The sequence below is a fragment of the Medicago truncatula genome, chromosome 4 (assembly GCF_003473485.1).
Source record: "Medicago truncatula cultivar Jemalong A17 chromosome 4, MtrunA17r5.0-ANR, whole genome shotgun sequence".
NCBI classification, from domain to species: Eukaryota; Viridiplantae; Streptophyta; class Magnoliopsida; order Fabales; family Fabaceae; genus Medicago; species Medicago truncatula.
The window spans coordinates 63,361,214-63,422,161 of NC_053045.1; the positions used below are offsets into that span (position 1 = coordinate 63,361,214).

At 33.3% G+C, this 60,948-nt stretch overlaps 4 protein-coding genes, 1 long non-coding RNA gene and 1 pseudogene across 6 annotated transcripts; 3 read left to right on the forward strand and 3 right to left on the reverse strand.

Annotated features, from left to right (window-relative positions):
- Positions 1 to 9: 9 nt before the first annotated feature.
- LOC11435789 (peroxidase 42) lies at positions 10 to 2,488 on the reverse strand. Of its 2 annotated transcripts, XR_005645731.1 has the most exons (5): positions 2,016 to 2,488; positions 1,722 to 1,910; positions 1,196 to 1,361; positions 270 to 762; positions 28 to 221 (listed from the first exon to the last, which is right to left on the reverse strand). XR_005645731.1 is itself a non-coding variant. In XM_003610383.3 (4 exons), the coding sequence occupies exons 1-4, from the start codon at positions 2,244 to 2,246 to the stop codon at positions 341 to 343; spliced, it is 1,008 nt and encodes a 335-aa protein (XP_003610431.1). In that variant the 5' UTR covers positions 2,247 to 2,488; the 3' UTR covers positions 10 to 340. The 2 variants fall into 2 exon arrangements, 1 of the variants encoding a protein (XP_003610431.1); XM_003610383.3 differs by having other exon boundaries at positions 10 to 762.
- A 6,977-nt stretch (positions 2,489 to 9,465) lies between these two features.
- On the reverse strand, positions 9,466 to 16,571 carry LOC11443137 (tRNA wybutosine-synthesizing protein 2/3/4). The gene is made up of 9 exons (XM_003610386.4): positions 15,699 to 16,571; positions 14,306 to 14,711; positions 12,816 to 14,003; positions 12,564 to 12,693; positions 11,808 to 12,043; positions 11,289 to 11,424; positions 10,561 to 10,637; positions 10,177 to 10,283; positions 9,466 to 10,049 (listed from the first exon to the last, which is right to left on the reverse strand). The coding sequence occupies exons 1-9, from the start codon at positions 16,450 to 16,452 to the stop codon at positions 9,943 to 9,945; spliced, it is 3,141 nt and encodes a 1,046-aa protein (XP_003610434.1). The 5' UTR covers positions 16,453 to 16,571; the 3' UTR covers positions 9,466 to 9,942.
- Positions 16,572 to 25,980: 9,409 nt separating this feature from the next.
- LOC11444182 (uncharacterized) lies at positions 25,981 to 29,509 on the forward strand. The gene is made up of 3 exons (XM_003610390.4): positions 25,981 to 26,387; positions 26,504 to 28,824; positions 28,924 to 29,509. Exons 1-3 carry the CDS (start codon positions 26,201 to 26,203, stop codon positions 28,999 to 29,001), a joined length of 2,586 nt encoding a protein of 861 aa, XP_003610438.1. The 5' UTR covers positions 25,981 to 26,200; the 3' UTR covers positions 29,002 to 29,509.
- Positions 29,510 to 36,781: 7,272 nt separating this feature from the next.
- On the forward strand, positions 36,782 to 38,469 carry LOC25494296 (galactinol synthase 2-like; annotated as a pseudogene).
- A 10,212-nt stretch (positions 38,470 to 48,681) lies between these two features.
- Positions 48,682 to 50,761, forward strand: LOC11437578 (proton pump-interactor 1). The gene has a single exon (XM_003610392.4). The coding sequence runs from the start codon at positions 48,877 to 48,879 to the stop codon at positions 50,695 to 50,697; it is 1,821 nt and encodes a 606-aa protein (XP_003610440.1). The 5' UTR covers positions 48,682 to 48,876; the 3' UTR covers positions 50,698 to 50,761.
- Positions 50,762 to 54,847: 4,086 nt separating this feature from the next.
- LOC112421381 (uncharacterized) lies at positions 54,848 to 55,760 on the reverse strand. Its single transcript, XR_003011672.2, has 2 exons — positions 55,224 to 55,760; positions 54,848 to 55,131 (listed from the first exon to the last, which is right to left on the reverse strand). It is a non-coding gene; the product is annotated as an uncharacterized lncRNA (long non-coding RNA).
- Between the last annotated feature and the right edge of the window lie 5,188 nt (positions 55,761 to 60,948).

The following is a 60,948-nucleotide window of genomic DNA, read 5'->3' on the forward strand; positions in this document are numbered from 1 at the left end:
CTATTAGTGTATATAAAAGAACAAAGCTTTGATGAGCACGAATATCATAAACATTGTCATGGACCACACCACATCACATGAAATACCATATTACATAATCAACATGCCCAACACTGAGCTAGCATACTAAAATTAAATAAAGAAAAAAGACAAAGTTACATCTCAAAGAAGATTAAAAATTAAAAGCATCTAAGTTCTCCAATCCCCATGAGCACCACAACCTGCCAAGGCTCAACCCTAGCATTGTGTTCCAGTCTCCTTAAACCAACCAACACTTTTATTTCTGCATAATAATATCTTACACAACATTTAATTTCCTCCACCATGAAATGAAATTCATTCAAGGCTCTTCATGGTGCTGCTTGTTGGAAACACTGCATTGCTTTCTGATCTCACCCTTTGTGCCAGTAAGAGGATTGTTTTCAGAAAGCAATGTAATAGCTCTAGAAAACTCCTTGAAGAAATATTCTTGGCTCTTGGCCATTTTCTTCACATAAGGCTTAGTCCTCTTGTCATGTGCTAATTGATGATCCACAATCAAAAGACCCTTGTTGTCCAAGATATTTCTGTAGTAGTTGTTATCTAGAATCATCGGCGTGCCACGGTCGTTTCTCACGTACTGCACTGCCTTAGGGTCAGGGATTGAATCAGGGCACTTTTTAAGCATGTGTGGAATGTGTTCTGGGTTCAAAGCTGGATCAACTTCGGGGTACAAACGGTGCACCAACTTTGTACAATGGGTTCTACCAACACTGTGTGCTCCTGTTCAACAAAATAATTGAATGATACTCCATATATTACGATATGGATAGTCCATGCTCCACAAGTCAATTTTGTAAGAAATGAGTTAAGTTCAACGCAAATTCTAACAATAATAAAGTCCTTAAATTAAATGACCATTGGATCTGAATGCGTGGATTCAAATCCAAGGGTTATTCAGCATGTTGCAACGTGCAACGGATCTAAACTACAATTTGGCTTTATCTATTAAAATCTGATGAGTCATGAGGATTGAGGACCCCACAATTTGGCTTTATCTATCTGATGAGTCATACCCATGAGGATTGAGGACATTACATTATTTTTATTAGATATGATGTAAAAATGAAAGATTTCCATTTTAATAAAATGAGAACATAGCATAATGTTTATGAGTTAATTAATTATGGAGAAGATGTTTAGTATGGTATTATACCAAGCAAAGCAACAACTCCAGGAGTGTCAATTCCCATGGCACCAAATTTGTCAAGAACAGCAGAAATGGACTCATTGTGGTCAGGAAGGTATGCCTCCAACAGATCAACTCTACTCTTTCTACCATCCCTTCTTCCTGTTTTCAGAGGAATATATGGACCTCCTAGCTGCATCAATTTTAACTTCTCATTTGCTCAACAAATAATGGATAAATTAAACTATTACTAGAATTTATTTAAAAAATAAGTTCAGTCCTTAAACAAAAGTCAAAACAAATCTGGACTAGATCTAAGCCTCCAACTACTCTCTTCAATTTAATAATATGCAAAATTATATAACAGCTTTGTGTATTAGTTTTATGTACAAATACAATGTATAACCCAATTTGATATATGCACATAATTAGTAACTGCAAAACCTTGTCCTTAAAAAAACATGTTTTTACTTAAAAAAGTATGCACCAGAACCAGATGAAGATAAACAAAGTCAGAAACAAAAACAAAAAGAGAAAGGACAGGAAATTATACCGAAACAATGCCTTCTCTTGCAGAAAGAACAAGAATATCAGAACAGGAAACAACTCCAGGACACTCTCTTTCAACAGCTTCTTTGATGGTATCAATGTACCTAAAATTCCTCAAACCAAAGCTTCTGTCGTGTTCTTGCTCAGACAAGCTTCTTCTTGTGGATGTTAGCAACAAAGAAGCATCACAACTCTATAACACAACCAAGAGAGGAAACAAAACCATTAAAAAAAAAAAAAAAAAAAAAAAAAAAAACAGTGTACATAAATAGCATGACATAAAGAAAGTTATAGTTACCTGAACAGCACAGTCATGGAAAATGTTTCTGAGCCAAGAGAAAGCAGTGTTTTTGTGGCGTTTGTAGAGAAGTTTGACTTGTTCTTTGATGATTTCTTCAGCTTGAGGACATGCTTCTTTGTAGTAATTCATAACAAGGCCATTATCTTCTGCTGCAGAAGAAACAATGAAGAAGAGTTGTGGAGAAAAGGACAAAAGAGCTAAAAAGAGGAAAGCTTTGTTTGGAGACATTGCTTTCTCTATAGTGAAGTGGAGAGTGTGTGAAGTTCACTGAACTACTTGCTTCTGCTTAAATAACCAAATAGCTAAATAAATGTCCTAATAAAATATATTATGAACTAGACTAATACTATCAAATCAAATAATACGTTAAGTAAATTTTAATTATGTATGATTTGTATTTTCGAGGTTGACAAATTTGATGCTATTCACCCTCTCATTTTTAAGTGGTTTGTAAGACCTAATTCAACCAATATTGTTGATATTATTAGACTATAGATATATTTCAACCTCACTTTCGCATTTGTATGATCTCCTATTTATTTGTATATGTGAATTTTAAATAATGTTTGATGTTTCATCTACATATCCAAAACAATAATTTCGAGTCTTGTTAGCAAATTAAAAGTTACATTCATGTAGAAGTGGTTTTAACTATAAATATGTGTGAAAATCAATTCTATAATTAAAAGTTACAAATCCTAACTTCAAGTAGAATCAATTCTGAAGGTAGAATTAATTCTAGTTGACAGGAACAAAAAGCAATTCTACACTTTCATAATCAATTATGGTCACTTTAAAAGTGGAACCAAACATACGTTTTTAAGGAGAAGCTATGCCAAACACAATATCAATAAAGTACCTTCGAAAAATAGTACTTTTTTTAGAATGCATAAAATTGAATGGAATGAGCTTTAACTAAAAGTTGTTGAATGCTACTTCAAAAAACTATTTCTCCCCAATTTATTTCACAAGCACCTCTCTTCAACTCCCGCCGGCAACCTTTTGTTTTATTTTTTCTTCCATTTTATTTTATTTTATTTTTTTAACCAGTCCATTTAATTTCTTAATGAGGTTCCATTTAAGTTTATTATCTATTTTTTTAAGGAATTTTATTATCTTTTTATCACTTATATATTAATTTCAATATCTTTTGATCATCACAACCTCGCAAATATTTGTATTCACGCTGTCAATGAATGACACCGAATATATTTATTCTCTTTCTTCAACCACGGAAATACACACACGTTAGCGTTTAGAGTAATACGTTATGTTCCTCTTTCTGTTTTTTTTTGTTATGCTAATGCGTATAATTTTTGTTAGTGTTGTGTAATGCGTATAATTATTTTTATAAAATTTTGATTTTAATTAAAAGTACAAGTATAGTTGCCTAAAAAAATTATACTTATATATAATTTACACATTTGTATTGTAACAAACTATGCATATCTTTTTCTTATTAAAAAAACTAAACATATCTTTTTCAATGACACAACAATGTAACAAATATAATATTATATAATATAAATTCTTATCTTTTTGACCAACACTAAAAATATGGTATTCTTATAACAAAATTTGTTATAACAAAATTTGTTAGAGTATAATTGGAAAAGATATTGTACAAATTTGTATTCATGTTACACAAAATAAACGTCATTGAGTAAATATAGTATTGGTAAAAATATATCTTTTATTTTTTGAACATTTTTTCCCTTCAAAAAATATTTTAGATATTTTTTTATTTATTATGTTAATTCATAATGAATTCAAAGTTTTTTTTATTTATAGAAAATGCATAAATATATGCAAAGTCCCGGGTTCGAACCCCAGACACCACCAAAAAATAATAAATTCAAAGTTTTGTACAATATTTTGCCAAACAGCTTTTAACTCAAAAATAACTTTAGAACTAAAAAAAAATAAAGAAACCAAACAGTTTTAGCCTTTTTCTTAAAGAGCTTTATTTTAACTTTATTTTAAAATAATTTTTAGACCGAAAAAAAGTCTGGTCAAACAGGACAAGTAAGTAAGAGTATAAGTTGTGTTCAAGTTTTATAAATTTGACGTCCGAAATGTGAAGTACATAAGCTAACATGAAATAAGGATGAAAAGTCAAAACGGTTGCTTGTGACTGTGTTGTGTAAATTGATGGATGCATTAAATGGTTTGTAGCTGCGTGGCAAAAGCAGTGAACAACACGGCCGAAAGAGGCAGTCTGCTATTTCAACTGGCTTGGCATAGCAGCGTGGCTGGCTCTCCAACTGAAACTCATTTTTATTTCAGTGCCCTCATTAATTAGTCTTGAAGTGTTCAGGAAAAACAATTCTTTTTTCTCCTTTATATCTTTTTTATTTAAGATAAACTAGTCAATAAAAGTTTAACAATAGTAATTATAAATATATTTAATATAAATATTATTATTTTAATTTTCATTATTTTTTTAAAGGATTCTATTATTACGAATGGAGGTAGTATTTAGCTTACAAATTAGTTAAGTAAAACAAAAATAGAAAATTTTGTTTGAAAAAAGTATTATTTACAATTTTAAGAGTTGGGCATTCAAGTTTAAAAAAATTTATACTATTTTAGTCTTCTAATGTTCCATGAACACTAGATAACCTTTTTCTTAGTTTATATTATAAATTAGATCATAAACTTTTATCGACTCATTTATCTTTTAAAAAAATAATTAAATAAAAACTAAAAAATGATAATTAATGATCTTAATCAATAATGTGATAACTGGTACACAATACACACTTATCATATGATCTTGCATACAATTTAGATATTTTATGATATACTGTTGTGGACTCCCAACCAAAAATTTGTAAAACTGTTTTCTCAACTAATTTAATCTTGAAGAGCATAACTAAATAGTCTCTTGTTTTCTCATCACTTTGTTCCTTATCTCCGTTCTTCATGTTATATAATATCTTGTTCTTGATTATTTTCATAGCATAAATAATTTGTTTTCTCATCTTTTCACAATTTAAAAAAAAAAAAATTAACAATTAAAAGAGGCTTGCTTGAATCAGATTGAATTTGGTTGAACAATGTTAGAACAATGGTGCTCAACGGTTAGAAGATAATCCATGATACGTTATCAAAACAAAAATGTCCTTATAATTTTGTCAATCTGGACGTAAATTTTGGAGACATTGGCTTGGGAAGAAGTACATTCAATTTAATAATGGCTTAATTATATTTTTGATCCTCGTGTTTTGACCTATTCATAAAAATGGTTATGCCCTTTTAAAATAGAACAAAATTGTCTTTCAATTATCATTTTTGCTACATTTTTTGTTATGCCCTGTTTTATCCTCTAAAAAAGCACAGATGGCAAATGAAGGCCTATGTGGCGTTGCCAATCTGGAAAATATCATTTACATGTCATTAAAATAGGAATTTTTAATATTAAAACAAAACAAAAATTAAAAGAAAGAGGAAATATAATTTGGAATAAATCACATAAACCCTAATTCCCAAATTGGGTATCAATCCTTTATCCTCATCGTTTTCCTCATCCTTCATCCTCATCGTTTTCTCCTTCCTTGTTATCGTTACTTCTTGTCTTCATCGATTCCCTCATACTCATCTAACCCTCATCATTCAATGGCTGAGAAGCTTACTCTTGCTCACAAGAATCTTAGAGGTAACGTGATTTTAATGTCTGAACTCAAAAGTTTGAAGTTACTTGACCTTGGTGATTGATTCCTCCTGATTTTGGGAGTTTGTCTGAGCTTAAATTACTAGATTTGTCTTCTAATAAGTTTGAAGGTTCAATTCCATCACAGTTTGGTGGTCTCAGAAGCTTAAAATCATTAAACCTTCCAATAATTTGCTTGTTGGTGAGTTACCAATTGAATGAGGAACAAGGAGGTTTCAATTTTGATTTCGATTATGGGTTACAGATTCGTGTGAATGAGGAACAAGGAGATTTCGATTCCAATCTCCTCCATCTCTGTGTTTCAATTTAAGATTTGATTCTTGGTGTTTGATAAATTTTGGTGATGAGAAGATGATGATGATATTTGTTTTTTGTTTCTGAATTTTTTTTCTGGGTTGTTTGTGAGTGAGTGAAGAAGATGATGTTGAAAAAGCAAATGAATCTTAATGAAGAGAAAATGATGCAAATTAAAATCTAGAAAAAAAAATTCATGTGTTGCTGGGTTGATTTTATCAATTTGATAAATTCATTTGTTTTTGGCTTTAATATTATTTTTTATTTGATACTCCCTCCGTCCCTTAATAGATAACCTAGTTGACAATATACATTATTGACTTGACATACTTTGACCATACTTTTCTACTAATTCACAAAGATAAATAATACTCCCTCTGGTCCTATATATAAGAAACAATTTACTTTTTTGATTCAGTGGATAATTGATGTATTTGGTCTATTTCTAGGCTAGATACATCAATTATTGAATGAATATAAAAAATCAATTTTTTCTTATAAATAGGACCGGAGGTAGTATCATGTAAGATGTTGTTGGATTCGTCTTGATGAATATTTTTAAAATATTAAATTTTTATAATTTTTTTTAATAGATAATTGAAGATATCAAAGATAAAACATATGCATTGGTAAGTGTGTCAGAGTCAACTAGGTCATCTATTGAGGGACGGAGGAAGTATTTAGTTTTTATAATTTGATAAATTCTATTTTGTTTCCCCTTATATATTTTTAATTTTTAATTTGTTGTTATTTCTGAAGATGATAAAATGTTTTTCCATAATTATAAAATTAATTTGGTGATTTTATAAATGATATTATCCACATATGTATTGTCACATAGGTGTTTTATTGGCCACATCAGTTAAAATTCTGACACATCAGCATTTTTAGAGGATAAAATGATGGTTAGAACGAAAAGTGCAACAAAAATGATAGTAATTAAAAGACAATTTTATTCTATTTTAAAAGGCATGACCATTTTCATGAGTATGTCAAAACACGAAAACCAAAATTATAATTAACCTTCAATAACTGAGGTACCACATGCTCACTTCAATAATTGAGGTAGCTCATGAGTCATAACTGCTGAGTGCTCAGGAAGGAAAATGCAGAGTTTCAACTTCAACTGAACAAAAGAGGCATGTGCCCATTTTACTTTCCAATATTCTTAACTTAATATTCTAAAGTGTGTTGATTAATTTTATTCGATTGTCATTACCCGTGACATTAACTATTAATTAAGAGATTCTTCAATCTCCATCAATAAAATAATCTAATTAAGCGACTGGGTTAAGCAGTTAGTGGATAAAAAATCACAACTAAAGTTAACACCCAAAACTTGATTACAATCTTTCTAACATATAAAATGTCTAGTTGGTAAATAAAAAAACAAGTGAGAGAGAAAAATTTATCTTGTGTCCCATATATATTAATTTATAAACTGAATCATCCTTAAACAGCTGTGAAAACTTTATACGATAATATCGTAATCAACAAATAGGTGAAACATCGAGTTGGTTTAACATATAATCCCTCCGTTTCAAAATATATGTTCAATTTTTGCAATGTGCACTATTCATTTGACTTACTTTGACTATACTTTTTAATTAATGTGTAAATACAAATATTAGCATGCAAAATGTTGTTTGATTTGTCTCGACAAATATTTTTAAAATATTAAATTTTTATAATTTTTTACTTTAGATAATTAAATATATTAACGGTCAAAATTGTGGATTGGCATATGTGAAGTGATCGATTTGGACATATATTTTGAAACGGAGTGAGTATTATTTTTAAAAATTGTCATCAAATTAAATTTTCTATGCTCAATCAAATTGATTCTTTATGAATTGAAATGTTGTGCCGAGTAGAATTTAAAATAACATTTTTATTTGAAACTGTATTACGCACAATTTAACATGTCAGCTTATATAACTCATCCAATCCAATCACATTGATTTTATTTAATTTTAATTTTATTTATTTGTTTGGTACAATTTTTTGATATTTTTATGTGACAGTAAATAACAAAGTAATAAATAATTTATCCACCAAAAAAAAAGTAATAAATAAATTAAAAACAAAATCTCATTTCATATAAATCAAGTAGCTCCTACCAAAAATAATTCTGCTATTATTATCAGCGTTAGCTATTGCTCCCTCAAGTCCTTGAAAATAATTATAGTGGGTGAAGCGTAGCTTGGTGGCTTTGTCATCTAAGCCGTTGTGTTGTGACCACCGACAGGAGTATGAGTCATCACTCATAATCGCCATAAATGTCAAATCCACATATATTAATTATTATTATGTCATGTATTTTTATTTTGTATTTTGCTTACTTTTTATCTTTCATAATTTATACTACTCTAAATTCTAAAACTATATAAACATTAAATTTAAAAACATTGTATCTGACATAGTTTTTTTTTTGGAGAGAAATCTGACATAGAAGTTTTAATGATCAAGAATCATTTAACTATATTTATACAAGTTAGGGAATGATATTTGAAGAGCACTGTCTTTGGACATTAACATGAATTAAATTATACTAGGGAATGATATTTTTAAAAGTTATGTTTTTAGTTATACTGAAAAGTAACTATACTGGAAAAAAACCTACATATTCAGAAGACCGTTAATGCGTGATTAGTTGGATAAAATAAACCTTTTTACAGCCATCAAATAAAACAACCCAGAGGGCAGATGCAGAGATGCTAGTCGTTTTATTAGGATGATAAAATTTAGCTAAAAGGGGCCTAAGTCTAAGGTGAAAGATCAGTTTCGTACTTCAATTTTTTTTACCATTCAGATATAACAATTGCAAGCTTTCCAATTACGATTTTGCACCAAATGATGCCAATGGAAGGTTATTATTCATTCATAAAGAAGTAAAAGTAGTCAATCCACACAACTCAGTGGTTGCAGTGAAAGGGAATAAGCCAAAAACGACCTACAGATTCTTCGATAAGATGGAATTTATTCATAGGAAAAGTACAACACCGGAAAGGTTGAGCAAATAGAACAACCCAAAGTGGGAAATTTGTCAAATCAGCTACGTCTTAGGACAACAGCTTTCCAATTGTATTTCATAGACATTAATTGGATACTAACCATACCCACCGATTAATCAATCACTAGAGTCCATCTAATAATATAAGATTATTACTTTTTCCACCTATGAGTTTCTCGTGCGCTCTATTTAGATTTTAAAATATGAAATATTTTAACATCTTTTGAATTTTTTTTATGGGGTTTTTATGTTGTTCGGATTCTATAATCCTGATGGTCTTGGACAGACAGTCCTTAGGTCCCAAACCCAACTCCCCGTGGTGGTTTGCTGGAGCATCTTTTGACGGTTCTTCTGGTGTATATTGTACTCTATTTTTTGTCTTTTATATATATATATATATATATATATTGCCATTAAAAAATAAAAAAAAAGACATGTAAATTATGAGTTCAGGAAAACCCTTCATGGCATCAGGGAAAGTAGTATCAATTATGGGCTCACCAGTGGTAGTGGTATAAGTACCATCAAATGGGCTTCATTCACTGTATCCCAAACTACGACCTGAGAGCATCTTGACTAGTTCCATGTTGTAAAAGTTTCCGGTGTACAAGTTTTCCTTCCACAATTTTTGGATGAACAATATTATAAATTCCAAAACATAATGTAATATCATCCTGTGAAGTGAAACAACAATAACATATCAATGACAACCCATTAATATGCACCACTTAATGCAATATCATCCAGTTTGCGACCTCTCCCATCGGCGATATTTACCGGTCTGATCAAGGTTGAACAGTATTGTATGAACTTTGGACATGTAGACTCAGCATTTGAAAGGTTCAACAGTTAGAATCCTTGCATTGCATATATTAATATTCCTAGTGACGTTCACATTAATTGCATGCTGAAACCAATTCTTAACCTCAAATGCCAACCATTTATTATCTCTGGATCTGTTTGCATCTCACATCTGCAACAACGTGGCGAATGTGTGGAGCATACCATTTCACTCTTTCAACATGCTCTATAGTAACCTCCCAACAATATCCTGAAAGAATAACAGCGTGTGACTAATCAATGATTACTTTAGAAATTAGATCTTTGTTGTTGCAGTGAGACAGGGTCAAAGATGTGTAATTCACTAATTTTTAAAATTAGAGAAGAAAATATGATACCTTCAGATCTAGCAATTTCATATATTGACTTTGATACATGATCGGTCCACTGATACTCCTCTGAATCCTTTGCATTCCCATGAACATGTAATATTCCACCTTCTTTCCTGCAATATTGAGATTCCATGAATGAACGAGGCGAAATCTGAGCAAAATTCAGCTAGTACAAATAAACAAACAGAATTTTTTCCATTGTCCCATCTGGAACACATGCTTGGTATATCAAGCTACCACTAAGTGTGATGATAAATGATACCATCAAATCAACAAATATAATTTCATCAATTTATAGATTCTCATGATGGCTAAATGCTGACAACAAAGAAATACCAGTTAAATCTGTTGAGTTGTAACTTGTAAGGTATGTATCAGTATCTCAATTACCTTAAAGCCCTCACAGCGGTGACCCAGCTACATTCACTAGATGGAAGGAGACCAAGACAGACTCTATCAGCCACACCCTGAAAATGAAAATATCAACATACTCGGTGAAGTAATTTTCTACTGCATATATCAATGAGTGCTAATATTTGATAGGCCTATAGGTATCATATGTACGTATATAGTAAGCATGCAAAATGACTAGTGAAAAAGTAACCAACAAAGTAAAAAGTTCGCCAGTCAAACGTTTCTTTCCCTTTATTTATTTTTAACCAAAAACAAGGGGATAAACACAAGTACTTTTACTTAATCTTCTTTTTCTCCAAACAAGATAAATAATACACCCCTCTAATCAATTCCTTTGTACACTTTTATACCTCACTTTTCTTCCATTATTCATAAATTGGCCAGGTTAAATTTAAAACTGATGGGCTGTCTAAAGGAAACCAAGCTACCACTAAGTGTGATGATAAATGAATCTTTGCCTCCTCCAAGAAACAAGTGTGATAAGGCTTAATTATGACCTACAAGTATAACATGGTATTTAGATGGAAGTGAAACCGACTCTCAATTGGTGACTCAGCCATTTTCCTCCCATAATACTTCAAAATCAATAGCTGTGCCAGCTGATTAATTAAAGCAAATTTTTCCTTGCTAAGGACTGGATTTTTAAATTAACCACAAACGAAAGGAAGCAAACATACAAGTACAAATACAATGCATCAGTATACCTTAGGAGCTGTATTTCGATTATCTCCTTCAATCACGATACAACGCTCAGCAACAGAATTTGATTGTAGATTATGTCGGAGTGCTTCAATGGCATGGGGATTCCACTCACAGGCATATACAAGTTTTGCATGGGCCCTGCTTAAGATCATGCAGAAACAACATCAATAAATAGAGATTAATACCAATAACATTAAAAATAAAAATAAAAAAACCTCAAAAGCAAGAAAACCTGAAACAATTGATACTAGGAAAAAAAAATCAATTCTTAATCTCAGTTTTAATAATTTCAGGAGCAAGTCCCATTCTTGTCATCAAATGTTGATATTCAGATCAGAATGTATATTGAAAAAGTAAATAACCAGATAATATTGGCAAAAGTGTCCAAAGAAAATGAAACTAGATCTTTCCACACAGCACGCCATAATATTGTATCGGAAATACTTGAAATTTTAAAATAGTATAATACAAATGGAGATTAGGTATAATGCACCCCCTGCATGTTCGAACGGGCAAAATACCTGACAAGAAAAGGCAGCACAAAGTATCCGATGCCCGCAAACAGATCTACTATAACCTCATCTTTGCAATCCATCTGGGCCATCCGAAGCTTCTCAGAGAGATTACCCCACGAGAACATGCATTTTGTAGCATTAAAAGAATAGTGTATTCCATTTTCTCGATGGTTAACCCAACCATCATCTCCAACAAGAATCTCTAATGTACTATCTCTTGTACCAGTTGCAGCAACCGGGCCCTATAATAAACCAGCTACTTGTGTTATATATCAATGTATTCACTGCAAAGCTATTGCAGGCGTATTTAAAACAGCATTATGTTCAATAACCTAAAGCTCCATCCCAATAATAAAGCATTACAAGTAATTACAAAAAACAAAAACAAAAAATTCATTCCAAAGATCAACCACTGCACATCATTCGTAGTTTGCATGTTAAAAGAACAAAAAATTATTCTCTGGTAATTTTAGTCGTCATAGTTTGTCTAGACACTGATTACTCTTATGTTGGAAAAAATATTCTAAAACTAGATTCCATTCATAAGTGTTAATTTAACTATTTCATATATTTACCAAATGTCATCATTAGATATTCTCATATCTTTCATATTAATGCTATATGTGATACATCTTCAATAAAAAAAATTAAAAATAACATTTATGTATCGAGGGAAAAAAAGGGAGTTAGTATGATGAAACTATGGCAGGGAAAGCACAAAAGCAAATTTGTTTTATTATGCATATATGTATATATGATTACTTGGCGAGCAAGACGATGGGCCTTAAGTGATTTGGCAACAATTAGCCAGAGCTCTTCTGCAATAGAGTCCCACAAAGAATTCTTGAATGAAGTAGCTGGAAGTATGACAATATCACCAATCCGATCCCACCTGGAAAACACTAAAGATTACTACAAAACACACAACTCAAAGGATTTCATACAAGAATAAAAATCATAAATGAATGGAAAACAAGTACACACCATAGGAGCAATCGTAATAAAAAAAAATACCTTGTTGGCAATTCCTCTAGAAGCCCAGTCGGTAGGCCTTTTTCCTCAATCAAAGACGTTACTCCTTCACTCATTACTTTCAAAGGAGACATTGCAGCTTTTTTTGTTTCAACAACTTTATCTTCCAGCAGAACGGCACCATATTCATGGAGAAGAGTCAGGGCTTCAGAGCAGGATAACTTATTTAACAAGTATCCAGCTTGTGTAAGTGGTTTGGAAAGTGGGATTTTATTTTCCCGATCAATTGGATCTCCTGAATGTTGACTCCTTTCATGAAATACAGCAAAAAGCTCCTGATGGACAGGAAAACAGATATGTACTCCACCCTCTTCAGAATATACCTTCCTCCCTAAGTCTAACCATCCAAATTTCTTCAATATATCCTTACCCTGTTTTGCATATTTCTTCTCTAGTTGCAGAACACAGTGCAATGGAATTGTCTGACTTTGACCATTGATGTGAAGCACGTTCTCATTAAAATATAAACTTTCATTTTCAGATATATTTGGCGGATGTTCAAGTTGGGGTCCTTGAGAATTTTCAACCTTATTCCCTCCATTTTGGTCAATTATATGCTGTTTTTGATTTTTGACAGGCATAAAATCATCATGTGAATGCATTGAATGGAGCAAGCTTACTTTTGCTGGCTCACTGAATTTGGTTCCAAATGCATAGCATGATGCACCACCCCCAACTATAACAAGATCGTCACCAACAACATTGGCTGTACTACGCACAAATAAATCTTTTCCTACAGAATTAAGGGTAACATGTTTCCATATATGAAGCTTCAAATCAAGTAACGCCAACTCTTGACAATGCTGTGTTACTGGACAACCACCAAGAACTCCGAGATAATTCTTATAGACAAAAATTGAGTGGGAGAACCTGGGATGTGGATTCCTTCCAGCTGTTATTTCTTTCTTCCACTGACTCATCTGAACATCAAAGCTATACATATCCCCAAGTGCTTTCCCACCATCATATCCACCAAACATAAAAATCCGAGAATCAGATGCTACCATTGCATGAGAGTGACGTGCATATGGCCAGTCCCCAGAAACTGGAATTTCTTTCCAATGTAAATTAACTGTGTCAAGAATAAAAAAGGAGGAAAAGATAATATCATTATCAAGTCCTCCAAATACATAAATGTTTGAACCCATTACAGCTGCAGCATGCCGATGCCTGTACAACATAAAAATATTAAACTTAACTGTGAACATAAAATTGCCGAATCAAGCACAGAAAATAACATCACTGCACCTTATCACAAAGTTACAATATACAGTTCAATAAGTTGTATACACATGAATAAACATACTGTTAACCTAACTACTTGAATACGTAAAATGTCTAACAAATGTATACACACACACACAAAGTCGCAAATTATTAAACAACTTTTTTCCCCTACTGTATAATCACATGATAAATGGCTTTCATTTAACTGGTGCAAGCTATAACAAAAGAACATTGCAAAGTATTACCTGGGAGGAAAGACACTTCCACCACATTGCAGTAGCTTCCAACAATTCTTAGTTGTATCAAAGCTCCATACGTCATTCAGAATTTTATCAGGACCAGTTCGTCCTCCAATCACAAACATCAAATCTCCAACCAAGGAAGCTGTATGGCCCAACCGTGGAGATGGACAAGCACACCCAGAGGTGTCAATCGTTTCAAGATTGAAAGAATATGGATCAAGCAGCAATAAGTCATTTCTTCTAGCATGTCTCCCCAGCCCTCCAAAGCCACCGAAAACAATGACTTTCTTGTGGTCAGCATTATCCAAAGCACAAGCAGAGTGACCCCAGAGGAAAAGTTTTTCCACCGGTTCACCAACAACTTCAATATGGGCAATTGGCAGACTAAAACCAGGAGAACCCACAAACCCTGCCAACCATTCAAAGATTCAGACTTTTTGATTGATATTAAAAGGAAAGTTGTCCTGCAATCAGATGCATATGGATATATATCAGTACTGATTTTAATTTTATTGACTCAGGCATATTCATTCTAAAAGTGACACTGACATACATGGACAACTGACAGGACACATGCACGTTGACACTGAAGATGCAAAAAGAGCATAGCACATTGACACCGATACATATATATTTATTTATTATAATTAAGGAAAATATTAATATTAATTATAAAAGTTCTAAATTGAGAATCAAAATGTATATGTCCATCAAAATTGAGCAATTTGTTTCATTACAAAAATCATCTAAAATAAGATACGGTAGTCTTTCAGCCTCAATCATCCATCTTCTATCGAAAAGCTAAAAATATTGCAATCAAATTGATGTCTTTAACCTCCTCATTAACCATCATCTTTATTCTCCGTTGATGTTTCTGAGATGTGTCCAAGGAGTGTCTATGGCGCATCGAAGAAAAGAATAAAAAAATCCCACTATTTGTATTAGTTGTTGGACAAGTGTTGAATGAGTATCTTACACCATGTGTCGAACACGAGGACACGATTAATCCCCAGAGGTGTGTGTTTTTTATAGCTTGAGAGTGAGACTATACATTATTATCAGCCAATATCGTGTGCAACATAGTGATTTAATTTCACAGCCTAAACTAATGTAGCGCATATAAACAATTAAATGACGTTAATTTTCAAAGTGCGATCATCACAACATTAATCCACATGATTCAGTTCTTCAGTTAAACAACAGTACGTGTTCGAGGACTTCATGTTAAGTTCTCGTTTTGCCCCTCTTCTACCATTTTTTTAGTAATCAAATATTTTAAAAGATTGCTAAAAGTTTCAAAATCATTTTGTCTATTGTTTTATTGAATAGTTTATATAGTTCAAAATTAAATTAAATTATATTTTACAATTGAAAAATCTTGACCAAAGAAAAATACCTGATTCATTTTTGGGTGCATTCCCATTTGTTATCTGAGATTCATGATCAAATTGAAGATTATCACAAACAAGCTCTACACCAGTCCTCTGCGACAAACGGTTACTATTATCGTTAACCATTGATCCATTGTTCTGCAACAATCTAAGAAACCTATCAGTTCTATTCCAATTAGCTTCCATTTTTTCATTTGCAACTTGAACAAGGTACTTCACATACTCAGGGGTAACCATAATCTTCTGTGTATCACCCAACGGAACTTCCATGCGAATCGAACAACGAATCGCAATGATAACACGTTTGTTAGCATTTGTAATACCAGATTCTCTGAAACCAGAAGAAATCGCAAGTGCAACGAGTGATTGAGCTGAAGAAAGTTCTTTGCATTCAATCGCAATAATTAAAGGTTCAAATCTGAAAACGAGTTCGGAAATCGGTGATTGAGTTGAGTGAGTTGAATCGGAGGGAAATAGGAGGGAAATGATGGAGTCAGGATTTGCGGTGTGGTGAGAAACGAAGAGCCACGTACCACCTTTAGCTTTTTTCTTTGTTTGGGGAGATGGAATTGGAGAGAGGGGTTGAGAGAGGATGGAAATTCTACCGGAGCAGGAACTTGTGGTGAAGTAATTAGGGTTTTGGTTGAGAGTGTTGATGAGAGGGATTATTGGTGTGTCTAATGAACCTTTTGGTGATTTATCTGATTCTGTTGAGTTCAATGAAGCTAATGTTGCTGATTTTCTCTTTTCGAATTCCATTGCTAGAAAACCCTGCAAAAACCCTCTGAACTCAAGTGGAAAATAGTTGCAGAGAGAAAACAAGAGAAGAAGACGAGGGTTAGAGCTTTTGAATTATCGGACTCGGGTCATGGGTTGTTTTATGAGGTTTTCACTAAGCCGAACGCGTTACTGCTAGAAAATTGCTCTTTAGCACCTAATATTTGATCATACTTCATAGGCACCTTAAATTATGGAAAATGTCTTTAATGATAGTTAATTAAACTTTGCATGTGTAGTTAACTGAAAAGTGTAATGGCTTCTTGCATTCCATACGAATTTCAGATTATATAATCAGAAAAGCGTACAAACACGTTTAAAATATTGTCCAACACCTTTTAATTTTTCGAATTTCATACTCCGAAATAAGTGTGAGGATAGATAAAGAAACACTCTACTGCTAATGTGCAGATAGTGAGTTTTTTGGGATTCATTATCGGTTCTTATGAGATTCATCTCGCTGAGCTCATTGTTATTTTTTTGTGGTCTTTCTTTGGCAAAAGTACGAGGTTTCAAGAAGTGGTTTGTTGTACTAATTCATTACTATGTGAGAGTTAGATTAAGGAGCTAACTTCCAAGCTCCATAAACATGCTACTTTGATTAAAGATATTGAGGACATTCTTTCGTCGCATTGGATTGTTCGCATTTATCACACTCTTTAGGAAGGGAATTATTGTGCAGTCCTAACCGATTTGTGTACCTCCTCAAACTATGATTTCATGATCTATGATCATCTTCCTCTGAATGTTAAAGATCATCTTAACCGATTTGGGTACCTCCTCAAACTATGATTTCATGATCTATGATCATCCTCCTCCGAATGTTAAAGATCATCTTCATGTGATTCTACATGAACGTTCTTATCAGCTGATTGTTTACACTCTGTCACTTAATTAGATTCTTTTTATTGATGAACACTTTCTTAATCAAGTGATGTCACAAATAATGCCAATTGAAAACTAAAATATATCAACCCACTTTACAAAATCAAGTTCATTAATATTAAAAAGGATTGCCCCTGCTTCAAAAGTGAAATGGTCACATGCCTCTTTTGTCCGGTTTAAACTTTGTGCATTTCCTGAATACTCAGCATCTATGAACATATGGTACCACAATTATATAATATTTCTTCCATTACCATTACCTCCAAATTTACGTCCAGATAGCTCCAAGTTGGACACAATTATATGGACAATTTTGTTTTGATAACGTTTTATGGACCGTTTTTTAACCGTACAGAGCAACGTTGTTCTTAGAATCTCATTATTTTGTCTAAATTTTATTTTAATAAAGTGAGGGTCACTTGAGTTGAAAATAAAAAACGATGTTCACTATAGTGATATTATAGTTGTTAATTCAAGTTAGTTGTGTGACTAACTTTGTAACAAACTAGTGTGTATCCAATGCTTGTAAAATAACTTGCTGAACAAGAAAGCCTGGGATCAATCTATAAATGAAGAATCAGAATTATCTCCATCTAACTTTCACCAAGAATTTATTTAGCTTGATCCAATTGAGTGAGTGTAAGCTCAATACAATCTTCAATGCACTGTGTTCTAACAAGTAATAACTCCTTTCAAGAAAAAGAAAAAAAAAAAAAAAGAGTGATAGCTACTTAACTATTGTTCCTATAAAGCTCACCAAATTTCAAATATGCATGCAATAATGTTATTTAACTAGACAAAGTGCAATGATTTTGTTTGTGTGACAGAATGAATAGCCTCCACCAGCATCTTCCTATACTTCTTCTTCAGATGCTCCCCAGTCTTAGTTTTAACAACCTCCTTCTCAAGCATCACAACAACCTCATGAATATTCTCAGGAGTTACAAGTTCAAGAGCAACATCAATAATCTTCCTTCCAACAACATAGTTACGAGCCTTCGAAAACGCCCTAAGCACATCCATAACCATATCAACCATAATTTCCCTATTAAGCTCATTCAAACGATCAAGCACAATGAGTTTTTCACATTGTTATCACTCTTGGAAGAAAGTAATAACTGACAATAAGTAGTGGCAGTAACTTTAATTGCATTAGGTGTAGAACTAAACAACAGAAGTAGAATTTGCACTCAACAACGATATAATAATCTTCATATATTTCCACTTATTTTCACACTTCTCATTCCATTTATAAACTTTCTTAATCACTTCCAAAACAATCATTTGAAGTTGTTCATCTTCATCCCAAGCAATAATGTTATCTATATATTAGAAAAAAGATATTTGATAGCACGATCCTGAGCACAAGAAAACGGCATAAGAAAAGCAATACGCTTACATGAAGGATCTTGTTCAGCTTCGAGAAACTTCTCAACGATCTCAGGTGCGTTTATTAGTAACTGTTCTCCTTGAGGAAGCTTGTAAACAGACATAACTGCGAGAATTGCATTGCGACGAACGAAAGGGTGATGGTGTTCGAGGATCTTGTATTCATTGATGCGGCTAAGAAAACGGAGAGTTACACCGCGCATGAATTCGTTAGGGGATTGAATATTGCGACGGAGACCTTCACAGAATAGGATCATTTCAGGGAGAAGGCGACCGTGTGAATTCGTTTATTGAATGACATGTGGAAGAAAGGGATTCAATGGTTCAGATTAAAAATAAACAAAACATCAGCTTTTTTAATTAAAAAACAAAATAGAGGAGAAACACGCGCTTCCTCTTTCTCAAGCGTATCTCACTCATCGCCATGCCTCCTGCCGGCGCCGCCGCTATCGAGCAAACACAACATCTTCTCTCTTCCTCTCACCGCTCCCTCTTCTCTCTTCACCGCCGTCTCACTGCCGCTCTCACGTACCAAACCACCATTGTTTCTCTTCTCTTCCACACCAGACGATTCATTTACCCACTTTTACCCTTGCCAATTTCTAAATACTCATGACAACAACTACAAGACTGTAAAATATAATTATGTCTCTTATTCTGCCACTTTTACCCTTGTCAAGTCTCTTATTCCATGAATGTTGAAGGCATGAGATTTCACAGAGATAATTATGTCATATAGTTTTGATAATTCTGTTCAATATTGTTACATATGACTTGAAACTTCACAAAGATGATGGATTTCAACTTTTACACTTTATTCTTTTCCTAAACCTTGATAGATGAATGATAAACTTGACAAATTGTTCATTGTTTTGAAATGATCATGATAACTTGAAACAATTGAAATGATGATGATAAAATTCAACTCTTGATCATGATAAAATTCTAAGGACAAAATTGGCTATTCGTTCGAAGAATTTCAAATTTTAAAAGAATATATTTGGTTGATCTTGTTTATTTATTTTGATAATATTTATAAAAGTAAGTAATGTTAACCTATGAATGCTTTTCAAATTAATATTTGATAGGGAAACCAAATTGATCAGGGAAAGTAAATAAAATGAATGAAATTGTTACTTAACCAATTCCTTCGTTTCACTTCATTCCATTCCTCGCATAGTTTTCTTACCACAAATACAACCAGAACAACGCCCTCTGGAAAAACCAGCCGCACAAGGGGGCGCAAAACAGAACCAAAAGAGCTCCAAAACACAAAACAGAAGCTTAAAAAGAACTTCCTCCACCAGAACAAGGAGCAGCCGCTGTACAGCAATAATGACAGCACCAGAATCCACACAAGGATCCGCCAAAACAAAAACTTGTCACATGATTCTCGATAAAACATTACAAGTCTGTTAAAACAAAAATGTTGCATTCTCTCAAATTTGAGCAATGGACAAGATGCATAATACAAGATAAAAGTACTTCAACATAATTTGTGATAATTCAAAACACATGTATAATCTCACTGTTACTGTCATAATTCAAAAAAACAGTAGCAAATTGTTAAACCAGCACCTCACTGTCACTGTCATAACAGACAAATTTGTGATATTTTACATCAAAATTCTTAAACCTTACAAGTCTCCTAACAAACACATCAAAGTACTTGGACATTACAAGTCTCATAACAAACACATTAGAGTACTTGAACATTACAAGCAGTGGTATGGTGGTTCGTTAGTTGAAATATAAAAAAGAGGGTATGGGAGATTCAAACACACGCCCTCAAGATAGTTAGGGGGTTGTCTAACCACTGCACCAGCCATTACTCATGTGTCATGCTATGACTAATATCATATTTATAGAGAAGTTGGGGGGTGCAGTGGCATCTGCAGGTCTCCAAGCAGATCCGCCACTGATTACAAGTCTCCTAACACACATATCAAAACTGTGAAATTACAATGAGTTAACTTGGCTTGATTGTGTTGCTTGGATTGTATCTTGATGTTGAGTTCCGTTGCTTACTTGGCTTGATTGTGTCGCTTGAATTGTGTTGCTTGATCGCTTCTCGTTATGAACATTTTGTTCATGGATATTGTTCACCCATTTATCGACACAATCTGGAATTGATGATGAATCCATGTTTTCTGAGACAGTACGTACAAAGTCTTAGGGTCAGAGATTGTGGTGAGCAATAAGAAAAGAATAAACATAAAAGAAATGAAAACAACAAACGGTTTAAATTAAAGAAATGCATACAAGAAGTTTTATCATATAAATTAGATAGCACATGAATAAGAATAGTAGGAATAGCAGAATTAACAATAGCAGCGATGCAAAAACTAGTAAATGCACAATACTCTTGATTGAAATATATTCACATAGCAGCTAATAGTAGCAATAGTCTTAACAGAACAAATCAATAGCAGCGATATAAAACTCATAGCAGCAATGCACAAACCAAATAAAGCTTAGACCATATATGATTCACAAACCAAATAATGCACAAATCAATAGCAGTGATATAAGATTCACATACCACGGTTTGAAACGACGGCGATTGTCTGATTTCAAACGAGGGCGGCCAGACAACGGTTACCGGCCAGAAGAGGGGACGATGCATGGAGTGGAGAGGAGTATCCTGTTATGAGAGATGAATGAACGGCGGCGATTGAGATGAACGGCGGCACAATCGGTGGTTGTTGGCGCTGATGAGAGGGGGAGACGAAGAGATTCCGAGGGAAGCAGAGAGTGAGTAAAGTTCACGTAAGAGAGAAGAAGAAGAGAAGCGCGTGTTTCTCCTCTATTTTGTTTTTTAATTAAAAAAAACTGATGTTTTGTTTATTTTTAATCTGAATGAATTCATTTTTTTCCACATGTCATTCATCCAGGATCCTAAATAGGGTAAATGGAGCTGATATTAAATGAAGCATACCCAGACTCGTTTGTGTGACGGTATGAAGATTGAATTTATTTTTGTAGGTGATTGAAATGAATCCTTCCTTCGGTGGGCCTTCTTTGCTCTTAAAGCCATCCACAATTCTCGTGCCACAATTTTCGTGCCTATTTACCGAACAAACACACACCCACCTCACACCCATACACGAAAATCATTTTTTTTCCTTCAAATTTACCCTCCTTGGATCACAAGGAAGTATGGAATGTGTGCATTAGCATGAATCTGAAACAAATCAGTCTTGAACTCTCTCACTCTCAATTTTCCCATAATATGTGTTTCAATAAACAATTTTATCATCCATTGATTCTATTCGCACAATTTCGGTTAGAAATAAGCATGACAATGGGGCAGGAGAAGAACGGGTTTTACCTTCACTATATTCTATTTTCAAATATTTACTCGTTACCATACCTACGTCCAAATATAACGACATAGAATATTGGTTTTCTATTTGTTCCATTTGAAAAGATAAAGACATAATATAACTTGATAATAATTAACGATAATGAGACACATTTGTTGGTAGGATCCACAGTCTACTTTTTATGTGTGCTTCTTCCTAAATGACAATCTCTATTGTTTTTATAAAAGGAGATGATCCTTACTCATGTCTACATTTTTTGTGTGCCTCGTACGAGTATCCTCGCTCTATCCCCATCCCACATTGGATATTTTTTTAACTCCAAATTCAATGTTGTAATGCATTAATTATCAGTAAGAATCAAATCAACGTTCTTTGGATCTATTAAACAATGGATGACGTTAATTAACGATTTTAAATTTAGATAATTATATATATAATGAGATGTTTTCATATTAATTAACTACTGCATGCATAAGTTAATGATGGACTAATCAATTAGGTGTTTGTTTTGACTTTAAACCTTCAAAATAGTCTAGTAAATCATTAGACTAGATATCAAATTAAAGAAAAAAAAACATCTAAATCAAATTTTAAACTCAATTCCTATTTCGTAATCACTTTTGTTTCTCCATTTTTTTGGTCTCTCATTCATTTTATCAAACACTATTTTTTTGTCAATTAGTCTAGTGGGCAAGACTGAGATCCGGATCCTCTCCAATTTCTTCTCTCCTGCCTTTTGTCCTGCGCTAATATCAGCGGTTGGATTAATTAATCCTTGAGATCCCAAAAGTGAAATAATAATTAAAAAAAAAAATACAGATCAACTCATTAAATTAAAAGCCATCACGCACCATCTTCTTCAAGCCTTTGCACCGCTCCACCACCACCGTCACTTCTCTGCCTCCTCCGTCCAATTCAATTACAAACAATTCGTTTAACCTTTTACGACTTCAACAACAAGAGGATGAGGGCGGTGATTTCTTTTTCTCTTATATATAACACAACTCACACCTATATTGATCATTGTTATTGTAAAATTAGGTCAACGGTTGTACTTGTAAAGGGGTTTATAAGTTTATTTGAACCACTGTTATGTAATCACATCAAATTGAATTAATGAAAAAATGTTTCATTGTTTTTGATGAAGCCGAATGTTTAATTGTAGCTGAATTTTTTTTACCATATCACTTTACTTATTTTAGGATAACATGTAAGAGACTTGTTTTGCTAGACTTTGTGTGTATCAAATAGGTTGAAAGCGATTTATGTCACCAAACTCCTTGTTATAGCTCTGTCACCACAACACAAGTTATATAAACTCATTTAATTTGCAGGTATTAAAGAAAAATAATCAATTCAACGAACTTGTTCCTCTGCATAACCTTATTATCATAACAATTTTATAAATTAGTTGCTTCAGCTCACATGAAAAAACCAGAAAAGAACATGGAAAACCAGAACTACTTGAAAAGAAATCCTCTATGAATGCTCTCGTGATTTTATTTTTATTTTTCTTTTTAAATGGAAGCGGAGAAATAATGGTGAAGTCATTTGTGTTCACCCATGTTTTATTTTCTCTCTCTTCAATAGTGCCATTTTTTTAATTAATTTTTTCTTTGTAATTCTCAACCGTTGGATTGAAAGATGGAGAGATGACAGGATATATAATGCAGGAGGGGATCTAATCCGGCAATACTGGACCAACCGATGATCTAAGTTAAAAAAAAAAACTTATAACTCCAACCACCGTGTTGATCTAGTAACCTTGAGCCAACGCTTCACATACGATATAACACGTTGGCTGCATGCACTTATACGTGGCATGGCTCACATTCCTTTCTTTTGAGGTCCTACAAAAATAGGCCTCCTCTTTTATTTTTGGTGAGTGAAAAAAAAATTGGCCTCCTCTCTAACCATATTATTGTCGATATTCAATTTTCTCCTTAAAAAAAATTGATATTCAAGTCTTTTGTATTATTTTGTGATTCTAAGGTACCGTTTGACCAGACTTTTTTTTTCGGTCTAAAAGTTACTTTAAAACAAAGTTAAAATAAAGCTCTTTAAGAAAAAGGTTAAAGCTGTTTGGTTTCTTTATTTTTTTTTTTTAGTTCTACAGTTATTTTTGAGTTAAAAGCTGTTTGGCAAAATATTGTACAAAACTTTGAATTTATTATTTTTTGGTGGTGTCTGGGGTTCGAACCCGGGACCTTGCATATATTTATGCATTGTCTATAAATAAAAAAAACTTTGAATTCATTATGAATTAACATAATAAATAAAAAAATGTCTAAAATATTTTTTGAAGGGAAAAAATGTTTAAAATATAAAAGATATATTTTTACCAATACTATATTTACTCAATGACGTTTATTTTGTGTAACATGAATACAAATTTGTATCATCATATAAACGACTTGTTAAATATTTGAATAGGATAAATAATTTAAGGAGGCTCAAATAATAACATAAATAATATCAAAGTAGTTTGGAAAATTAAAAACAATAATCATTTTTTTTAAAGACATAAATCATCACAAACTCAAATATTTCTACTCTCCATCAACGCAACTCCTATTTGATTTCTAACTTTATTCATGTAGCCTCCATCTTGCACTCTTCCTGGATTATATGAACTGATTTCTTCATTTATATTGCTTTCTTCGTCACGCTCAATCATATCTATAATATGTATATGTGTGTGTATATAATGAGAATAATTGGTTTTTTCTTTTCCAATTATACTCTATAACAAATTTTGTTATAAGAATACCATATTTTTAGTGTTGGTCAAAAAGATAAGAATTTATATATATAATATTATATTTGTTACATTGCTGGTGTCATTGAAAAAGATATGTTTAGTTTTTTTAATAAGAAAAAGATATGCATAGTTTGTTACAATACAAATGTGTAAATTATATATAAGTATAATTTTTTTAGGCAACTACACTTGTACTTTTAATTAAAATCAAAATTTTATAAAAATAATTATACGCATTACACAACACTAACAAAAATTATACGCATTAGCATAACAGAAAAAAAAAAGAGGAACATAAAATATTACTCTAAACACTAATGTGTGTGTTTATTTCCGTGGTTGAAGAAAGGGAATAAAAATATTCGGTGTCATTCATTGACAGCGTGAATACAAATATTTGCGTGGTTGTGATGATCAAAAGATATTGAAATTACTCCCTCCGTTTCAAAATACATGTCCAAGTCAACCACTTTACATATGCCAATGCATAATTTTGACTGTTAATATCTTTAATTTTCTAAAGTAAAAAATTATAAAAATTTAATATTTTGAAAATATTTGTCGAGACAAATCAAACAACATCTTACATGCTAATATTTGTATTTATATATTAGTTAAAAAGTATGGTCAAAGTAAATCAAGTGAATAGTGCACATTGGAAAAATTGGACATGTATTTTGAAACGGAGGGAGTAATATATAAGTGATAAAAAGATAATAAAATTCCTTAAAAAAATAGATAATAAACTTAAATGGAACCTCATTAAAAAATTAAATGGACCGGTTAAAAAAATAAAAAAAAATAAAATGGATGAAAAAAGCGTATTGAAAAAATAAAACAAAAGGTTGCCGGCGGGAGTTGAAGAAAGGTGCTTGTGAAATAAATTAGGGAGAAATAGTTTTTTGAAGTAGCATTCAACAACTTTTGGTTAAAGCTCATTCCATTCAATTTTATGCATTCTAAAAAAAGTACTCTTTTTCGAAGGTATTTTATTGATATTGTGTTTGGCCTAACTTCTTCTTAAAAACGTAGAAAAGCTGAAAAAAAGCCGGGTCAATACCTAACTCAAAAATAAGAAAAGGAAAAAGTCACATTTCAAATAGCGCAAGCACCCTTTTGACAAACGGCTAGTTCTCTCCAATCAGACATGTTAAATCTAACGGCTCTATTCGTCTTACCATATTTTAAACCTGCCTGAAAATATAGCCGTTACACTCACACCATCCTATTCATTTCTCAATCTTTAAGAATCTCTCAATTCAATTCTTAGGGTTACATTACATTCTTTTAATCTTTGTCTTCTCACTTCCACTTCCATTTCCTAATTCATTCATTTTCCTAATCTTTCTTTCAATTCAATTTCGATTCAATGCCTCTCAACAACGACAAATCTCCTCCAGTTTCAAATTCATCAAACCCTAATCCAAGAAATTCAGAAACCATTAACCCCATGCGAAGAAGTTTCTCTGGAAATCCATTCTCTAAACCTTCCCTCATCGCTGCTAACCCTAGATCCAGTTTCTCTCACTCTCACACCCCCGCCAATAGTCCTTCAGGTATCTTTTACCGTCAATTTGCGATATATGTCATGTAAATTACTTCAATTTGAAATTTAATCTGTGTTGGATTTTTATTTTTATATATTAATTTTGGTATTACTATTATGATGCAGATTTTTCAAGAAAAAGCTTTGTTGATGACAAAGAAAACGCAAAAGATCAGTTTATGAAACCAGCAAAGGTTCGATCACCAGCTGCAACGTCGAAATCAACAAAGAATTTCATGTCTCCGACGATCTCTGCTTCGTTCAAGATGGCTGAGTCACCGCGAAAGAAAATCCTTGCGGAGAGGAACGAGCCTACTCCTACTTCTGACAACAAAGTTCATGTTCGGAAGGTAACTTTTTCTGATCCTTTAGAACAGAAAAGGCTTGATGCTGCTTCATTAGATGGGAATAATAGAATCCTCTTTCCGAGTTTTGAGTCTGAAGATTTGAGTGGTGAAACTTTGTTAGAGTCCAATGTTGTTCCTATGTATGATTTGTCGTTTGATGCTATGCGTATGAATGTTCCTATGATTCCAAACAATGATTCAGATTTTTCATTTGAAACTGTGCACACTGAACCCTCATTTCAAAATGTTCCATTGATTAGAAACAATGATTCAGATTTTGTTAACCTTGACCCTACTTTTAAGCTTAGTCCAGCCACGGCTACTCCTCCAGTTTCATACACTGCTAATGCCGTAGACCCTCTAATTGATACTGATCCCTCTGTGCCACCTTATGACCCTAAAACAAATTACCTATCCCCTAGGCCACAATTCCTACATTACAAACCAAAGCCGCGAATGGAATTAGAGGATAGTTTCGATCTGTCAGGAAACTTTTCAGATACAGATGTCACCGAGTATACTCAGTCTGATGAATCACAGAAGGAATCATCGGAGGATGTTTCTTCTGACGAAACTGTGAAGCAGGAAGATGATCAAATTTCTGAACAAAGTCCTGTTAGGACTCTCTTGCCAGAGAAAACAGTTGAAGCAAAGGAGTTGCGAAAACCACGCTTCTCTTTGAGATCAAAGGTTGCTGTTCTAATTTTGCTTCTGTCAACTGCTTTTGTATCGATTTCAATCCCAAATTCTCCAGGGTATCATGCTGTGTTGGAAGACTTTTATGAGGCTTATGAGTCTTCTGAATTTCCGGAGCTTGCAAGGGCTAACTTTGATCAATTCTCTCAGTTTGCAAAAGCGAATTTTGAGGGTTTCTCTCGGAATTTGCATACTTGGTATACTAAGTCGCTGTCTTCAATCTCTGAGTTGATTTCAGATGTCAGAGGAGTGCGTAATATGTCTCAGTTGCAGTACTTTAACTTGACTGTGTTGCACGACTATAGTGCAGTTAATCAGAGTCCTATCTTTGGTCGCGGTGAAAATAAAATAGGGTACACTTGCCCTCCTGTTCAAGAAACACACGTTGCCTCAGAGATTTCTATGGATGAGTATTTTGGTGATATTTCAGCAGAGCATTATGAAGTATATGAAGAACAACTTCAGCATGATATGGGAATGAACACTGGATTCGAAACTGCATTGGATGCTCAAGAATCTGAGGAAGTGCACAAGGGACAACCTGCTACTTATATAGAATCAGAACAGCAGGCTGAACATGAACATTTAGATGCAAAGTTGGAAGAAGAAGTTGATGCTAACTTTGAAGTTGGAGATGCTTTAGAGTCTGAGGAAGTACTCACGGGCCAGTCTACTGCTTTGGTAGAACCAAAGCAGGATTTGCAACTGGTTGAGTCAGTAATCTCAGAAGGAAACCAAACACCAAAGGATGATGATAATGAAAATATGCCAAGTTCAAATTCGGAAATTCAAAATGAAGTGTGTGGTGAAAGCAATGTAGATACAAAGCTGGAACAAGAAAATGATGGTAAATTAATTGGCAAAGAAAGTGATGCAGATCTCAAGCATTCACCAGTTTCAGATTCAGAAGTTGCTGAGATACACACGGATGGCCAAGCAGTGGGAATATCAGCTGGCACAGATGCTGCAATTAGAGGGAATGAGCAGCTATTAGAAGCAACTCACAGTCCTCATAACATGGTGCTATACCTGCTGCTTTGTGCAGGTACAGTTTTTATTGCAGGTGCAACTTTTAACTGGTCAAGGAAAGTTAAAAGCAGAAGCAAAAAAATTACTAGTTGTGTAGAGAAACCTAAGATTGAATCTGAGGACAAGAAGATTTCCCCAGATAAGCCATCTATGAGGAATGTGCCTGTAGAGATGGACGTGGTTGGAGAATCGTGCCCTTCAGAAATGAGCAGCTTTGAGAAGAGCTCATCTAGCAGAGTGAATCATTCGAATGAAGCTATCAGCGTAGAGAAAAAGCGCCGAAATTACCATAGGAGAGAGTCTTTGGCCTCTTCTGACTACTCCATGGGTTCACCATCCTATGGAAGCCTAACAGTGTATGAGAAAATTCCGAAGGTGGGTATTGTTGATTGTTAATTGAATCATCATTTTATCATTGTTAACTGTTAACATGTTGAATTGTTTCTAATGTGTTTCATCATATTGTTTTTATAGGGACGCGGCGAAGAGGAGATAGTTACTCCGGTTAGGCGTTCAAGTAGGATTAGGAGCATTGCCACTTCTCCAGTATAAGCTGTTTTTATTGGCTCTCCTACAGCATAACCTAACCTGCGCATAACTTTGCATGCCTGCAATGTGAATGTACCTGTTTCTATTTTCTATTAACAGAAGTGTCTTGTCTTCTGAATCTTCTAGCTTTACTATTGACTTTGTAGCTTTAGAATTATTTTTTAGTAATGAATGATGGTTGCTTATAAATTGTTGAATATCCACCCCACCCCCAACAAAATTCTGGATTTTTTATTTATTATTACATCCTCACTTTCACTCTACTGCCAAACCGACACAAACATCTTAATAAGCATAGTGTGGCAATTTTGCAAAATGTGACATTGGCAGGGAACATGATGGAATGTTTACAGTTGCGGGATCATTTGTATTTTGGTAAATATTATGATTGGTGCTGGTTCTGTAGTGTTAGAGGGGGTGGTGCCACCAAGAAACCCAGCTACGTTTTTATTTGTTATTCAAGAGAGACAATTCTAGCTCTCTTATTAACTACAACATGACTTTTATACCAGGGTATTTGTTAAGCAGAAGAGTGCATGTTTAAAATTGGTAGTGGGTAGTTTTTTTTCTGTTTGACAGAATTTGGCGACAATATTTGCAAGTGCAAAGCTATCTTTTCTTCTTTTTATATAAATTTTAGCTTGGAAGGCAAACAAATGAGGTTGTTTACGTTCTTGCAAAGGTGCCTACATGTTTAACTAGTGTTTACATACATGGTAAACTAGTATTCAATTAACCGTTGATATATCATGTTGTATTGAACACATGCATATTTAAGTAGTGTTTACATACGTGGTAATAGTGTTCAATTAACGGTTGATATATCATGTTGTATTAAACACATTTTCATAACTAACACACGACAAGCCAAACCTTTTATAGAGTTAACAACTTGATTTCTCTTCATATAAACATAAGTTCTATGGAAAGCCACAAAACTTTGATTTCTCATAAGTAAAGAAGAGCAAGAATCCCAAAAGAAACGAATAGCAACAACTGAATAAACTAAGGTCATCCCTATAATTTATGGGGCTTCTTTGTTTAGAATACGAAGATTTTTCTTGTACACTAATAAAAAATAAGTTTTTATTGGTGGTTTTAGCGGCCATACTCTTGAATCAGGGTGAAGTTTACATGATCACACATTTAGAATTCTTATCTAACAATCTACAGATCCTAGCTCAACTGACAAAATGCTAAAATTGTTAGGTCGGATGCCATGACCGAATTCGAATCCCGGTACCTCCACTTGTGTGTGTGAGTTTTATAATGGCTTTGCAATTTCGTCTATCTACCAAAAAAAAAAAGAATTTTTATCTAACATTAAATATGATAAAATTAGTCTAGAAGTCTTAACTCAACTGTCAAATGCCAAAATTGCAAGGCCGGACGTCGTGACCCGGGTTCGAACCCGGGACCTCACAGTTGTGTATGAGTTTATTTTCAGTGGATTACCACTTTATCTAAGATAAAAAAAAATGATAAAGTTAATTTATATTGAGTAAAACTTTTTACACACATTTAATCAAATCAGATCGAATATATATTATAAGAATTAGAGTTTTTCTATTTACACCCCATGTTTTTCTGGTTACACCCAAATTTTCTTAATTTTTTTTTATAATACCAAAATTGCCCTTTTATATAAATTTTCTTAAAACCCTAATTTTATTCATTGTGAGTGAGTTTCACCCTCTTTCACCCCACAAAGCGATCGATCAAACAATTTGATGTTCAATATCAATCTCCATGAAAATTTAAGAGTGAATCAAAATATTTTTCATCCATACTCAATTGGATATAAGTAAGTGAATTTCTTCTTCTATTTGCTAGTTTCAATTTTTTTTCTTCAACTGCAATGATGCACTGTACGATTACGGTTTTAATTTACATTGGCAAGGTTAACTTAAATTCAGTTTAAGTAGGTTCATGTAAACTGAGTTTACATGAACCTACTTAAATTGAGTTAACATGAACCTACTTAAACTGAGTTTACATGAACCTACTTAAACTGAGTTTACATGAACCTACTTAAACTGAGTTTAAAAAATCGCAGAACTGTGAATCGCAGAACAAGGAAAACACAAAATCAGAACTGAGAACCCGTAACAAGAAAAACACAATCGATTGAATAACAACACTTGCTAACCTGATTTGCTTCGAATTTTCTTTGAAATCATGAATGGACGTGAGAAAGTATGGTTTTGAAAATCTTCGCAGAACACAATCGATCGATTGGAGAATTATGGTTTTGGAAGAAGGGTTTTGGGGTGTAACCAAAAAAGAAGGAATAGGCTTTTTGAAAATCAAATTTTATGAAAGGATAATCTTGTCATTTTGGGGTGCAACCATGATTAACTAGGGTGCAAGTAGAAAAACTCTTAAGATAATTGTCATATATATATATATATGACAATTGTATCTTTTTTTTTTTTTACTTGTACTTGATTGAGTACTACCTTAGTAGTAGTGGAGTTGAAGCAGATTCGCCTAGCTGGGTGATACCTTTTGGAATAGATTCCACCGAGACTTACTATAAACTTATTTATTTCATTTAATTTAAGAGGCCTTACAACATACAGTGTTGACCGCTCCTCAATTCTTACTTTCGACGGGAACAAGGAACGATTGTAGCGATCACACCAAGGTCTTCCGTCGGATAGGGGCAGGCATTTTTCTCTAAGGGGCTATCTGCTTTTTCGCCTTCTCTCGGCTCCTAACAGCCTTACAGAATGAAGTCCATATTAATAAAGAAAGATGAGAGGCGGAAAGCCAGTCGTTATCTTGGAACCTTAACCCGAGCATCTTGTTGTCATATCTTCGAGACTTGCTAGTCTGCTCTGTTAGGAGAACAAGTCCTCCCCCAGCTCAACAAAAAAAACAAACAGAGGAACCAACGGGGGAGAAAAACAAATAAGCTCCACCGACAAATGAGCGCCCTTCCTCACCGGAACAGCCCGAGCAAACAAAGCAACGTTCCGCTGCAGGGGAGACTCTTCTTTCTGGAGCCAAAGGGCTAGCACTTCGAGTTCAGGTGCGACTTCGTGATTAAAGGAAACTCGAGATCTATGCCTCACCCAGGTTGCTCTAAAATCCAATCCCAGCACCGCTTCACTCGATAGCAAGTGAGGAAGCGAAAGCGAACGAAAGATAAAGCCCTAACTAACCGAGAATGAAAGAAGGGTTTTTCCAATGATGCTTAGCTGGTCTTTTCGGATGATCAGCCACACTATGACTTCTTTTGTGTAAGTAGAGTTTGGCATGATTTACTATCCGAAGTTATTTAGATATATCGAACGTCTAATCTAAAGAAGCAGTACTGGTATTACCCCCTTTGTGCTCACGTACGGTCCCCTTTTCTTTTACCCATGAAACTAACAGTTCAATCGATTCAGAGAGAGTTATTTAAATGTGGTTGATTACTCCTCAGCTATGTTGGCCGAATTGGAAGACTTGGACAGTCGTTCGGCAAAGCCGGAAATACAGAGAGATGTGATTAGATTAGCACGAGGAAGGGAAGAATCTTGGTCGTGGGATAACAGTTTGTTTTTGAATCAGTCTCATTTGGCGTTCAATCAATAAGTAGAAGATCAAGGTAGCTTCTGCTTTTAGGTCAGCTCTTTGGCTCCTTGCTATAATGACCTTCGGGCGAGGGGAAAGTCAGTCAGAATAGGACCGGAAACTGGGGTCAACCCATACTCTTCTATAAGTGGGTGAGCCCTCCCTTTCAGTTTCAATTAAGGACGGACTGAAGCCTTTCCTGCCATGCCTTTCTAGTTTTATAGGCATAAAAGCTGTTATATTATCCCGGATCTCTAGGCTTATGCTGGACTATCTATGATCTTTTATCCCTAGCCTGATGATAAAGGAAAAGAAGGCCGGTAGACATAGGACTCTGCTGCATAAAAGACCACATTTTCTAACTCAGACGACACAAGTCAATGAAGCAGTAGCGCTTGATTAAGCGATGGCAGAATCTTCTATTCTACTAGAGGTTCTCCCTTGTTCTTTGAATTCGATTGATTGATCAAACCATGACACTAGACACTTAGATAAGATGTTCTAAAGAAAGATCTATCTGACTGGCAGGGATTAACTTTCGAGTTATGTAAGGTTCTCCTTTGTGACCTCAGTCCGAGAACATCCCATCCTCCGCAACAGAAGACTATTTGGCAGAAATAGCCTATTTTTGAAAAGATCATATGTTAGCGTTAGGAGACATCATATGAGTATTAAGTGACAGCGAGTGATGAAGCTATGGCGGACTCCCTTTCGTCTTCCAATGACGCGAAAGAAATGGTCCCCTATACAGTAGCAAATTCCAGTAAATTATAAGATTCCGCTTATTATATATTCTATATAAATAAACTTACTATTTTAGTTCTAGGATATTCCCATTCTTCTCCTTCCAAGTGAGCTATATACAAGGCCTTTTTTCCTTCTCTTGTCGCATAAGTGCAATCTTCCTTAATCAAAAACTTTCTTGTTAATTTTAGTCAAGAGTTGAATTTCTGACTCGAAAAGTGACTCACGAGCCTAACGTGGTGGAAAAGTCCACGTCTCCCCCCTTCCAATAAAAAATTCTCAATTACATTACAGAAAGAGAAAAAAGACGGGCAAAGACCGACGAAGTAAAGTATGCCAAAGGCCCGTTACAGAAAAACAAGACTAGGGGCTGCCTCTTGATCTTGAACGCAAAAAAGACCACTGTCGTTCGCGCGCCTAATTCCTCTATCTCCATAGGCCAACTCCCATTTTCATAGAACTAGGGGAGGGTCAATTCCTCCGTCGGAGCTATTCAAGACTATCATTGTCCACTAGAATTTCTCGTTCTCTCGCTAATGGATTGAATATTTAATAATAAATCTTGAATTGAAGCTTTCAAACTTTAGTAGGGCAAGCCCTTTGTTCAACCATTCCTGCAGCAAGTTGACCCCTCCTCCTTCAGGCAGTCTCTGTTGGTCCTCTTTTTCGCGTTAGATCAGAGCAAGACCTGTTAGAATCATCCCCAACATTTCCTTATTTAGTCAGGCCCAGGGTTAACCACAGGAGCAACCTTGGTTTTTATTGACTCTCTAGCGATACCTGAAACATTTACATTTCAAGTTCAATCTGAACCCTACTAAAAGATTCCTCCCAGAATTAAAAGTACGCTTTATCGTTCCACTTCTTTCTGAACTCAGACAAGATTTCACTCGAGTTCAAGCTTTCGTCACTTAGTCAGAAGGGATTACCTCGACATGTCAAAGAACCGACGCTACCAGACCTTGGTCGTCTCCGCTAGACGGGGCTCACCACAAACCTACTTCCTCTTGGATCCTTTCCCACAACCCTTTTATTTCCAATTTCTACTCGAGTGGCCTTGTTCTTTTCTATGTAATTCTTTGAGTCGTTTTGTGTCTACCGCCTCATCTTCAGCCTCTTCCTACTTAAATAAGGCCCCTCCCTAGTCCTTATTCTCTATTCCTTCTAAAATGAAAGATTCATTCTTTAGCCACATCAACATCCTTCTTACTATTACCTATCTCCATATCAAGATCCTAACATAATTTAAGTCATTACTCTACTATTGAAGTACTTAGTCATCCTACTTCCAATTCACTATATACTTCCTTCGTCAGCCCTCCTCCATAGCTACATTTGAAGGGGCTAGACCAAGCCTAGTAATTAATTGAATAAGAGGGAAAAAGGTCACTCAGATCTATATCTAGAAAGGAGGCTGGATTGGAAGATTGAGAGACCCGGGACTATGAAGCAGGCATAGAGACCAACCATATATATATATATATATATATATATATATATATATATATATATGTATATGTATATGTGTGTGTGTCATCTATGAGTCAACTTGAGCCACAAAATCAAGCATTCAAGTAGCAAGTTAATTATAAGGGTTCTGGTAACGAGTGTCGATTAGTTAAGAAAATAAAAAACAAAAACTTTGAATTGAAAACAACAAATTTTTTACTTACAAAAGGTTGAAACTTGGAGATATAACTTTTCAACATTTTTCAATATAATGCTTTTATATTGATTTTCTTGACTAATGTTCCATGGACACTTTTTAGCATTTTTTTAATTACAAAATCAAACATTCAATTTATCGTTAACAAATTGAGCTTCGCTCGGTTGTTAGGGATATTACACATTATATGTGGGGGTCGGAGTTCGAACTCCAGACACGCCACCTCTCCACATTTACATGTGTGAGCTCTAATTATTAAACTTCTTGAAGAAAAAAAATTAAATTAATATTTGTGAGTTAAATATGAGCCACTGAATCAAACACTCAATCTATCATTAATAGCATTAATTTAATTCATATTTGTGAGCTAAATATGAGTAAAAAAAACATCAAGCATTCAAATGGCCAATTAATTACAAAATCAAGAAATTAATCAATCATTAATAAAATTGATATATGTGAGTCAAAAATATGAGCCACGTAATCAAACCATTCAATATTCTTTTAGACGGGGTAATTTTTTTAGACATGTTTTCAATCAAATCACTTCATGATGGCAATTTTATTCATTAATTCTTAGAGTTTTTCTACTTGCACCCTAGTTAATCATGGTTGCACCCCAAAATGACAAGATTACCCTTTCATAAAATTTGATTTTCAAAAAGCCTATTCCTTCTTTTTTGGTTACACCCCAAAACCCTTCTTCCAAAACCATAATTCTCCAATCGATCGATTGTGTTCTGCGAAGATTTTCAAAACCATACTTTCTCACATCCATTCATGATTTCAAATAAAATTCGAAGCAAATCAGGTTAGCAAGTGTTGTTCTTCAATCGATTGTGTTTTTCTTGTTACGGGTTCTCAGTTCTGATTTTGTGTTTTCCTTGTTCTGCGATTCACAGTTCTGCGATTTTTTAAACTCAGTTTAAGTAGGTTCATGTAAACTCAGTTTAAGTAGGTTCATGTAAACTCAGTTTAAGTAGGTTCATGTTAACTCAATTTAAGTAGGTTCATGTAAACTCAGTTTACATGAACCTACTTAAACTGAATTTAAGTTAACCTTGCCAATGTAAATTAAAACCGTAATCGTACAGTGCATCATTGCAGTTGAAGAAAAAAAATTGAAACTAGCAAATAGAAGAAGAAATTCACTTACTTATATCCAATTGAGTATGGATGAAAAATATTTTGATTCACTCTTAAATTTTCATGGAGATTGATATTGAACATCAAATTGTTTGATCGATCGCTTTGTGGGGTGAAAGAGGGTGAAACTCACTCACAATGAATAAAATTAGGGTTTTAAGAAAATTTATATAAAAGGGCAATTTTGGTATTATAAAAAAAAATTAAGAAAATTTGGGTGTAACCAGAAAAACATGGGGTGTAAATAGAAAAACTCTTATCTTAATTACTTTTTTAATTTATCATTTTAAAGATAAAATTAAAAATAAAATATCAAAGACATGCACGAATTTTAATGCGGTTGCTAATTGTTTGCTATTTATCTCAAGATTTTGCGGATAATCAAATAAAATATCGCACTGACCAATTATAATGTTGTGACTTTGCTAAAAAAAATATATATATTATAATGTGTGACTAATTTTTTTTTTTTTTTTGAAGGAGTAATGTGTGACTAAATGAAATCAGAGATTTCTATAAATAAATACAATATTAACCGTGTGCCAAATTTACACTATCACTTTATTCCTTAGTTTCTAATTCCCTATTAAAATTAATCATTGCGTCAAAAAAATATTAAAATTCACAAACATAGCAAATATCATTGACCCTATAATTCCAAGATCACCTATCGAACCGTTGGATTAATTCTGAACAGTGAAATATCGACTATACCCTCTGCTGCTCTATATAAACAAGCATACTATTTCTCCTACCAACATACTAGCAAGCAGCAAAACAATCCACAAAATTTATCCGTCCCTTTCTCCAAACAACCCTAAAAACAAACCATGTCTCCTCCTCATATCATAACTGCTGCAACCACCGTCACCGACGATCAACCTAAGGCCGCCAAACGCGCCTTTGTGACCTTCCTTGTTGGAAATGGTGACTATGTCAAAGGTGTGGTTGGTTTAGCCAAAGGTCTTCGTAAGGTCAAAACCATGTACCCTCTAGTGGTTGCAGTGTTGCCTGATGTTCCTGAGCAACATAGGAATATTCTCATCGCTCAAGGTTGCATTGTTAGAGAGATTGCACCTGTTTACCCTCCTAAGAATCAAACCCAATTTGCTATGGCTTATTATGTCATCAACTACTCCAAACTACGTATTTGGGCTGTAAGCAATCATTCTCCCTCTTTTCAATCCATATTCTTTACTTTTCTAGGTAACTTTGCATGTGATTTTCTAAGTAGGTTTTTTTATTTTTTTTTTTCCCAAAAGAAAGAGAAAGTGAGAGTAATTTTTTATTTGGAAACTTTTTTCTTTTCAAATATATACTTTCTATAAATAGATCCTTACATTAATTACCACGTGTAACATTGTACGCTCGATTTATGATTTTAATTGTGTTGATAGGGAAACTATTTTCATTTTCAAATATATACTTTCAAAAAATAAATCCCATATTATTGTAAAACAAAATATCCCATATACTTTTGCGTTTTGCATTAATTACTGTTTCTAATTAAACTTGATTTGTGATTATGTTTTAATTGTAAAATTAATGTTGCAGTTTGAGGAATATGAGAAGATGATTTACCTTGATGGTGATATACAAGTTTTTCAAAACATTGACCACTTATTTGACTTGCCAAATAACTATTTCTATGCTGTGATGGACTGTTATTGTGAGGCCTCTTGGCGTCACACTAGGCAATATCAAATTGGTTACTGTCAGCAATGTCCAGACAAGGTTCAATGGCCCTCTAACTTTGGATCCAAACCACCTTTGTATTTCAATGCTGGCATGTTTGTTTATGAACCTAACATGGCTACATACCATGATCTCCTTCAAAAACTGCAAGTCACTGAGCCAACTTCCTTTGCTGAGCATGTACCTAATAGTTAATTAACCTTCTTGTATAAATCATTTATTAATTAATTAATTGGATTATCAAGTTATTTGTATATTTGTTTTGTAGGATTTTTTGAACATGTACTTCAATGACAAATATAAATTCCAATTCCTAATGTTTACAATCTTGTGTTGGCCATGCTATGGCGTCCCCCTAAGAATGTTGAACTTGAAAAGGTCAAAGTTGTTCATTACTGTGCTGCTGTAAGTTTTCCATATTCTATATATAATTTTTAACTTTAATTTCCTTTAATTTTGTGAAACAATTAACGTTAACGTACGTTGGTGACGTAATATAGGGGTCTAAGCCATGGAGGTACACTGGAGTGGAACAAAATATGCAAAGAGAGGATATAAAGATGTTGGTGAAGAAGTGGTGGGATGTGTATGAGGACGAAAGCTTGGACTACAAGAAATTAGGGTTAACACCAGGAATTTCGGCGTCACATGCCGCTTAATTTAGCTGCATGATCTTGGTTGTTTAGTTAGGGGATCAAGCATGATCAAGTTTAATATCTTTTTTTTTTTTTAATGAATAATTAGGAGGGCCTTATTTTTAGGAGCCCTTGTTAGTTTTTCCTTTTTAAGTTTTTTGGTTTTTAGGAGTTAAGAGGACCTTAATTTTACGAGTCCTTGTTCATTTTCTTTTAAGTATGCCGTTCAAGATATCTAATTAATTATCTTTGATATTATGAATGAATATTTTTGTTTCATAACGTGTATTTATTTCCATTTTTTCTTCCCTCATCATATGCAATTTCCTATATATATATATATTTTTTTTGAAGAAATCAAAATGAAATTATATAACACACCAAGCAGCGGTTCCCAAGCACAAGGTGTGCCTAGGATACAACTAAAAGTTACAAGAGTTAAAGAATACAACAAACAGAGGTTACACTAGTTAGCCAAAGCCCAAACAAGCTAAAGGGTCTGACCACCAACTCTGCGTACCATAAACAAACACAACCTTTTTAGCTTTCAACAACCCCAAAGATAATAATTTAACCTTATATAACAATTGAGGGACTAGATTAACAGAATTATTAATTAGTCGATTGTTACGTTCCTTCCACAAAATCCAAGAACACAAAAGCCAAATAAGCTGCAAGTTCGCAGAGTCACATATAAAAATAATGACATTACTAATTTTGTGAAACATATTAAATGAAAATTATAAATATTAATTTAATGTTTCTTTTGAATATATATTTTTAAAAACCGTTAAATCTTTGCACCATGCTCGTTGCAGATTTTATTATTTTATATGCTTACAGAAACAAATTTTTATCCATTGATATGAAAAGTTGATATAAGAAATTTTGAAAACTAATTTTTATCGATTGATATGAGAAAGTCTATTAAATGGTTTTTTTTTTTTGCACTTCTATCTGTCCGTTTTTTTTTTTCCCTTGTTAACTCATGTTAATTATAATTTTTCAGAATTTTATTATATATAAAGATGCGCATCCGATAATAATATTGAGTTTATATATGATATATGAAATGTATTAAAATTGTCCGATTACCTCATTTGTAATAAATTAATTATATACTTTGACAATTTTAAAAATATTTACACTAGCAAATAAAAAAAATAATAGAAAGATGAAATATTAAATAACTATTGTGACTGACATGTTCAAATGAATGAAAGGATCAAAGTTAGAACCTCGATCACAAGGTCTCGACTAACGATTTACATATTTGCTTAAGTTTTTTGATGATATTTTTTCTTAATTAAGTTAATCGCAGACACATAAACACTATTATCTTTTTATATGCAAATGTAATAGACAAATTCTATGGTACATCTAAATATTGGGGTGTACCGGTACACCAAATCATTAAATTAATGATTAAATGAGTTGTTTTTTTTAAGAAGAATAATTATTTTTTATCATCGACAATTATAAAAATTAAATCTTATTTTACCTAAAGCGTTGTCGAAATAAAATTAAATTTTAAAAAAAATTTATTACTCATAACGAAGAATATTGATTATTTTTTATGAGAAAATATTAAAAATTTATTATGATTCTTATAAATAATTAATGAAATGATATTTTCTAAATTATAATTGTTAACTGAATGAGGTGTACGGTAGAAGTTTCCAATGCGAGACAAATGACAACTTCATTTTTTTTTTTTTTTTTTTTTTATAATTTTACCATTTTAAAGATAAAATTGAAAATAAAATCTCAAAGGCATAAAAGAATATTAATGCGGTTGCCAATTGTTTGCTATTAATCCCAAGATTATGCGGGCAATCAAATCAAATATCACTAACAGTGACAGAATATAACGTGCGATTGAATAAAATCAAAGATTTCTGAAAAATACAATATTAACCGTCTGCGAAATTGACAAAAGTCCATAATCGTTAATTTATAGATTTATGAAACAAGTATTGGTACTTTTTAATTTGTGAGGTGTATCGTAAAAATTATTTTTATTTTGTACGTGTTTCCATCTTAGGAGGTTTTATTTTTGAAATTTCTAATCTAAGGAAATTTTTAAATGGTCATTTATTTTTAAGGAGTCCCTGTTTTTTTTTTTTTTTTTTTTTTTTTTTTTTTATCGCATAAGGAGTCCCTGTTAAATGCAAAATAATACGGTTATAATTTTCTACACACAATAGTAATCTAAGGTAATTATCGCACACTTAGATTAGAAATATCATACAAATTTACCTTATCAACATTTCCGATAAAAACAACATTTCAATGATAATCTAGCTTACGGGACAATTTTCCCATGATTTGAATATTACTAACATTGCCCTTATCCCAAAAGGTTCTACGCAGGTTAGCATGAAGGACTGGCGCCCTATAGCACTTTAATTTGTAATGTGTTATACAAAATCATTTCGAAAGTGTTAGCAAATCGGTTGAAGAAAGTGCTGCCTAAATGCATTTCCGACAATCAATCCGCCTTCGTCCCAGAACGCGCGATTTTAGATAATGCTATGGTAGCAATTGAGGTTTTACATTTTATGAAAGCCAAGAGGCGAGGGGAAGACAGGTATGTTTCTCTAAAACTTGATATTAGCAAAGCCTATGATCGTATGGACTGGAATTATTTGAGGGCTGTTTTGAATAAGATGGGTTTCATAACCGTTGGATTCATTGGATGTGTATGTGCGTCGAATCAGTGGATTATTATGTGCTTGTAAATGGTACACAGGTCGGTCCTATTATTCCAGGGCGGGGTCTCCGTCAAGGGGATCCTCTCTCTCTCCGTACCTGTTTATTATTTGTGCAGAAGGTTTATCTTCGCTTATCAGAGATGCCGAGACAAGAGGTGTCCTCACCGGTACAAAGATTTGTCGACAAGCACCGTCAGTTTCTCATCTTTTATTCGCTGATGACTGTTTTCTCTTTTTCAAAGCTAACGAGGATCAAGCACATGTTATGAAGCATATTCTATCCACTTATGAATTAGCTTCTGGTCAAGCGATCAGTTTACCAAAGTCTGAAATATATTGCAGTCGTAATGTTCCTGATGACCTCAAAGCTAACGTTACAGATATTCTAGGCGTCCAACTTGTGTTGGGCACAAGTAAATATTTGGGCTTACCTTCTATGATCGGTCGAGATCGAAATGCTACTTTTGCTTACATCAAGGATCGTGTTTGGCAGAAAATCAATTCCTGGAGTGGTAAGTGTCTCTCTAAAGCAGGTCGAGAGGTCATGATAAAATCTGTTTGGCAGGCTATTCCTTCTTATGTGATGAGTATCTTTCAGCTTCCCACTACCTTACTAGACTCCATTGAAAAGATGATGAACTCCTTCTGGTGGGGCAACGGTAAAACAACACAAAGAGGAATTCATTGGATGAATTGGGAGAAGCTTTCAGCACCAAAGATTCACAGAGGTATGAGTTTCAAGGACCTATCTGCTTTTAATTTGGCTATGTTAGGTAAACAGGGATGGAAATTTATTACAGAACCAGATTCTCTGGTGTCTCGAATTTTTAAAGCTCGTTACTTCCCCTCTGGCTCCTATCTCACGGCCACTGTTGGGCACAACCCCAGCTATGTTTGGTGCAGCATCATGCGTGCTAGATTTATTATGTGTGGGGGCGCTAGATGGAGTGTAGGCTCAGGCACGACTATTCCTATTCTTAATGAACCATGACTGCCAAATGGGGAGTTTATTAGTAATGATATTCCAGGTGCTCACTTTGTTCATAATTTTACTGTTAACAGCTTGATGAATTTATATGATAAAATCTGGAATGAACAGGTGGTTAGACAAGTTTTTAGTGATGATATAGCAAACAAAATACTACATACGCCACTGATTTCTCAGGTTGACGAGGATAGAATTATATGGAAAGTAGAAAGGCACGGGTGTTACTCTGTTCGTAGTGCTTACAGGTTATGTGTATCAGAACTGATTGATTCATCTTATAACTGGCGACGGGGGTATTGGTTTGGTATTTGGAATCTAAAAGTCCCATCGAAAGTCAAGAATTTAATTTGGCGCATGTGTCGGGGTTGTTTACCGACTCGTGTCCGTTTGTTGGATAAAGGTGTTACTTGGCCAACTAATTGCGCTAGCTGCGCCTCCAATCATGAAGATCTTATGCATGTTTTCTTTGCTTGTCCTTTTGCTATACAGGTTTGGAATGGAACAGGTCTTTGGGGTTCGATGCAACACGCCCTTTCTACCACTGCCTCAGCTTCGAAAGCTATATTTTATCTGTTAGAGACTTTATCGGTTGAATTAACACAACGTATGTCATCTGTATTATGGAGTATATGGAAGCACCGCAATCTCTGAGTGTGGGATGATGTAACAGAAACAAGTGCCGCGGTTGTCGAGCGTGCTAGAAACATGCTTGCAGACTGGCAATTGGCTAATGCTCCGGATGTTCTTGTATCTAGATCGAATCATCAACCAACAACGACCTCCACCTCTCAACAACACCAAATCACATGGCAGCCTCCCGTGTCCGGAAGATACAAATGTAACATCGATGCGGTCTTCTCTTCTCACGTCAACTGTACAGGTATTGGTATTTGTGTTCGCGATGCAGAAGGTACGTTTGTTCTGGCTAAGACTATGACATACCCTTGTACTGTTTCGGTGGAAGTGGGTGAAGCTTTAGGGGTGCACTCTGCTTTGCAATGGTTTAGTGAAATGCAGTTTGACAATGTGGATTTCGAAACAGACTCTAAGTTGACAGCTGAAGCCTTCCTTTCTACTAGAAACGACTTGTCCGAATTTGGATGCATTATTTCCTCCTGTCGTTCTTTGTTCAGTACTTTCTTTTCTAACTCTAGGGTGGAGTTTGTTAGGCGACAAACCAACGTGGTTGCTCATGCTCTTGCAAGGGAGGCCACATCTTTAGCTAGTCCCGCCGTTTATTTTAATATACCCAATTGTATTGAAACTCTTATTATAAATGAAATGCTATAAGCATGTTTTCCTTAAAAAAAAAATGATAATCTAGCTGGCCCTAAGTTTTTTTAGTACGCATAATTTCACTTTAAGTTCTCTTTCTCTTTCACTCATTTATTAGGAGTGGTTTTAGGTGATTTTTTGACCTAGAATTATCCATCTACATCTTGTTTCCCCTTTCTCACATATATCAAGTTTTTCTTGTGTTTTTTTTTTTTGTGATTTCGTTTTCAGAGTGCAGCATTGTGTTGTTTGTCGTCTTGTGCAACGTTGTTAGATTTTGCGTTTTATTGCGGTGTTCGTTTGATTCCTATTAACAAATCAACTTCGGTCAATCACGGATTTCATCAATGATTTGCGCGTCAACGTTGTATATCCGAAAGCATGAGTGTTCTCGTGATTTAGATTTAATCATATTATTTGTAGACATTTTGTCGTTGTATGATTTGATGTGAGTTTGTTCGCAGATTCACCATTTACATTTTTAACGACGTTGATAATGTTAGTGTATTTGATATATTCTATCAATTTAAATGAATGCATATTATTTTGTTTTTGTAAAAAAAATACATTTTCAATTATAATATATACAAGATGAAAATAATACTCACACATATTACATACCAACCACTAAATCTCTTTCCCTAAAAAAAAAAACCACTAAATCTCTTTGACATTGCCGGTTATCATGTTGCACTTATGCCTTTCGTCGTAAGTCTTCATTTCTCCACGGATAGAAGTTGATTAAGGACATTCCGATCATCACAAGCTTAAAAACAAACAAGGAAGTTATCTTGACCAATTGGAATATTCGAAACATGGTTTAGAATTAGAGGGTTTGTATCAGGAATCCACATAAAGGCAAGTTTCTAAGGTAATCCACGAACAATATTTTTTTTTTTTTAATTTAATTGATAAAATCGAAGGTTTTACACAAATGTCATAGGAATTGGCTCGTTTAATTTGACCTTCAACTTACCGTCTTGTTGAACCTTGCCAACAATTTACTGAGAGACCTAAGGGTGGTGTGGTGATGTTTTTCGGTTTTGTTAAAAAGTCCCCTTTTTCTTGAAGCCAACCCTTCATTTTGTACTAGTAAACCGCCCGGAAGTTATTGCTCGCCCATGTGCGAGGCACATGGTTTCCCTAAGCCACCATCAAAGGATCTCCTTTATCTAGGATGGAGGTATAGAACTCTATATCATATGGTGGTCCAGAGTCCTCCAAGCATAAGGATAAAACTTAGGTGAAGTGTTTTACAAGCATAACATTAAAATGCACGTTTGGTGATAGTTCACAAATATGTTAAGCGTGTGGAACGACGATACTTCTTTTGATGGTGCACATGATATCGCGTCCTCAATCAATTTGTTGTCTGATAAAGAGTATGGTCATTACCGCTGGTTGTTCAAGTGGATCAACTGATGTATATCCCCACATCACTAGAATGAGCCACTCAAGTTGACACTCTACAGAGTTTGTGGTGGGTCATTAGGTTTTTTAGGGTTTAATGTCTTTGATGTTGAGGTTGATGGTGTGTGCATGTTTGTGTGTGTAAAATCCAGACCGACCCGATCGGTTCGACTGGTCGACCCGCGAACCGGAGGTTGCAGTGGTTCAGGCAGGCTACAGGACTAAATATGCAATTAACCCGCTGAAACTCGGTGTGACCATGCCGAGTCAGTGTTCTTAATATCATAGAACATAGCATTGGAGATGCCATTAGTATGTTTTTGTTATCTTTCATAAAAATTGAATCATATTTTGAACCAGTTTCTTACTAAATTGAGTTCTGCACTTTAGTCATACTCTCTCCGTTTTTAAATATAAGCAAAATTCACTTTTCAGATTCATTCATTTAATGATGTATGTGGTTCATAATATAGATCACATACATCATCAGATGAATGAACCTAAAAAGTCAATTTTGCTTATATTTAAAAACAAATGAAGTATTCTATTATAATATCAGTTTCCCTTCTTACGCTTTTAAAAAAGCACTGGTTGTTCCTTATTTTTCACTTCTAAGGTGTGATGTTTATGTAGAATGGATACAATTGAGGTGTTAGTGCAAAGTAGGTCTGTTTTATGCGCATGACAGTATAGAGATAAGATAGGATAAAGAGTAGGATGGAAATAGGATAAGATAGTGGCATGATAAAGATTTATATTGTCATCTCTTTAGTGTACACATGATAAGAAATATGATAACATGTTATTAAAAAAAAAAGGATAATATTATTTAGTACTTTTTTATGTTTAAATATATAACACTTTTATTTTTAACTATGACATGATAATTATACATGCATGCATGCATACATGACAAGATTACCCCTGTAAAACAATTATAACTTAGTGATTAAGTAATTATATATATAATTTTAAAAAAAAATCATTGACACACTAAATAAACAATTTTTTTTTTTTAAATCATGAGTAAATAATTCTATTATACATAATAGATTCCATAGTAGCTCACCTGAAAAAATAAAGATATGAATTATATTATACATATAAATGGCAAACTACCCTTAAATAGTTTTTAATAAATTTTATTTTGAATAATTCAAATATTTCTAATTTTTAATAATAATTTTATTTTAAATTATTCTAATAAATTAATATTAAATTTTTTTAATTTAATATCGATCTTAATATTTGAGATTATTCTTTATAGGGGTAAATTGGTAATTCATTTTATTATCATATCTTCTTGGTTTCTAACCTAGCTCATATTTAGGATAATAATGATAGCTACAGTGGCAAGATAGATTAAATTATCATGTTGTGTCGTCAAACACTAAACAGATAAGATATAATACAATTACTATACCAATGGTAGCTCATATTTAGCCCACTGTGCCTAGGTCAGGTTTTTTTTTAAAATGGTCATTAATGTCATTTCTTAATAAATTTATTTATTTATTTTTTAAAAATGCCTATAGAATATGTTCAAATCTTGGAGATCTTTTTTGTTTGTCTATCGATCTACCTCTTCTTTTACGTTTATCTATCTACTCCCTTCATTCATTGTTATAAGTAAAATTTTAATTTTTAAATTCATTGAATTACTAATGTATATGATGTATAATATAGATTAAATATATTAGTTATTAAATGAATGTGAAAAGTTGTCAAAAAAAATATGTGAAAAGTAAAATTTTGTTTATAGTAGTGATGTTACCTTGTAACAGCAAGAAGATGCAATTAAATAATCTACCAAAAAATGAATCGGCATCTCCAAAATATTTATGAGAAAGTTTCTTTAATATAAATAAATTGTCTCTAAAATAAGTAAATAAGGATATGCTTACCTGTACCTTTTATTAGATAAAGGAAAATCATGATGCACTTTAAATTTAGAACAATACACCCAGTTAAGTTTTAGCTTTTTTTTACAATGTGTAATAAATTAGATTTGTACCATTAAGTCAAGTTTTTAACCTCACACAAAAAAAAAGGTAATCAAGTTTTTAAAAGAATTTTTTTTTATATGAATTTGGCCTTTTTGAACTATATGAACTTGATTTGATTATTTATAATTAAAATAAAAATATTTTTTAATGTAATAAATCAGATTTATTCTCATTTAGGAAACTTTTTGTTTTTGATTAATCCTAATTATTAGTAATAATGTGGGTTAAAATTTCCTAAAATATGAAACTTCATTTTTCTCTACAAATAGTGATTTTGAGAATTGTAATCAAACAAAAGAGATTTTGAGAATTGCTGCTGAAAGTGTTAGAAAGCAAAGTTGATAAAGTTTGCCAACAGGTACGTATTTTTTTTGTCTAAGTTTTTTTGTTTGACTGTTGTTTTTCTTATGTAGTTTTTTTTTTTTGGAATATGAGAGCTCTCCAATACAATATGTATGGTGATTGTTATTCAGGTTTCACTGTGTTTCTTTCTCGAAGTTAATTGAATTTTCTTACGATAAAATCCAAAACCTAAGTTTCTTGTTCTTGAAAACCTAAGTGCCTTTGAAGGGAGGTAAATGTAAATACTTTTGTAAGTGCTCTTTGAGCCTGAATGTCTTCCCTGCCTTGGACTGGGGCACCATCCCCTCACCCTAAAATTTTTGTAACCAAAAAAGAAAAGAAAACCATAGTCTTTTTTTTTCTTGATTGGAAAATCTGGTGCACAAGTGTTACGATGAATTTGGAGTGGGGTAATGAAATTTGAGACCCGAGAGAAATTGAATCGTGACCGTTCAGTTTGATCTAAAGGTTATATTTGTTGCTCTCATCTCTTACCATAAGACACACCTCTCTCACTTGATATGTCCCTTCATAGTAATCATAGCATGTATGTATCGTTTGTAATTATGTATTTGGTTAACTTCAACAATTTATTTATTTATTTTTGTCGAGTAGCCTAGTGAATGAATAAATGGGCTGTTTGGTGTTCGAACCCCAACCCATGCATAAATTATGCGTTATCCCTTATCAAGTGGTAAAGAAAACAAATCTTGAATTTGCATGTTATGAGTATGATTAATTGTACAAATGTATAAGATTTTTTTTATTTTAATCAAAAATTGAATATTAATAAAAAAGACCGATCCACAGATAATTTTCTGAAGAATTAAATTTGTTTTGACTGTAAGACTTAGTAAGAACAAGGTCTTCCCTTGTCAAATTAATTAGTACTTAAAAAACCATTTTTATTCTCTTATTTAATTTAAATAATTTGGTTATTGTTTCTTTCGAGATAAAATAATATTGTTAAAATAATTATAATTACTAATGTTTAAAAATTACGAACGGCACGACATTTTGATTTTGATTAAAACTAAAAATATAAATGTTTGTTGCTTTCAAGTTATAACAAACCAAACTAATCATAGTTATCTATTTCAATGATACCCACAATATAGTAAAAAATAATAATCTAAATTCTTTTGTTACACCAACAACAATTTTTATTGTACAAAAAGTTATTATTTAAGGATATAATTGGAATAATGAAAATGTAAGTTTGTTTCTTAATAACACCAACAACAATCTTTATTGTAAAAAAAATTGTTATTTAAGAGTATAATTTGAATAATGAAAATGTAAGTATAGATAAACTTGTCTAGTTTGTTACCTTTTTTTAAAGAATAAAGAAAAAAAGTGAAGATTTATGTTTGTTACACTTTTATTTTGATATTTAAATTTATTCTTATGTTTTTGTTACATGTATTCTCTTTATATATATATATATATATATATATATAGTAAAGATAATTGTTGTACAATTGATCATACAACCGTTTTAACAAATAATGAGACTTTGATTCACCCAGGAGTTGATAAATTCATAATAGGCCTCTTTCATTCTCATTCTCATGAAAATTGAATTTTGTGTTTTTACATAAACTTTGAATTGGATTTGGAGAGCCTTTGTCAAAAGGGGTCTTCTTTACAAATCTCCTTAGTTTTTTACACTGTGACTTTGGTTTTGCCGTTCGAAATGGAGGATAATGGTGTTGAAGGAGGCAAAGCTACTGCACTTGGAAAGGATAATGGAAAGCTGGAAAAAGATTCAGGAGCTGGTGATACCATCATATTTGGCTCGTTTGGAGATGGATTTGTTGAAGGGGATGCCAACGATGATGTCGCGGATTCCAATACCCCGAAAAATGTTGCTGAAGAATTTCCTGCACCTATGCAGATTCATTCTTTTTACTTTTTCAGATGGAGACCTTATGATGATCCATCTATCAAAGCGAAGATTGATCAGCTTGATAAAGAGATCAACAAGAAAAATGAAGCTCGGTTTCAGATCACTGAAGCGCTGAATGCAAAGTGGTCGAAAAGATCAGAGTTGATTTCTCAGATTAAGATTCTAAGAGGCGACAACAAGCAGTTGCAGAGCATTATCAATGAGAAAATGGAAGAGATTCAGCCTCTGCAGCAGGCACTGCGAAAGCTGCGTAACTTGAATAATGCAGGTCGGCGCCGTATATGCTCGTCTGAGGAGGAACTTAACGATACAATATATAGCTTGCAATACCGCATTCAGCACGAGAGCATTCCATTGAATGAGGAAAGGCAAATTGTCCGAGAAATCAAAAAGCTTGAGGATACAAGGGAGAAAGTCATTGCCAATTCTGCAATGAAGACTAAGTTAGAGGATACTATTGGGCCGAAAGATGCCATCCAAGATCAGGTTAAGCTTATAGGTGGGGATTTGGATGGTTTGAAGAAGGAGAGACAAGCGATTCGATCCAAAATCAAGCAAATTGAGGATGTGCTGGAAACCATTTACACAAATATCCAGTCTCTACAGGAAGAACTGATAGATGTTACTCAGAAGAGAGAACAAGCTTTTGAGAGCATTCAGAAGCTGAGGAAACAACATAATGAGGGGAACTCCTATTTCTACCAAAATCGTACACTTCTGACCAAGGCACGTGATCTGGCTGCTAAGAAAGATGTTACAGCTGTTTATGAACTTTTACAGACAGAGGGTGAGAAATTCATGTCGCTTTGGAAAGGTGGCAAAACTTTTAGGGCTGATTATGAGAAAAGAATTATGTCATTGTTGGATATGCGACAGCTCGGTAGGGACGGGCGTGTGAGGAACCCCGATGAAAAACCACTGCGGGAAGAACTGAAACCTGCTGCTGAACTTGAGGCATTACCAAAAGCCGTCGCAAAACAGCCAAAGGAGGAGCCTAAGCCTTCTCCAGTTGAAACTTTGCCAGCTCAGAAACAAACCAAAACCAAAAGTAAAGATTTGAAAACTAAATCGGATAATAAGGATTTAGAAGCAATTAATGATGATTATGAATTTGAAAATCCTCATAAGGAGATCTCTGCTGCGAAAGTGCCTAAAATCGATCCAGCGAAATTAAAACAGATGAAAAGAGAAGAGGAAATTGCAAAAGCAAAGCTTGCTGCGGAAAGGAAGAAGAAGTTGGCAGAGAAAGCTGCAGACAAAGCAGCTCTCAAAACACAGAAGGAAGCTGAGAAAAAACTTAAGGATCGCGAGAAGAAAGCAAAGAAGAAATCTGGAGCTGTTACCACTCCCCTGGAGGAACAGGAAGATGTAGAAGTTGAGGCAATCGAACAGGAAATGGTGAATGATGTTGTCGAGGCCCCGGCTCCAGTGAAGGAAAAGGTCGCAAAGGAGAGTGGTGTCAGGTTCCGAAGCCGAGCAAAAGGACCAGAGTCGATTCAAAAAGCTATTATGAAGCGGAAAAAGTCCAACAATTACTATACATGGATTACTGTTGCTGCTTTATTAGTGCTGCTGCCGTTGGTGCTTGGATACACCTATCTTCTCTAAAGAAGTAGTTTAGTTCTAGAAGGAGCTGTGAAACCAATTTACCTCATTGAATTGACAAAAAACATATACTCCTGTTGTGCTTTTGCTCCTCTTTTAGAAAGAAAGCTATATACACACTAGTTTGGATACTTCATTTTTAAATTTTGTTTATATTAAGCATGTTTAGATGTGTAGGTTTATTTGCTGTGCTTGCTCAATTTTCTTACACTTTTTGACCTTAGATTGAACTGATTTTCTATCCTTTTCGCATAACGTAAATGATTTCTTAACCAATATGGGTTGGTTTGGTGGTGATGACATGAGATGTTGGAGTATACTCCTTTCAAGATTTCAATTTCGATTATTCCTTATGCTAATTTCGATGAGCTAGTTCAGCTTATTAAAAAAATGTACGTGATTTCTTTATCATACCATTTTACTATAAAGTATGGCTTTGCATTAATGATGAGCCTGAGTGTAATTGTCTTTGGAAGGGTAAAGGTAGAAGATGTATGTCAACTTGTTACTCACTACTCACATTTTTTTTGGCATGTAATATGACGGACTTGATAATGACACATAATTTATGACTAATGTGTACACAAGTAGATTCATGTAGTGAATAAAAAAGGATATACTCATCATCAGTCTAAAACAACAAAATGGTACTGAAAAAAACTGAGCTTTTTTTAAAGTGTGTGTGTGTGTCTTTTTTTTTTTTTTTTTTAACTCACCATCCTCATTAACACTGTTGTCTTACACAAATCATGTCTTTAAAATATATGTACAACCAATATGTCATAACTTTTGAAATTTTATTAGGTACATTTTTATGTTATGGGTGCACCTTACTTGCTAGGATGCGTTAGAACTAGAGACTCTCGATTTTGAATTGATTGGCGGGCGATTTGTTAAAATTGATTTGAAGATCCGTGATTTCAAAATATCAAATTAAAATGTTGGAAGGATAGAATTGAAGACGTTGTGATTAGAGGGATTATACATCTCATTTCAAACTCACTCTTGCTATGCTCAGAATGCTTGTCGATTTCACCCTCCTGAAGACGAAACTATTATCCATGTTTAAAGGGATTACGTTCATTCAACCTAAATTGATGCCATAAACTTATTAAATGGATGACTTCAACAAAATGATATTATTTTTGTTGGTTGGAAGCGGTCTATGAAGAATGAGTAAAATTTAATTGTAATTACACTCACAGGTGGCCTTGAGGGCGGGCGCGAGGGGCAGCAGCCCAGGACACCATTTTTTTTAAGGGCATCAAAATTATTATTTTTATTTAGTAGTTAGAGCATCTTTATTGAGGTAAACTAAAGTGGGGGAACTAAGTTACTTTTTGTGGGGCCAATTGCCAAGTAGGACTTAAGGAATTTATAAAAAAAAATTTGTTACAAAGCTAAACAAAACAACAAAAAGAACAGGAGGAAAACAGTAAGAAAAAAGAACAAAGAATTAATTCCTAGGGAAAAAAGTTTCAGTTGCGTCGTTCTTGAGAAGACTCATAATATCATCCGGAGGAGAAGGATGGATGAGGAGGTCCACATTCGATAAAGCTCCAAGCTTGTCCATAAAATCTGCACATTGGTTTCCTTTCCGAAGGTGTGATAAACAATGATATTGTTGTGCTATAGTAAGTCTTTTATGTCTTGAATCAACACAGCATGAACATGGTATTTCATAGGAGGACCTTTTATGAGATTTATACCATGTAAGGAATCAGAGTAGCAAACAAGTGCATCAATGTTCATCGATTTGGCTAGCAAGAGGCCCTGATAAATGGCAAGTAACTCAACTTGAAGAATATCAGAGGAATTGTAAATATAACCTGAAAATCCTGAAAGGTAAAAACTAGCATAATTCCTTAAGACACCACCAAAGCCAGCTCTAATAGGGGAACCACGGAAGCTACCATCAACATTAAGGATGACACTAGAGAAGTTATTATTGTTCCAATTAATGAATCTCATGTCCAAAGTATCATTTGATTTTGGTTTGAAGCAAACTTTGAAGTTCTCAACAATGCTCTGAATGTTGAAAGAGAGATGATGAGTGGACCAAGTTTCATTACTTAGACACATGTTATTTCGGTGACGCCAAGCCCACCAAAGACAATCTATGAACAAAAAACACTGAGGACCGATCAAACCATCTTTAAGCCAATCATGATCGATCAAGTTAGAGAAGAAATCTGGGTCGTTAAATCCTGTATGCTGCCAAATGTTTGTTGAGTAATGACAATCATGCACACAATGAAGAAAAGTCTCAACATGAAGATTACACCTTGAACAAGTCGCAGGCAATGTTATTAAGTAAGGAAAGGGTGGGCACAGAATTGTGGCAAGCCAACCAAACTAAAAATTTGATTTTGTCTGGGAGCTTTAATTTCCAAATCCAAGACCAAGAGATGGTAGAATTAGAAAGAGTTATCGGTTGCATTCAGGATAGCAGCCAAAGATACCCACTTTTAATAGAGTAGGTACCACTTTTGTTGTTTGTCCAAATGAAAGCATCTTCAAGGGAAACATTGAATTTGAAGTGGGTGTTATGCAAGATCAGTAATCTCAAATACATTTTGCAATTCCATTTTGAACTTGGCCAGGTACTGAGCATGTTATCAACATAAGTAACACAAATATATGATGCCTTGTTAAAAATATTATTTTCATTTGTATTTTTTTCCAGATTTTCAAATGTAAGCTTTTCTGAGACAGTTTTTCTGTTTTAATTTGCATTCACTATAAAAGAAAAATATATTTTTTAATAATTTTTTTACGAGTGAATTTAATTTTAAAATTCATTGAAGTTTTTGGTGACAATGCTATCAACTGCAGTAAATTTATTTTTATTTGAATTGAGAGTTAAATTAGGTTTAATCTCTATATTATATTACAACAATAGCAACCAAGTCTTATCTCACTAATTAGAGTCGGCTACATGGATCAAATTACGTCGTTTGATCATAAATCATATTTGGATTCAACTCATTAACATCGAAATATATCCTAATAATTTCTCTTATAATTTTTTTAGGTCTTCCTATCTCTTTTGATCCAACTCATTAACCTCTAACACTTCCGTACTATACAACATTGTCAGTCTGATTGGTATCCGATATAATTTTTCTTTCAATTTAAACGGTACTTTATTATACATAAAACACACGAGACATCTATATTATATTAAATATATTCATTTTAGTTTAAATGAAATGTTTTAGAGAATGAGGTAAATGTAAATACTTTTGTAAGGGCTCTTTGAATCCGAGGGTTTTTTGTCTTGAAGTGAGTAACTGTCCCCTCACACCAAGACAAAAATTAACGTAGAGGTCCCTAAGTATCCAAATTGAAAGTAGAAGGATGCAACGTCAATACAAGTTATAACCATCTTAGTTTTCTTAATTACAATACAAACGCTAATTTTTTTTTTGTCAAGTAGCCTAGTGGCTAGAACTTACACAATTAAATTGTAAAAAAGTGGAGTGTTCGAGATTCAAACCCCGGCCCCTGCATATAATATGCAATATCCCTACCAACTAAGCTAAGCTCACGGGGATACAAACATTAATATATTATATGATGGATAGGAATATAATTACAAACCTTTTTTTTTACAAAATTGTAATATACACTATTTCATTAAAGTTTACAAAATTATAACCCTATCAACTTTTTTTATCAAGTAGTCTAGTTGTTAAGTGAAATGTTCGGAATTCAAACCCCAACATCTAGATATATTATGCAATATCTCTATTAACTGAGTTAAACTCACGGACACAACCATTTTAATTTTAATGACCCTTAAAAAAATTCTACAATGATGTCACAGTGTCGGGAATAAACCATAAATTAATAGGAATATCGATGTAGTAGATTTTATTTTTTGAGGGGGTCTTTGTAGATTTTTTTTTGTTGAAGGGTCATTAAAGCTAGCTATAGCCTATAGGTAACATAGCATGAAAAAAATAGTAGCAATCAGAAGTTTATTCAAGCATGTTTTTTTTTTGCAACAATTGGTATGTTGTCTTGGAGAATCAAATCACTGTCCACACCTTTTCTAGTTGGAAATATTTCTCAAATTAATGCATATACATTTGTCTGGAAAGTGCTTCACAATTCAAACATAAAAGCAAGGGAAAAAAAAAAAGAGATATTTTGAGCTAAGAACCTTTAAATAGAAGCAAAGTAAACATAAAGAAAAACTTATATGTTGCCTATTGATCCGTCCTCAAATGAATTAAGTCCCTACCACCTTCAAAAAGGAAAAAAAGAAAGAAAAAAAGGTACAACAGATTAATGAATTAATTTCCTACCTACCGTACCAATTCATTTGTTGTGTGATCCCACAACTAGAGTTTTTTTTTTCTTCTTCATTATCATGTCACAAGAAAAAAGACTAGTAAGATGGCTAGGTAGCTTGCTGGATGAAGATAAAATCTGCAGAAGAAAAGAAACAAATAAGTGGTAATCAATCACATTCATATACACAACTATTAAATTATAGAACTTGTTGAAGAAAAAAAAAAAACCTTTGCTATGCTGCAGATTGCTAATGAGGAGAAAGAAGCTGTGCCTGATTAACACGTGATATTGGCACGGCTCAATCAAATAACACAGAGCTTTTTGAATTATAAAAGCACTGCCTTCTGATTGAACCGCACCAATATCTCATCTCAACTAGCTGTAATTCTCAACTATAAAAAAACAAAGCTTGTTGCTCCTGTCCTCCACTTTTTTCTGAAGAAACAATAACAAACCTTTGTTAATCAATGTGAGACATCAATAATATGTTACTAGAATCGCTTAAATAATATGTCACCAAAAGAACATTTAGTACTCAGAAAGAACGATGAAAATGTAACAAGAGTGGTGAAGAAGAGGGCATATATGTTTTGTTTGAGTAAGTGTGAGATTCTTAAAATTTAATATGTGGGAGGAGGGAGACAGAGAAATGCAGAGTCTTAAATTTGGTGGTAACGCATTTAATTTAATTTGCCAACGACCCTGCAAATAATAGGAGGACACATTAAATTTTGACAATTGGAGAAAGGCATATTTTTTGAATTACTTACACAACAAAGGAAGAAAGAAAGTTGAGTCTATACATATTTATTAGGAGTTCAGATGGATGGGTAAGTTGGTCTGCTGCCACTGCCAACCTCACTTGAAATTCAAATAGGAATTGGCTTTTGTAAAGTAGTAAGTCAGTGGTTGGTTGGTAAGTAATTGTGAGTATGGTCATCATCTGATTGAGTCGGCCTCATGTCATGTTTTTTTTAACGCTAATCTACTGGAATTATGATCTTTCATTTTCAGTAGACATCTTAAGGTATCTCCACGAGTTAGGTCTATTGAGTTGGTTTTAAAGTTGTTTGTAGTTTGTTGTTAGTTTTATATTGCTCAGGTTTTCAGGTTGTTGAGTGTAAATATACTTGAGTATCCTCATCCTTTGAGTTAGCTTTTGGGATGAGATTCAAGCCAATTTAACATGGTATTAGAGTCGGGTTAAAGATTGCAATGTAGGAATTGGACTCAAGCTCTTGCTAGACGTGAGGGTGGATGTTGAAGTTGTTTGTAGTTTGTTGTTAGTTTCGTATTGCTCAAGTTTTCAGGATGTTGAGTATATAAATATGCTTGAGTACCCTCATCTTTTGAGCGAGCTTTTGGGATGAGATCCAAATCTATTTAGCATGGTATCATTGAAACCATTATTTTTGGTGTGGTTTGGTTTCTTTTTGTTGGTTGTTTGATTTGGTTAATGGTTTTGCTACCGCTCCTTTGGTTACTCAGCCATATGCTACGCCTACCTCACTTATTAAAGGTTTGACCCCCTCAAACTTGTCAGGTATTTCTTCTTCCATATGAATTTTTGATGGGAACTTCTACGGTGCAGTTATGAAACTGACTTTTTTGAAAAATTTAATTTTAATCTTAATGTTTGATTCATTTTTAAATTGTTGATTATTGATTAATGATTAATAGTAATTTATCTAGTAATGTTTGCAACATCTTGGACTTACATGTACTATTTTATCGTTGGCATCTTTAACATGCAAACAGAGTTGCTGACATCATGTGATAGTCTTAAGTGTTACACTTTGTGAGGTGTTACACTTAAAACAAGGTATGATAAAATTAGATTAAGTGTATTCTTCTTATCTGATAAATTGATGATACTATGGGGACTGAACTTTTGATGCCACTGTACAAACAGTGGGGTGTTACTCGCAACAATTTTGATAATATAGTATTAACTTCACTAGAAAAGTCATTCTCATGACTTCACCATAGAATTTTCCATTTTTGATTTTTGAGCATCAAATCATATGTCATATGATCGGAATTCATTTTTGTCTTTAAATTCTACATCATCGATATCAATTTTGACTGCTGATGACACTTATATGTCATTAGCAGGAATTACGTCAGTGTCCATATTTAAGTTGTCTCTTTCTGATCTTTATTATATTCATAATCTTACTTTGAGCTAGCTTTTGGGATGAGATTCAAGTTTATTTAACAAGATCCACTAAACCTATTAAGAGACTAATCATCAAGTCAGCATTTCAAACAACTCTAGACATTCAAGTTCTTTTTCTAATAGGGGAAGTTATGTTAACAACTCTCGCAACAATCATGTTGGTCATTTCTAACGGTCATGTTAACATGTGTCTTTAGGATAAGTTTCCTTAAGACATTTGTTAAGGAAATAAAAAATAGTAGGAAATTATAATTTTTACACTTTAAAAAAGTTGAATTCATCACTATCCAACACAATATTTCTATTTTTATTCCCTTAACCAACAGCATTAGAACACTCTTTAGCATTTCAATTTTTTTACTAATAGTATAAACCAATTTAATTTTATTAGTTTCTTACTTAACATATATAATCAATATAGAAATGTAACTTTTGTAATACTGATTTTTATTTATTTTTGATAAAGTGCACGTTGATACTCAATTTGATATAGTTGTGTTGCTAGCAGAATATCCCTCCTTTCCATGACATGATGATAAAGTAGAATAATAGGCGCATGCATGGATGGGACCCTATTTCCGTGAGGAATGCCCATAACTAAGGGGGAGATTTGCTTCCACACGTTTTCGATAGAAAAAGGTTTTACTTTTATCAATCAAACATAATTTATATTATGAAGCTTATTTTTGTTAAAGACTATGATACTCTCTTTTTCTTTTAACCGGAATTTTCACAAATAAAGCTGCCTATCTAACTTTTTGATAACAAGTGTTAATTACTAATTAGGACTCTTCAATTGTATGTGTTTCCAAATGTTCAAATGCATTTAGCAAAGTCTTGGCATCACTAATTGATCGGATTAGAACATTTTTGTTCATAATATTGCTTTCTTAGCCTTTTTTTTAGAGATTTTTAGTTTCTCTTTCTTTTTATGTTTTCCTTTGCATTGTTTGCGAAATGTAAATTTATTTTCTTTATCTTATTACATCATTAAATGTATGAATAACTATGTCAAAGTAACATATATTTTTTATATTCATGAAATTTAAGGAGGGGCTTATATGATGAACCAGAGGAGTATTTGAATTTTTACATCCACTTCTACGCTCTAATGTAACTCCACCATCGAGAATAATGCATATGACAATTAATGCAAGCACCAAAAGAACATACAATAAGTGTACATTATCAAGGCCATTTGGAGTAGAGTCATTAAGAACTAAGATTAATGTGACATCAATTGACATCAATTATATGAATATTGTCAGTGTCAAAAACATTTTCTTTTAAACGGATTATTTTGATTCATCCTATCATTTTATCCAAATTTAAATTTATTTAATTTATCAATTTTGTCACCTCTAATTTTAAGTTTTTAACCAACATTTTGCAATTCAAGATAAATTATTTTCATCTTATCTATGGGGTCAAACCTCAGGTAGGTGTGTTAAAGTGTAATGTTGATGCGATCAACTTGGCGATCTCATATGAATTCCACGACATATGGTTTGAATCGGACAACAAAACCCTCTCTCATGCCATTACCTCTACATATATCCATCACAACGAGTTTTCTATAAGGTACCAACTACTACCTACTTTGCACTGTTTGATTATGAATGAAATACATTAACCTTGGATTTGTTAAAAAAGAGAGAGACAAGGAGAGAGATTTTCCATTTTAAAAATTCATTTAGTGTGTTGGATATTGGATTATCTTTCTATGTTGAGAAACATCCAAATATTATAATCTCTCAAATATACCAGTATCTCACTTAACTAAGTGGAGTGAGGGTCATATTTCGGTTGAAATTAGAAGATAATGTTTCAGTCAAACTGAGCTTATAAATAGTCTTCCACCCATCAACCAAGAGCACGTCCCCTAAGAAAAAAACCAAAAGCACATAAATTGGAAGTGGTTTTGTAGTAAGAACCGTGCTCCTTTTATGAGTGGAAAGCTCATTTCATAATGTGTTGGTTCCGTTTGGGTTTGTGGTGTTGACGACTGATTTCACGTCTAACTTTTTATAATATTCATGCTAAATAAAAGTTATTAAGCTTTTTCTATATACATTCATCGATCGTGTGTGATGGATAATTCTAAAAATGATTTGTCAAAGGATACATTTATAAAATAAAAATAAAAATTATGTTTCGGATCGAGAATTTAGTTTTTGTACAGTTTATTATTATAATTGTGGGTTAATTTGCTGATGTCAATCTTTCTTCTTATAAATATAAAAACTAAATACGTCATGTTTTTATTTAACAAAAATATATAGGGTTAAATATGTTTTTGCTCCTTATAAATATACCAACGTTTTGTTTTAGTCTCTCTAAAATTTTCCTTCCACTTGTAGTCCCTATAAAATTTTCAATCACTGCTTTTGATCCCTATTTTAAAGTTAATTTTAGTATATTTCAATGAAATTATACACAAATGTGTAGAATATTGTAAAAACTTTCACAAAAGAAAATTAGAATTTTTTAACGAAACATAAATTAAATATGAATTTTTAACCATAAAAAATATAAAAATTCATATTAAATTTATGTTTTGTTAAAAAATTCTAATTTTTTTTGGGGTAAGATTCTTATAATATTAAGATTTTTTATTCAAAAATATGAATTCTACATATGAGTTTACTTTAAAAGAGGGACCAAAAGTGAAGATGAATTTTTTTTTTTTAGGGACTAAAAGTTGAAGGAAAATTTTAGAGGGATTAAAACAAAAAGTTGGTATATTTATAAGGACCAAAAACATATTTAACCTAAATATATATATAATATTCAATATAAATCGTTGAAAATACAGTCGGTGCAAATGCCTCCCCACAACTTTGCTTGTAAGTATGTCCCTTATTTGAAATTGACAGAAATTGTAACAATCATGTTGAGTTACCGCAATGTTAATATAGTATTCAATAGAAATCGTTGAAAATATAGAGAAGGCACATGTTACAACTCTTCAAACAAGTTCGTGTTTGAGTTGAATTGAGATGAAATTTGGACAAAAGTTTTGAGTTTAAAAAACCAAGTATAGTTCAAACATACACTTGGCTATGACATGTTTGATTATGACATGTTGTATTGTCGATTTTGCCTTTAGGAATATATTTGATGGTATTTATTATACAATTAACTTGAATACTTAAATTTATTCTTCAACTTATTTTTACATAAATGTATCCAAACATTAACCATTTTATCTTCAACTCAATGTTAGTCGGAACCAATTTTAGATGATCAATTTACACAAATTAATTTTTGCCAACACAAAGCAAACAAACATATAATCTACTTGGTGAAAAGACCCGAATTATTTTATATTTTAATAACATACACATGATATACAAACAAGCTAGCTAGTTAGCTAGTTAGTTTGTACTTGTACTTGGCCAACATAATAAATAGTACAACAAACATTGCCTGCAACTGAGAAATTAAACATAAAATTGGAGTCGAAAAGCCAAAGCACAAGATGATTGATGTCATATATAGCTGAAGGTGATGTAAACAAAGTAAGAGAAAAAGGTGAAGGTTGAGATGAGATGAATTTATGAATGAAATATGGTAGTCCCAAGCAGAAAAAGTAATGAAACCCTCGTTTCGTTTCACTTGACCAAAAGAAAGGACCAGTACTTGGTAGCCACGATGTGTCCCTATCTTCATGTGAAACAGTGTCTTTTTCCTTACCTTCTTTTACACTAGAAAACAATCTTAATTCAACAAAGTCTGATGAAAATCCTTCAAACTTATATCATATACCATCT

Excerpts from the sequence above, each read along its gene's own strand:
- LOC11437578 (XM_003610392.4), top strand. The coding sequence starts at position 48,877 with ATGGAGGATAATGGTGTTGAAGGAGGCAAAGCTACTGCACTTGGAAAG.
- LOC11444182 (XM_003610390.4), top strand. The coding sequence starts at position 26,201 with ATGCCTCTCAACAACGACAAATCTCCTCCAGTTTCAAATTCATCAAAC. Across the intron at positions 26,388-26,503 it reads CCCCGCCAATAGTCCTTCAG|ATTTTTCAAGAAAAAGCTTT; the intron begins GTATCTTTTACC and ends ATTATGATGCAG. Across the intron at positions 28,825-28,923 it reads TGTATGAGAAAATTCCGAAG|GGACGCGGCGAAGAGGAGAT; the intron begins GTGGGTATTGTT and ends TTGTTTTTATAG.
- LOC11435789 (XM_003610383.3), bottom strand. The coding sequence starts at position 2,246 with ATGTCTCCAAACAAAGCTTTCCTCTTTTTAGCTCTTTTGTCCTTTTCT. Across the intron at positions 1,362-1,721 it reads CAAGAGAAGGCATTGTTTCG|CTAGGAGGTCCATATATTCC; the intron begins GTATAATTTCCT and ends AAATTGATGCAG. Across the intron at positions 763-1,195 it reads TGGAGTTGTTGCTTTGCTTG|GAGCACACAGTGTTGGTAGA; the intron begins GTATAATACCAT and ends TTTGTTGAACAG.
- LOC11443137 (XM_003610386.4), bottom strand. The coding sequence starts at position 16,452 with ATGGAATTCGAAAAGAGAAAATCAGCAACATTAGCTTCATTGAACTCA. Across the intron at positions 12,694-12,815 it reads CTAGAGGAATTGCCAACAAG|GTGGGATCGGATTGGTGATA; the intron begins GTATTTTTTTTT and ends AGTGTTTTCCAG. Across the intron at positions 11,425-11,807 it reads GTGCTGCCTTTTCTTGTCAG|GGCCCATGCAAAACTTGTAT; the intron begins GTATTTTGCCCG and ends GATCTTAAGCAG.